At 36.8% G+C, this 57,792-nt stretch overlaps 1 protein-coding gene across 2 annotated transcripts; it reads right to left on the bottom strand.

Annotated features, from left to right (window-relative positions):
• Positions 1-29,232: 29,232 nt before the first annotated feature.
• On the bottom strand, positions 29,233-47,781 carry LOC126830061 (uncharacterized). Of its 2 annotated transcripts, XM_050560275.2 has the most exons (11): positions 47,624-47,781; positions 45,161-45,457; positions 40,508-40,807; positions 39,389-39,691; positions 38,116-38,436; positions 37,454-37,780; positions 35,961-36,083; positions 35,394-35,549; positions 34,156-34,311; positions 33,754-33,821; positions 29,233-33,043 (listed from the first exon to the last, which is right to left on the bottom strand). In XM_050560275.2, exons 1-11 carry the CDS (start codon positions 47,682-47,684, stop codon positions 33,029-33,031), a joined length of 2,127 nt encoding a protein of 708 aa, XP_050416232.1. In that variant the 5' UTR covers positions 47,685-47,781; the 3' UTR covers positions 29,233-33,028. The 2 variants fall into 2 exon arrangements, with proteins under 2 accessions (XP_050416232.1, XP_050416234.1); XM_050560277.2 differs by lacking the exon at positions 35,394-35,549.
• Positions 47,782-57,792: the final 10,011 nt, after the last annotated feature.

Below are 57,792 nucleotides of genomic sequence, written 5' to 3'. Positions count from 1 at the left end.
CATCACATTCACTGGGTCCCCGCGACTGCCGAACGACTCTTCTCCCATTGGCTCAAGGAAGTTAGGTCTTTAAACTAATTTCCGAGGGGGGTACTGATAAAACGCTTATATCAAATACCCTCACTCCAAATACTGAGTTAGGACAAACTGTTGTCAATTTAAGCTCGCGCGTCTTATCATCCTTGGAAAGACAAATCCTTGATAAAGGACTAAAGTTCATTCCTTCACCCCAACCGACATCTGTTGACGACATACTAGAATCCGCAAACCAATTTTCTAGACTAATTAAACTCACCTATTTTTTTCGCGATAAACCAAACAAGGGCCCAAAAACCAAATTTATAGAAAAATCCACATGGAATCCTTCAGATGCAGCCATTAGAGGCGACATCCTGGCACACTTAGACCGCATGAAAAGTGAAATAGCTGATATACCGATTTTGAAAGAAAAAAACAACCTCAATAGATTAGAAAGAACTGCGCTAAATATCTTGAAGAATGACAAGTCTATAGTCATCAAGAAAAGTGATAAGGGCTCTTGTTGTGTAATACTAAACCGCAGTGACTATATTTTGGAAGCAGAAAAGCAATTAAGCAATGAGAAATATTATAAAAAACTAGAAGAACCAATTTTCTTAGAAACTCGCACGTTGATTAACGGAATCCTGGACAGGTTAGTAAAAAAGAAATTTCTAACCGAAAAACAATTCCACCACCTTTCGGCTAAAGAGGACTGTCGACAGAGACACTTCTACACACTACCCAAAATCCATAAAAATCCTGAATCTGAATGGTTCGAGCCGCATAAAATACCCAAAGGGCGCCCTATAGTCTCGGACTGTTCGAGTGTGTGTAGAAATGTCTCTGAATATATCGACTACTTTTTGAAACCGTTGGCCGTCCAACATGCATCGTATCTTAAGGATACGAACGATTTTGTTGAAAAAATCAAAAAATTAGAGGTACCACCCAACGCGTTATTAATATCGATCGATGTACAGAGTATGTACACAAATATTGATAACGAGACTGGCCTTAAAGCGCTCCGAAAGGCCTTTTTAAGAAACCCGATGAAATCTCGTCCGGACGAAGAAATTTTGGAACTCTTAGAAATCTGTCTCACCCGAAATGATTTTACCTTTAATGAGCAGACATACCTCCAGACTACTGGGGTATCGATGGGTCAAATATATAGTCCAAATTTTGCAAATCTCTACATGGCCGAGTGGGAAAGAGAGCTCTTGCCTCTTTGCCCATTACAACCAAGCTTCTACGGACGGTTCCTAGATGACATTTTTATAATTTGGCCTTTTACGGAGGAGGAATTTTGGCAGTATTTTGATACTTTAAACAATCACCACCCCTCCATCAAACTAACAGCCACTGTTAGCGATAAGAGCATGGACTTCTTGGACACGACAGTGTTCAAGGGCGAAAACCTGACTGTTAAGGGCAATTTAGACATCAAAGTATTTTTTAAAGAAACAGACACGCACCAACTTTTATTTAAGTCTTCATTTCACCCCAAACACACTTTTTCGGGCATCATTAAATCCCAAATTCTCCGTTTTTATCGCATCTGTACGCGCCATGCCGATTTTGAGAACGCGTGTAGGCTAGTTTTCGATAAACTCCGGGAACGGGGTTATTCAAAACGATTTCTACGAAAGATTAAAAACACCACTTTAGCAGAAATTAAAGCCAAAGACATAATTCCTGTCAAACCATTCCAACAATTCGGAGCAATGCCGTGCATGAGCGTGCGATGCACAATCTGCAAATACTTAAAACGCACCAATTTTTTCCAAAACAATTCGTCTCGTGAGAAATTCCCAATTAATAATCGACTCACGTGCGAAAGTTCGAACCTAATCTACCTAATTTCCTGCAAATCTTGTCTTCAGCAGTATGTCGGTGAAAGTCAAAACTCTTTGAGGAACAGAATGCTCGGTCATTTATCCGATATCAGGAGAATAACGGATAAACCCGTATCCAAGCATTTTAACCAAAGCAGCCATTCGATATCGGATTTAATTATCACCCCAATAGAAAAAATCCCCATGACTAGTGAAGACACGAGACAATGCCGTTTACTTCGGGAAGACTTCTGGATTAAGAAGTTAAACACCATATCCCCAAACGGCATTAATCTACTCCTCAACACCAGTGTTCTCCCACTAGTCATAAAATACAATAGCACGGCACACAAAGCCACAAAAATCGTTAAAAAATACTATAACGAATTACAAGAAAGTTTACCAAAAATCTACAAAAGTAAACTCATCATAGCTTATTCAAGGAACAAAAATCTTAGCGATATTGTTGTCCCTAGCAAACTACCCCCTGTACAAAAAGAGACCTAACTTCCTCGAGTCATGATAAAACCTGTAGACTAACCGGTTTGTTTGTTTTCTAAGCCCACCTTCCGACTGCTTGACAACTCCCTTGCCCCAGGCCAATGCTCTCTGTGGGGCACCCTAACCGGTAACCCACCCCTCATCCTACCCTAACCCTGTCTGGTCGGATTTTGCATGAAATTCATCAATCCGGGCGGGGCGGAAAGTAGTAATTATCCCCTAACCCTAACCCTACCTAACCCTAACCCTAACCCAACCCTAACCCTAACCCCTAACCCTTTCCCAAGAGACCAAATGATAGGGATACTGGGGTAGGGTCGGGTTATCTGCTTTATTTCTCGGAAGATCATATAACAAAACACTGTATGTAGTCATAAAATACAGTTTTAATCAAAATGTTATTTATAAACACACAACGACTTTCGCATTGATATTCACCATTTTCTTCGGATCCATTGCTTTATAAAACAACATATACCTACGGTGAATGCGAAAAATACCCTGGTATTATCAATTAAAATGGTCGATGACCAAAATAGACTAATCATCTTAAAACTCACACGACTAGTCAAAATGTCTACGCGGTGCATGGAAAGCACCTAGTCTTTATAGCGTAATAAGTCTTTGGGGTTGTTTTCGCGTTTGGATCTTATCAACCAGGACTTTAGAATTTTAATACGATTCGACAATAGACAAATGTATATCACAGGCGCAATTTCAGAGTCCTACTACTTATAGTTTCTGAAAAAAATTGCATTTTGTACCATATCGGGTGCGGTGCGAAGTAGTATTCAAGTCCTAACCCTAACCCAACCCTAACCCTAACCCAACCCTAACCCTAACCCTAACCCTAACCCTAACCCAACCCTAACCCTAACCCTAACCCTAACCCTAGATCTGATTCCCACGCGCAGCTAAACACAGATAAATCCACGTACAGAAAACCTATCCGGAAAACAACGAATAAAGACCATATCAACAACTACAATATATAAATGTAACCTGTCCCGTTCCCTAACCCTAACCCTTTTAAGAGGCGCGACATTCGATAGCTACTTCTAAAACCTCGGCCAGTGCTTTCGGTCATAGGCAACATTCCTGGAATGAACCCTAAAGGCCCAACCTTTAATCCTAACCCCTAACCCTAACCCTAACCCTAACCCCTAACCCTAACCCAACCCTAACCCTAACCCTAACCCTAACCCTAACCCAACCCTGACTTAAACCTGAAGAAGGCCGGTGTAGTGGCCGAAATAGCGCTATAGTTTTAGAGGAGTATTTAATAATGTATATAGTTAATCTTTAACCTGTGTTGACTTGTTACTTGTGCAATTCGCATTCGGATTACTTTTTTGGATTTACAATTTGGATTACTTGGATATACAGTCGTATACCATAACCAGTTAAGTTTTTTCGTTTTTTGTATACTTTTTCATTATATTTTTCATTATATTTTATTCTGTTGTCTAAATGACCCCCTTAATTTTTGCTTATGATTTATATTATATTAATATTTACTTGATGTGTGTTGTAGCTTAGACATTTTAGATTTGCTCTCGCTCTTTTCTGCTTATCTCGCTACACACGTAATAAAATTCTATAAATCGGCTAATGTGTTTTTCCCTCCCCCCAATATGTATGGCAATAAGTATAACCGCTACAATGACAATTATAATAATGGTTATAACTATGATGGCTATAACAATCGGTTTGGCTATTTCTCAAAACACCAGCAAAAGTATTTTGAAGAAGGCCGTCGCTTCAATCCCTATACCCCACAGAGACAACGCTCCGATCAGTCCCACAACCCCAACCGAGGGAATAATAAGAAGTATGGAAGGGCTGACAACTCCTACCCCAACCCCCGCTCCCGTAATGTTCATAAGGGTAAAAATAATGACCAAACTGAGAGGACTACGAACAAAGACGGACCGACAATAAAGGCGTTCTATCAAATCTTGCAGTGCCTACATCACATGAGTGTAATGAAATTGCAGCAAAATGGGCAGCTCACTAAGGGCTTTCACCAAAAAGTTCTGGACTTAACAAAATTTGTAAAACCGGCCATGATTACCACAACACTTTCCAACTCTATTTTAACTATTGGCAAATCTTGGGCAAAATCTATTGGAACGGAATTAACTTCTCACTATGGGAAAACTCTTGAGAACAAATTAGATTGGCTAAATAGGCAAAATTTCAACCGCGAACAAAGCGATACTTTCGCCAACGCCGCGCTATCATGGTCTAAAAAATCGTTCGGGAAAAAGCTAAACGCCTCGACACGCTCAAAATTTCTGGAAGTAATAGGTCAGACCACGGGACTAGACGGACATAATAGGACCCCTAACCCTAACCCTAACCCGGCAGCGACGGACTCGGCTGTGCCCACGCCCCCACCCCGACAGACGCCTCCTAGCAGTAATCGACCTTCCCCAATGACTGTGGACGTTAGCACACCGGTTCCTGAACGACCGAAACCACTACCAGCCAGGACTCCGAGCCGCAAAAGACAACTCTCGCTATCTCCCGATGCCCCCTGCGCAGTCACACCGGGGAAGAAGACGAACACTCAACCCTCCCCCTCCACTTCCCCTAACTCTCTCCTAGACGTTTTGGCAGTAAAATTAGACCAATCAACAGACAGTGTGCCTGTAACTGAGAATGGGGGGGACACTGTGTCTCCTCTCATTGAAAATCAAAGCCTCAAAAGTCCTAACACACCACCCATGAAATCCAGACTTAGCTTATCACCCGCTTTAAGTGTATTACCGATTAATCCACCAAAACGCCACAGTTTAGACTTGAGCACTCCTAGAGTCAAACCCTGTAACACACCCAAAATCATGGAAACGTACTATAGAAACGGTAATGACAAAACGTCTTGGAGTCTCCCCAAATTAGTCAAACCAATAGTTGTGTTAGGTAGCTCTAACTTGAATAGGATTCCTCTGGGGAGGGTTGGTGTACAGATCATCTCATATGGAGGGGCGCAGATCCACCACCTGACCCATATGATTAAGAAGTCAAACGACATCGGCCAACCAAAAACCATAATATTCCAGATTGGTACGAACAACCGTGACATGAGACCACGTGCAGCCTACAACAGCTACACACAATTAATAGCCACTGCCAGGGCGAAATTCCCTAAGACAAAACTAGTGATAGCACAGATCCCTTCTTCCAACCAATTGAAACTATTCAAGCCCCAACAGCACGACAACATAGCGAAATTGAACCACTACTTATTTTCTGAACCACCAATACACTCCCAAGTACTCCCTGCATCTAATTCACCTGTTCATGTAGTGGCAAACGACATCCATCACATTCACTGGGTCCCCGCGACTGCCGAACGACTCTTCTCCCATTGGCTCAAGGAAGTTAGGTCTTTAAACTAATTTCCGAGGGGGGTACTGATAAAACGCTTATATCAAATACCCTCACTCCAAATACTGAGTTAGGACAAACTGTTGTCAATTTAAGCTCGCGCGTCTTATCATCCTTGGAAAGACAAATCCTTGATAAAGGACTAAAGTTCATTCCTTCACCCCAACCGACATCTGTTGACGACATACTAGAATCCGCAAACCAATTTTCTAGACTAATTAAACTCACCTATTTTTTTCGCGATAAACCAAACAAGGGCCCAAAAACCAAATTTATAGAAAAATCCACATGGAATCCTTCAGATGCAGCCATTAGAGGCGACATCCTGGCACACTTAGACCGCATGAAAAGTGAAATAGCTGATATACCGATTTTGAAAGAAAAAAACAACCTCAATAGATTAGAAAGAACTGCGCTAAATATCTTGAAGAATGACAAGTCTATAGTCATCAAGAAAAGTGATAAGGGCTCTTGTTGTGTAATACTAAACCGCAGTGACTATATTTTGGAAGCAGAAAAGCAATTAAGCAATGAGAAATATTATAAAAAACTAGAAGAACCAATTTTCTTAGAAACTCGCACGTTGATTAACGGAATCCTGGACAGGTTAGTAAAAAAGAAATTTCTAACCGAAAAACAATTCCACCACCTTTCGGCTAAAGAGGACTGTCGACAGAGACACTTCTACACACTACCCAAAATCCATAAAAATCCTGAATCTGAATGGTTCGAGCCGCATAAAATACCCAAAGGGCGCCCTATAGTCTCGGACTGTTCGAGTGTGTGTAGAAATGTCTCTGAATATATCGACTACTTTTTGAAACCGTTGGCCGTCCAACATGCATCGTATCTTAAGGATACGAACGATTTTGTTGAAAAAATCAAAAAATTAGAGGTACCACCCAACGCGTTATTAATATCGATCGATGTACAGAGTATGTACACAAATATTGATAACGAGACTGGCCTTAAAGCGCTCCGAAAGGCCTTTTTAAGAAACCCGATGAAATCTCGTCCGGACGAAGAAATTTTGGAACTCTTAGAAATCTGTCTCACCCGAAATGATTTTACCTTTAATGAGCAGACATACCTCCAGACTACTGGGGTATCGATGGGTCAAATATATAGTCCAAATTTTGCAAATCTCTACATGGCCGAGTGGGAAAGAGAGCTCTTGCCTCTTTGCCCATTACAACCAAGCTTCTACGGACGGTTCCTAGATGACATTTTTATAATTTGGCCTTTTACGGAGGAGGAATTTTGGCAGTATTTTGATACTTTAAACAATCACCACCCCTCCATCAAACTAACAGCCACTGTTAGCGATAAGAGCATGGACTTCTTGGACACGACAGTGTTCAAGGGCGAAAACCTGACTGTTAAGGGCAATTTAGACATCAAAGTATTTTTTAAAGAAACAGACACGCACCAACTTTTATTTAAGTCTTCATTTCACCCCAAACACACTTTTTCGGGCATCATTAAATCCCAAATTCTCCGTTTTTATCGCATCTGTACGCGCCATGCCGATTTTGAGAACGCGTGTAGGCTAGTTTTCGATAAACTCCGGGAACGGGGTTATTCAAAACGATTTCTACGAAAGATTAAAAACACCACTTTAGCAGAAATTAAAGCCAAAGACATAATTCCTGTCAAACCATTCCAACAATTCGGAGCAATGCCGTGCATGAGCGTGCGATGCACAATCTGCAAATACTTAAAACGCACCAATTTTTTCCAAAACAATTCGTCTCGTGAGAAATTCCCAATTAATAATCGACTCACGTGCGAAAGTTCGAACCTAATCTACCTAATTTCCTGCAAATCTTGTCTTCAGCAGTATGTCGGTGAAAGTCAAAACTCTTTGAGGAACAGAATGCTCGGTCATTTATCCGATATCAGGAGAATAACGGATAAACCCGTATCCAAGCATTTTAACCAAAGCAGCCATTCGATATCGGATTTAATTATCACCCCAATAGAAAAAATCCCCATGACTAGTGAAGACACGAGACAATGCCGTTTACTTCGGGAAGACTTCTGGATTAAGAAGTTAAACACCATATCCCCAAACGGCATTAATCTACTCCTCAACACCAGTGTTCTCCCACTAGTCATAAAATACAATAGCACGGCACACAAAGCCACAAAAATCGTTAAAAAATACTATAACGAATTACAAGAAAGTTTACCAAAAATCTACAAAAGTAAACTCATCATAGCTTATTCAAGGAACAAAAATCTTAGCGATATTGTTGTCCCTAGCAAACTACCCCCTGTACAAAAAGAGACCTAACTTCCTCGAGTCATGATAAAACCTGTAGACTAACCGGTTTGTTTGTTTTCTAAGCCCACCTTCCGACTGCTTGACAACTCCCTTGCCCCAGGCCAATGCTCTCTGTGGGGCACCCTAACCGGTAACCCACCCCTCATCCTACCCTAACCCTGTCTGGTCGGATTTTGCATGAAATTCATCAATCCGGGCGGGGCGGAAAGTAGTAATTATCCCCTAACCCTAACCCTACCTAACCCTAACCCTAACCCAACCCTAACCCTAACCCCTAACCCTTTCCCAAGAGACCAAATGATAGGGATACTGGGGTAGGGTCGGGTTATCTGCTTTATTTCTCGGAAGATCATATAACAAAACACTGTATGTAGTCATAAAATACAGTTTTAATCAAAATGTTATTTATAAACACACAACGACTTTCGCATTGATATTCACCATTTTCTTCGGATCCATTGCTTTATAAAACAACATATACCTACGGTGAATGCGAAAAATACCCTGGTATTATCAATTAAAATGGTCGATGACCAAAATAGACTAATCATCTTAAAACTCACACGACTAGTCAAAATGTCTACGCGGTGCATGTAAAGAACTTAGTCTTTATAGCGTAATAAGTCTTTGGGGTTGTTTTCGCGTTTGGATCTTATCAACCAGGACTTTAGAATTTTAATACGATTCGACAATAGACAAATGTATATCACAGGCGCAATTTCAGAGTCCTACTACTTATAGTTTCTGAAAAAAATTGCATTTTGTACCATATCGGGTGCGGTGCGAAGTAGTATTCAAGTCCTAACCCTAACCCTAACCCTAACCCCTAACCCAACCCTAACCCTTTGACTTGCTTAAACAATTTGTTAAGCCCTAGGCCCATGCTTCCAGTGGGGGCCCTATCTTAGGAACCCCCACCCAATTCAATACCCTAACCCTAACCCTAACCCTAAACCCGTCGCAGCGACCCCTACCAGAGCTCCCGGAAAGAAATATAGAGCGCCCCTACCAGAGTTTCCTCCCCTTTGAAAAGAACCAATCGAGTGAATCAGAAGCCCAAGGCAGCGCCACCCAGCAAAACCCGACTACCAGACAATCGCGCCACATTAAATAAGAAACCAGTATTTACAGTTCCCAACCGCTTCACGTTCTCCAAGAATTCCGATCCTTTCGTCACCAGAAGAGCCTCAACTACAGACTAGCCCCCCTCACATTTATAAAAATTATCAAAAACAATATTACCTGACCTAAAAATAACCCTAAGACCCTAAACAGGCGTGTTTCTTTCCTGGCAGCATCAAAACCTCGGCCAGTGCTATTCTGATTTAGTTTTCACTAATTCACTCCCCTAATCCCTAACCGTGCCCGTGCCAGGCAGAGATCTGTCGGATTTTCTCAACATAAATACATTTTGTTATTCTTTAGTCATAATATAATATATTTTTTATAAAAAACAATCCCTCTCATTAGTCTCCGAAAAGTGTTGTATATATATCTATTATAACCACTATCGTATAAATCATTGTCTCCTTGGCTCCTTACAATGTCTTGATTATCGCTCACTTTATATATATTTTAAGCTCATATAAATTTATTTTTGATCACATTCTTTTGTATATTTCTAAACTATATTGTTAGATGTTAATTGCTTGATTGTAACCTTTTATGTACATCATTAACTCTATTATGTAAGGTGTATTCTAAATGTTGTATGGTGTATATTAATTGATTAACCGTTGATTAAGAACCGCCTTGTCACGGAGTCTGATTGACCCGTCCCGATACCCAATTAACGGCGATTAGCTGAGCCCATGTACAACCACTCACACCCCAATTAAGCGCATAATTGAAGCCATCTCACTCCCAGTGTCAAGCCCCTTTGTTCTAAACAAATCACGAACCAAGCGCAAAAATCCCGTTAGTTAGTTTCTTTCCTGGCAGCATCAAAACCTCGGCCAGTGCTATTCTGATTTAGTTTTCACTAATTCACTCCCCTAACCCTAACCCCTAAACCCTAACCCTAACCCTAACCAATCAGCGAAATCTGGCCAAAGCAGCGGAGATAACTGTGTTGTGTTTACGTTTCATTAACATTTACTGTCAATAGCATACAGGGTCCAAGTTGTTAGTCCAAACTGTACAACCTGTACCATTGACAAGGAAGGACAAGGTGAAAAACAAGCATGGGTAGCTTTCTTAGCTAATGGTTAATAAGCCAGCATCATTTTCACCAAACCAACGCGACTCTTACACATTAATATAGTTTTCAAATATTTCTATAATACAATGTACATTTGCATGGCCTCTATTGTATTGATCACAGATTCCAAACATAACAAAACAGCAAACTAATCAGACAGTACTCGAGGCTGTGTCTTTAAATTTTATAATTACTCAGTATCAACTATGCTGTAGATTTGCCTTCACACATACATACATGTAAGATTAGGAAGGCTTACCATTACATCTGATTGTTGATTCCCTCTGTTCCTTTTTTCTGCATCGTCACCGTCATGCGTTAACTGAATCCAATAGTATAATGTTGTGAATTTACAGAACAGTGCCGTTAATATACATGTTATTCTGGAATATTACAGGTCTTTTGTTTAATAATAAACAGATCCCATAAGTTAATATACTGAAAAGCATGTAAAAATACCAACTAAAACAACAGAGTTATTTATCTCAAAAAACAGATATTTATGTGATAATACGGATAAGTTCCTTCAAATAACAAAAAATAGGTATTTCAAAAAACATATATTTTTACATTGTATCGTTCATGATTCCTTACGTCTGATTTTTGCAATAATTGTCTAATAGTCGGGGGATGGGGACTAATTGGAGAAATACAGATAGTGAACACAGCGTTTTTAAAACTGCTTTTTCATATCGCAAGGGGTTCAAGCGTTCCGTTCTTTGTTCCGTAGGTCTGTTACATACTACACCGGCAGTTTTCATTGATATATTTGGAGGACAGAATACGTCAAAATTCGTATATAATTATATAGGTAATAAATTGGTGTCGAACGCATAAACATTAGGGTTTTGTGATTCCTTTTTTCTCTGTGTATATTGTAACACCTTTAATGTATAACTACCATTTAGCACTTAGATAAGTACATATTTGATGGTGGAAATTAATGTCATTGCTCAATTTATTAAAGGCGATTAAAAGAAATAAAAATACAAATAAATACATGAATTTTAAAAAAATAATTTAATCTAAACGAAGAACGAATAATGAATGTATTGAAGCGCCATTGTAACAGACGATCGATAGCTTCTGTCTAGAAAATAATACATAAACACCAGATGTTGTATTTTAATTAATTATATCCAAAATCGAACCACGAGAATAATTTGGTTCGGTGTGCTTGACCGATGGCAATACCATCTACTCTAAGATATCTAGATGTCTTAGACTAACACCAATACTAGAGTTTCTCTAAGATATCCACGTGACTTAGACTAACACCAATAATAGAGTTTCTCTATTCCATCATTCATATAAAAATATCAGATATGAGAGCTAGCTGCGTGAACATTCAACATCAGAATGAGAGATGCGTCCGTTTAGAATAAGACATTCATGGACATTGAACATCAGATATGAGAGATGCGTCCGTTTAGAAAAGGACATTCATGAATATTCAACAGACGTCTTATTCATAAAAACTCCAGCTAAAATTTTAATTATGTGGTCTTTTCATTGGTTAAAATCCTGGATTTTTAAAACTAATATAGTTTAAGTCTTCCTAAATCGGCCTATTGTCCCCTTGATATATAGCAGTTTTGAAATAGTGACATGTAAACAGCACACAACTGGCTTCGTCACGTGCTATTTATCGTTCTATGTGATTAATCGATGGGATAGGTATATGCTGAAGCTTATACACCTTCAATACATAACGATATTGAAAGCATTAACTACTTATAACTGTAATATACACCTTCAATACATAACGATATTGAAAGCATTAACTACTTATAACTGTAATATATACCTTCAATACATAACCCCGTCTTCATTAGCCCAGTTTAGAAGCAGAACAGTAGGACGTTAAACACCATTTCATCTCATTTCAATACATAACTATACTTATAACTGCTCGATCCCGACGTTCACCGAGAAAAATGAAATAGTGTGCTATGAAGGAAATTTGTCCCGGGCAGCGGCGCTAAGGCCTACTCTTATATCGAATTCCAACTGCCAAGGGATCTTTTACGTGAATGCCAATGGGTACACGGGGTCTCGGTGTTTCGTCCCAAATGGCAACGACGCCGGAAAATCCCTATGAACTTTCTCGGCCAACATCGGAGGATCTCCGGGCTAGCGAGGCATCGTTTTACCCACTTAGCCACTGTGGTTCCGCTGACCAAGGAAGTTCATCGGGGATTTCTGGCGTTGTAGGACAGAGGGAATGGCAATGGACAAAGTGTAGTGTGAAAATTAAACCCCATTTGATGTTTGTAACTACTTTATCATAGGTAGAATAACTAAAAGTTAATATCAAGCAATATTTTATTTCAACAAGAACATCTGTGACGGCGTTGTATGTTATACATATTTTCAAGCCACAAATAGATTAAAATTCATGTAAGATATTATATTAAATTTCATTTCTGTCCTGCAATATGAGAAGATAGAAAGCAAATACAATAACCTAAATAATATATCAAATGAAATAGGGTTTAACGTCCTACTATTTTGTTCCGACTGGCATACCTCATACATTGTCCTATAAAGGAATTGTTGCCCAGACAAAGGCGCTACGGCCTAGTCTGATGTCGAATTGCATTATGTCATTATGTACATAAGAATTTCAGTTCGACTATATGTTGTCACTTGTCAACACCACTGTACCACTTGGCCCGTTACACCCATCATAATTGTCATATGTCCCGTACTCTATTACTATTGCCAGCTTTCAACACTGGTGAGGCACTGACCTCCGGAGTTTTGTGTCTTTTATTTCAATTGCTGGTTTTAAAAGATTGCGAATTACCTCGAACTTAGCCATTGACATGTGAAGGTTCCTTTGCCAATCGCTTTACCCCCAAAGTTCGTCATGATATTTCATCCAAAACGGACGTTGATTACAGCCCGGGTCAATATTCTGCAAACAAATAAAAATTAATTTTACAAACAGAAATCAGTTGGGGAAACAGCCTACATAGCTGTAGCCTCTCCTCACTGAAACAAATACTGCGATAACATAACCAGTTAAATATAGGTTGTCGGCCAACAAAACATAAGCCCATAGCAGCTGAGTCCTCCGAACAGTCAACAAGGGTCGTCGCATATTTTCCTTTTGTTAGTAATGTAAACATTTACAACACATTAAATTCTAATTATTCTACCCTATACTAACATTTGATATCAAGGGCCATAACTCTGGAAGTTATTACCGTAAATCGATGAATGTAGATAGGCTCGCTCGTCTCATGGCCCTCAACACTGTGCATAAATTTAAAGTCAATCGGATATTAACTTTAGCCTAGAGTGTCGAACAGGGACGTCGACAATATACGAACACATTTCAATGTGGGCGTATAAAAATCTAAATACAAAGATGTTGTGTGTTCAGATCACGGCTGATCAATGACAGTCTAGACCTTAAGGACAGGGCAGGCTAGCTTTAGACCTCTTGGGTCTAGTGGAGTCTCTAGCATGTATTGTATATAACTGGATAAAAAAGACAACAAATTTTAATGCTTTGCATTATGTATGTTTGTGATGAAAGGATTTTAGTTATGAAATGGGAGCCACGTGGGCTCAGTGAGTAAGATGCTGGCTTGCTATCCTGCTGGCTTGCTATTCGGTCGTTCGTAATTTTCCGGCGTGGTTTCCACTTGTCAGTGGTGCAGGACGGAGGGCCTGACAAGGACAAGTCTAGTCGTTCGAATGGGACGAGTTCTTGTGTACAGCGGGCACGTAAAGCTAAATTGATAGTTAGAATTCGATATATGAGTAGACCGTAACGTCGCTGTCAGGTCAAAATTTCCCTCACAGCTCACTATAGGACATATGCTCGTCTTCATTAGTCCAGCCGAACTGAACAGTAGGACGTTAAACCCTAGTTCATTTCAGTTCATTACATTACATTTCAATTATAAAATGTATAACCGCTAGTACAGAGTCGAGACTGAAGTACATGCATATAAACTTGTTGATGTATAGCAAACTCGACCAAAAGAGTAATCATCATCATTCGCCTTTGATTCGGCCGTGAATCTAGATAACATCGTATATCAGTTATAATATAAACATAAGTTAATTGTGATTTAAATAAATAACCAGAATAGGTCGGGATTTTATCATATTCATGTTATCCTTTATATTACGATAGTCGTTGAGATGGGACAAATAACAAAGGTTCCGTGTACACATTGGGTGTACGTAAAAGAAGCCTTGACGGTTGGAATTCGAAATAAGATTAGACTCATTAACGCAATCGGAGCAGAAAAGAAATACATTAAACCCCATTTGGTTTCCTTTTCAACCCTTCCAAACTTTCCTCACGGTCGATAATCAATAGCCAACATGTTCATCTCACCCGCAATAACAAGTATCTATCACTTGTTCGTCACGTGAATAAAACTCGTATGAATATTCAATAGCTTGCTGTTGTGCAATACATTCCATAAATATTTTGACCTAGAATAATTTTTAAAAGAGTGTTTTTAGTCCGTGGTGTTTTTGCCACAAGATATTCCTGTGTAGTAGTACCACATTCCACAAGATTTTTGACTTGGAATAATTTTACATATCATTTCTGCAGTAAAATGATACACTTGGCGAATATAGTGTTCCTGGGTTTAATAATATTAAGTAAAGAAACGGGAGCATCGTTATCGCTGTAATATACGCCCACATTCCAGCTTTGATTCATAGGCTACTTTTTAAAATAAAGAAGGCTCGGTCTTGGGTTTTGTTTTGCCAAATTTACAGACTAAATTTAACAAAACGTGGATGTGACACCGCCCAGGGGGTCGGGGAATGTACCCAAATAAATAGTTGCTATTCTTACGGTATAAGGAATAAATATGCCAAGTTCCAAGATGATCCATTCAGATTCAGAATTCCAGCCTGTAGACAAAAAAAAGAAACCCTAAAAATTGAGCGTGGCTCTGCCCTTGGGGGCTGGAAATGGACCAATATAATTAGGTACAGACCTATGATGGATCATACTGAATTGGATACAAATATGTTAATAATTGCAACCTGTAGATCATTACAGACAAAATATTAACAACAAGTGGGAGCGGACCATGTACCAAAACAATAGTTGCCGTCATTTAGGTATAAGTAATAAGTAAGTTCCAAGATAACCCATTCAGAATTGTGGCCTTAAGACGCTAAACGCAAAAAATGAGCGTGGCTCGGCCCCTGGGGTCGGAACATGCACGAAATCAACAGTCGCCGCTCTTAGGCTATAAAGAATACATATGCCAAGTTTGAAGATGATCTATTCAGAATTGCGGTCAGTATACGATAAACACAAAAATTGGGCGAGTCTCTGTCCCTGTCGGGACATGGTCCAAAATCAATAGTTGCCGTATAACGAATACTTATATCATGTTCCAAGGCGATCCATTAAAAATTGTGGCCTGTAGGCAACACACAGGCACACAAAGTACAAATGGGTGTGGCTCAACCCCTGGGGGTCGAGCATTCAGCACAAACACGAGTATCATCCCCATGGTATAAGGAATAGGTATGCACAGTTTCAAAAGGATCTGTAAAGAATTTCGGCCTGTAGGCGGCACAAAGAAATACACACAATATGGGCGTGGCTCTGTCCCAGGGAGTCGGGCATACACCAAAAATAATAGAGGTCATACTTTAGGTATAAGGAATATGTATGAAAAGTTTTCAAGACAATCCATTAGGGGACACACGAAAAGAAAACGGGTCTGGCTATGTCCCTGAAAGTTGGGCATATTTAGGGTATCAGGAATAAATATACAAAGTTTCAAGATGATCAGTTCAGTTACGAAATGAGTCCTGTTTAAAATACAATAAATGGGCCTGTCCCTGCCCCTGGGGACCGGGTATGCATCAAAATAATATTGATCATCCTTAGAGTATAAGGAATAAGTATACAAAGTTTTTAAAGACAATCCATTGAGAATTGCGCCCTGAATGCGACCCACAGACATACAAACATGGCGATTGGCGATGTGTATGAGCTTACAAACATATAGAAGGTTGTTATATACTATTGATCGTGTATAATGTTTGAATGGTATATATATATGCAACTATATACTATATAGATATAGCTTTTAAACGTATAGTAATCTGTTAGTACTAGATGTAACCACTCTGTGGAATATTGATCGGATATATTGTTTGAAGGGTGTATATAGGCGACTATACAAGTATCTGGTTTAATAGTATACTGATTCACGTAATAAGACGCGCCTGGCGAATAACAATAACTATAATTTCAAAAATTGACAAGAACGGGACGAACATATGGTTCAGTTTTATTTCAATAATTCGTTTGCGCGTCGGGGTCTTTAGTAGCGTGAGGAAACCGGAGAAAACCCACAAGGTTGGACAGGCGATCCTACTCCTTGCTACTTACAAGCGGAGATACACCACGCCACTTGACAAAGTTGCATTACAAAACATAAAACACTTTCTTATTTCTTATGAACAACACCGTATATGGGGTTGATGATCAAAGAATACTGCAAACGATTGGCCCCGCTCCATTTTTGGCAAACGCACATTTATATAGATATGAATTCTGCTTTGAGGAACATAAAACTGAATAAGTCAGTATCAGAGCCGACAAGACGTGCCTTGAAGCTTTTCCCTTATACAGTGTTAATAGCAAGCAATTTATTGTGTAAAATGGCCACCTAAAATGATATAATATGTTAAATAGCACCGATACTATTCCCTGGTTAAATATCACATTATCTGTCGTTTATATAAACTATACAGATTTAAACTGACAAGACATTAGATTTTCCCGTAGTAAGCCTTCCCCCCTAGAATGCTATGTCATGGCTGTCATGGTTCACTATTGTTTACTTTTGAAGTTTAGTTGTTTAAGTATCGTGATGATTCATTGCTTTTCAGCTGGGTCAATCTATGATCATTAATTTTAAAAAAAAACATAGAAAAAAACCACACAAAATCAGAAAAGCTAGGTATTTAATGACAATGAGTTATGTAAAATCTACAAGATGGCTATAAAGCCCGAGTGGATTTTATTTTGACGAAACAATTTAAATAAAGACAATACTCTGGAGTTAAAACCTGATGAAGACAGCTATCATATATAGTACCATCCATCCTACAGGACTATCAGATATAATACCATCAGATATAGTACAACCCACCCTGTACAGGACTGTCATATATGGTACCATCCATCCTACAGGACTATCAGATATAATACCACCCACCCTGTACAAGACTGTCATATATAGTACCATCCATCCTACAGGACTATCAGATATAATACCATCAGATATAGTACAACCCACACTTTACAGGTCTGTCATATATAGTACCGTCCATCCTACAGGACTATCAGATATAATACCATCAGATATAGTACAACCCATACTGTACAAGACTGTCATATATAGTACCATCAGCCCATGAAATGAAATGGGGTTTTAAGTCCTACGGTTCTACTCCGACTGGACTAATGCAGACGGGCATACACCTAAAGTGTGCTTTGGGGGATATGTTGCCCGGGCAGCGGCACAATGGCACACTGTTATTTCAAATTGCAACTGTCAAGGGATCTTTTATGTAGGCTTACACGCAATGTTTTTTCGTCCCATCCATCAAATTTGAAGTCTATTTGAAACGATTTAGAATAGGAAATGTTTTTAAAAAAAAAACAGATTTGAGAGCCAAGTGTTAGAGAATGAATAAGTATTATTGTTTGTTAACTTATGCTTTATTCTTCTATATCATTAATACGTCCATTTCTAGTTTTCTTTTACCCTTTTTCAGACATTTTTTGAATTGGTAGACATATGACGGAGCTACGTTGGTAACTAGTTACCCGGTCAGTATTTTATCATTTAAAATGACGAGTAAAATAATTTACAAACACGAGCTTATTATATACGCCTATCATCTCTATCCAACAGGCCTGGTCGCCGATATGTCGTGTAAACACTCTACATATCATAATCCTTTAGTGGCATTTAGCGATTGGAAACATTATAGAACATAGTTACATAATAAACGACTTTATTATATACACACAGAGAGGATAATACATGTATCAAAATGGCCGACATAATACATTAAATTCCTTTCTTTCTGTTACCTTAATCATGAAACAAATACACCAGCCATGATATGTCTCTGCTATGTTCACCTTAATTAATCAAATTTATTTCTACTTGGTCTATAAGTAAATTCTGTTGTAGCTAAGCAGAATTTTAATCTGTTTGTGATTTTTGATAGAGTTTGAGGTGAGCTGGATGAGATTGCTATGATTAATGATTACATTCAGTTGATTAGTGTTTAGAGGTTCATATGGTATGTGATCAGTTACTTATATTATTACATTTAGTATAAACTTAAGGCATATTTAATATATTTAATTTAATTAGTGATGTATTTTTAGTGTGTAAATTATTGATATATTTCATTATTAAGTATGCATGCCTTACTATTATGTTATTTTATATAACTCAACTGTGATATGTATATCAATTTTAATGTATATATTTTCAGGGTTTTTGATAAAGGTTTAAAAACTAAACACCTTAGTTTTTATTGAGAATTTCAATAATGAGAGTTATTTCCCTTCATTCGATCAATTACTGGTCCTATTAGTAACACGACCACATTCTCCACAGTCTGACGTTAATCCCCATTTCACTTCAGTTCAATCATCCTGTATTAACTGATCAAGATAGGAAGGTCAATGAGTAAGACGTTGGCTCGCTAACCCGAAGGTCGCAAGAACAAGAAAGTTCATCGGGATTTCCGGCGTGGTTTCACCTTTTCAGTGATGCAGGACGGATGACCTGGCATATGAAATCGTATAGTCCTTGGGATAATACAAAAACCCTATGTCCAGTGTATATATTGGTGTGCACGTAAAAGAACCCTTGACAGTTGAATTCGATTAGGCCGTAGTGCGACGGTACTGCAAAATTGCCCTCATAGCACACTGTATGGCATATGACCGTCTTCATTATCGCAGACAGTGCCTCAGAGTTGGACGTTAAACCCCATTTCATTAGTAGTACCTCAGTAGTTTAACGTTCACTCGACACAAAACAGGTCATTTCGGGACTAACATAAAGTTCAATTTCATTTCAGTGGGAGAGAACCGGAGGACCCGGAGAAAACCCTCGAGGTTGGACAGCACGCACGTGATAACAATTCGTCCATTCACCGACCCCCCCCCCCTCCACGACTGTTGATGAAACTGCCGCCATTTTACATGTGGGAAGCAGTTTTAAGCAAAACCATTTGTCATAAACAAATGGTGATCAGCTGATGTGAATTGCATCATTCTGTATTTACTGAAGAACTAGCAGAACGCTTGCAAATGTTAAACGAATTCTATACACTGCATGCTATTAGGGGTACATTGTCCCCTAAACTCAAATTTATTCATTTATTTGGGAGCTACGGACAAACACGATATAGTGTGCTAAGAGGGGTATTTTGAAAGGACAGCTTTTATACGACCAAATCTTATTTTCATCATATTTCAATACACCACTAACAGACATTTGTTGGGCCTCTGGTTGGCCAATGAACGACTACCAGACATCTGTTGGGCCTCTGGTTGACCAATACACCACTATCAGACATTTGTTGAGCCTTTTGCTGACTGACCAGCTGGTCCCCGATTTGATTGAGATCACGTGTTCCCAGTAGAAGGCTGGATTAAATATTATCAAGTGTGGTGATATAGACGAATTATTCAGTTATTGAACTAAGAACACATCGTAGAAAACACCTGTTTTTATGAAGTACATGTATACTAGGTGAAGGTCTTTCAAATTGCTTTATTTTGCTTTATCCATCACGTGTCACTATATTAAACAATATCTTCTTTGGAAGATAAATGATTCCACAATTCGCTACGACCGGTGATGTGTTATTATTACCCGGTAGACAAAACGAGAGGTAAGGCATCAATAAGCATGGGATTGAAACCAGGATACTTGCATCGGTGGAAAACCTGATGATCTAAACTACACGTGTGATTTGATATAAAGAAACAAGACTACAAAGTGGTATATACAATATTTATTGGTTTGTTGTATTAATATCATATACCAATTGTTTGTTTTCTGTAAAACTAGGAATTATTTCTTTTGCGTTAAAGGGAATCATGGCGGCTAAGTGGGTAAGACGCTGGCTCGCTAGCCTGGAGGTCGGGTGTTCGATCCCTGCATTGGCCGAGAAAGTTCATCCAGATTTTCCGGCGTGATTCTCCCTTGTCAGTGATGCATGACGGGGGACCTTTCACGGACAACTGTCTGGTTGTTCGGATGGGATGAAATACCGAAGTCCCGTGTACACATCGGCGTGCACGTAAAAGATCCCTTGACAGTTGCGATTCGATATAAGAGTAGGCTGTCTTGACAAGGCTGTCTTGACAAAATTTCCCTCATAGCATACTGTATGGCGCATGCCCGTCTTCATTAGCCCAGTTCTGAGCAGAACAGAAGGACGTTAAACCCAAATTTAATTTCATTTCAATTCATTTCTCTTTCTCTCTCTCATTGCCAATTTTTAAAATAAAATTGCACCATGTTAGTCTCTGAATAACTCCTAGTTTGTTTCGAGTGGGCGTTAATCTCTCTCTCTCACTCTCTCTCTCTCTCTCTCTCTTGTTAATACCAATGAAAACAAAGCTGATATTTAGGATATATCTCCCACAGAGATAGGTGAATGTAAAACCTATCGGACACTCTTCCTCGTCATTGTTACTCACAAAACGTACTGTTGTTCCATTACCTGTAGGTATGGTAATAGCTTCCAATTTTGAGATGATTTACTAAGATTAGAATTTATTTTGGGTGACGTTTCCACATCTACTGAACAATATATTTTCTCATCAAAGGATTTCCATTTTCCCCGTTTTCTTTTAATTAACGCTGTGGGTGTACTATAGGCCTATTCTTAATTTCAGGTACCATAATGATCCAGAGTCTGAATCCTGATAGAATTTTCAATTTCATTTGTAAGAGATGCTTACAATCACACTCATCGTTTATTTTATAGCATTTTGGCGGCAGTAATCAAACGTCTATTCGACTCGTTCTTACGTTTCCTACCCATGGTGTTAATATAATATGAAATACACGATTAATATTCAATCGGGAAAACTTGTAAACAAAATTTAATTATCAATGCGCGTATTCAAATGTGACCTGGAATGTAAAGACTACATCAACTTCCGGGACGAAACTCAAAAAGTCGACAGTACGACAGCAAACCATCATAGGTCCCTAATATCGCCATCAATACTAGACTTTATCACACAGACTATTTTTTGTAACGCGAATCTTGAGTTCCTTTTAGAAAACTTATTTAATCAATGTGTTTTAGAGACATTCTGTAGATATACATCCATCAAATCTGCTTTTTTGGGATTCAAGCTTGGATATTATTATTATTATTATACACTGTTAGAAATTTTTGTAAAATTACAGTAGTACAAGTAGTTTTTGTACCTTAATTATCGGTATGTTCACCACAATGTAGTAGTTTTACCAAGTCTGGCGTATTTTAACGGAGTTTCGTGTATGTTTACAGAGTTTCGTGTCTTTTTTTACAATAGACGGTGATGAAATCAAAGACACATTCAAAATCAGTAAAAATACATTCTTACATATGTAATATTTCCAAACTGAACTCAAAATAAACAAGCATGCATGTAATTTTACAGATCTTACGTTTATTCACATTATTTTGTAAATTTACTTTTAGGTTAGAAATATAAATAAAATTACAGCATTTCTCACTATAATAGTTAAAAACTAGATAATGTAAAGGCAATATGCTAAAAATTTCTGTCAAATTGATCCACTCGGAACCGAGATATTAGAGACTGAATGTTAGGCCTAGCCTCGATCATCATTACTTATTAAGTCAGTACGATAAAAAAAAAACATAGTCTTGATTATCTATTTTTGAATTTAATCATTAATGAGCGTTGAGCCCCAGATCGGACTCAAATCCAGTGAAAATCCAACACATAAGATGGCATCCATGAGTTGATTATGGTCTTTTCATGTTAATAAATGTCTAATTCATAGTTTATAGAACATATTAGGCCTAAAGAAAGACCTGCAATAGGCAGATTTAGTTCTTGCATAATGTATGTTTAACTTATTGGTAGTTATCGTATTCGGTAAATTTATTGTCTCTTAGCAAGCAATTTTAGAGATTTTACGTTTACTCACATTATTTTGTAAACTTTCAGGTTAGAAATATAAGTAAATTTACAGCAATTAAATTTTTACCAAAAATGTTCGGAATGTTTACCAAAATGATGTATATTTACCAAGTTTCATTCTTTTTTACAATAAACTTTGATGAAACCAAAGGCACATTAAACCCTGGTAAAAATACATGCGTAATATTTCAATATTGAAATGAAAATAGCAAAGCCAGTAGGTAATTTTACAGATTTACGTTTATTCACATTATTTTGTAAATTTACTTATTGGTAAATTTACTGTCTCTTATGTAAATTTACTTTCTCTTATTTCATTTTAGTATTCCATAGCAACGAACCATTCCTAATAATTATTTTCTTATAGTATTCATTCTAATTTATTAACCATAATATGGACAATCACATTTTGTGAAATTTGGTATATTGCATGTTATATATATTTAATTTTCTTTATTTATACGATCTAAAACGTGTATTATTATTCATCGTACGTTGATCAGATTGTAAGTATGTTCATTAACGTATAAAAAAATGTTTTGACTTTCTTGTCATAGATTGTATTATCTCGTAACCAAGGTCAATTGAAGACAGTTAATTAAACCGATTGGCCAGTGTTAGCTTGACTGTCTCTAGAGCAGAGTTACAATGCCTGCAGTAGACAGTACCACAAGCTTACATCTAAAATCCTGGAACGGAAGTTAAAATCATTGTGGGTTTTTTTAACATTTGTCTGTAATTTTTCATTTACTGCTTTTAGGTAAATTTACATTGGGAAGTTTAAAAACAAACTTACTGTAACCGTTCATTTACTGTGTTGCGGTGAATTTACAGTCCAAAGTTAAAAAACATTTACTGTTTTAAGGTAAATTTACTCACAAAGTCAAATTACAGAAACTCTGTAATATTACAGCTGAATGTTTATTTACAGTAAATTTACTGGCAACTTTTGCTGCCAGTAATTTTCATGTTAATTTACCAGATTTTTTCTAACAGTGTACATACATTTCTAAAGCACTGCCTCCACAACGGTGTTCAGAAGCGTTTTACGATAAGATATACACACAACGATATGATAATAGAACAGACAACATCAGGAGCTAGTTAAAAGCTTTCTTAAACAGAAAAGTTTTAAGTTGACCCTTAAAAACGGGTAAGGACACACTGCTGCGAATAATCTAAGGAAGGTTATTCCATAGTTTAGGTGAAGCAACTGACACAAAAGACACAAGAATTGCTTCTTTTTTTTCGACAAGGAGGTAACAATCTTCAGAAGATCTTAATTCATGACTAGGTTTATATAAGAACTGATAAATATGAACAAATCAAATTATCTAAATACTTATAGGTTAAAAGTAAAATCTATATTCTATTCTAAAACTAATTGGTAACCAATGCAACTCATAAAGTACAGGTGTAATATTGACTCGATAAGATGATACTAAAATAAGGCGGGCTGCAGAATCCTGTAGTTTTTCGAGATATTTAGCTGGAGTGCCGTATAAAAGTGAGTTAGAATTATCAATTCGAGAAGTAACAAGGGAGTTAATTAAGGTTTTCATCGCACCAATTGAAATATATTTTTTAATTTTACTGATGTTACGGAGATTAAAATAACCAGTTTTACAAATACTGTTAATGTGCGATTCCATAGACATCTGACAATCAAAAATTACGCCAAAATATCTGGTTGATTTAGAAGAAGTTATTAAATTATGACCATTCAGAAGACAAACCATTCACAACAACACCTTGTGATCTTCGTTGGTATATGATTCCAAAAGCTTTAGTGCGTTTCCTGAAATTCCAAATTCTGATTCCAATCTGTGAAGCAGTATATCATGATCTACAGTGTCAAATGCGGCAGGCAGATCTAGAAGTATTAATAATACACAATCATTATGTCATTATGAACACCGAACTGTTTCGGTGCTGTGGAACCTACGATAGGCACTTTGCAGTTGCCCCATAAGATTATTATCATAGATATGATTTATAATTTGACTAGCGATTACCCGTTCCAGTGTTTTTGAAAGGAAGCTTAAGTTAGATACTGAGCGATGGTTTTTCTCAACATTGGGGTCAAGATTCGATTTTTTAATTAATGGAAATACAATAGCCGATTTAAATGCATCTGGAACAGTATTTTCAGTAACGGCACTGTTGATGATATTTGTCATGACAGGCAAGATGCATGGAAGGCACTTTTTCAGGAATGATGTTGGAATAGGATCCAGAACAGACGATGTTGAAGATGCTCGGATTATGATTTTCGATAATTCTGATTCAGAAACACAAGAGAGTTGGCAATTTTCTTTATGAAATATAGTGAAAAATTATTTTCAGGCAGTTTCTCAGCAGTCACATCACTGAATGTTTCGAAGAAGCAGGATAGAATTGATCCAACGACAAATAACAGAAAATAATTAATTGATAGGTATTACAGATAATATATTATTTAACCGTTATAGTTTATGAAATAAATATATTGATGTATTACGCCCAGTTGTGATATAAGCATGAATTCGCGTATTTCATTTAGTCAAGTGGCGTTGTTTCAATTCCCAACCTGTACGTGACCAGGGGTGAGGTCATCTGTCCAACATCGTGGGTTTTCTCCGGATCCTTCGGTTCATCTCCCATAGATAGACCCCTACGCACAAGTGGATGACTGAAAAGAAATTAAACCATGTTAGTTGATCTAGTTTGTGTCGAGTGGATGTTAACACCCCCTCTCTCTCTCTCTCTCGCTGAATATCACTTCCCTGCAGAGTTCGGGAATCGTGGACACTACCAGGCCAGAACAGAGAGCAACAACATTTCTATAAGACCCGATATGATTCACGATAGTTTAGAAAACTTCTCGTCGGATGATGAACAGATCACCAGGCGATCTTATTCTGATTTGTTTTACATCAATTAGTCCGGCAACATTTCCATATCCTGAAACAAACATTGCATAAGTTAAATGAATTTTATCAGTGGTTTTGAGCATTAGTAAGTGTTTATTATTATGTTTAGTTTCTTTCATCCACCTGGAACTGGCATCGACATTTGGAAAACGAAAGTTAAAGGACCTTGCCTAGTTCCTGTTTATAATTTATTTTACCTCAGTATTTACTCACCAGTGTATTCAGGAGCTCGTAATACAATCTCATCAATAACTTGTTTTATTACACTGCTTATTTCCACATCACTAACAACAAGCTGATAGGCCCCAGTTACACAAACCTCAAGGCAAAACAAACTCTTTGCACCATAATGAATGCATGATTGTAGTATTACTTTGGTTCAATATTATTTTTCACCAAACAGATGGACACTATCTTTCTTAAATCTGTGACTTCATCATCATTGTAAAATTTAAAGTTCATCTATCAGTTTAAGTCCAAGTTTATAAAATTTGGGTTCGATCTGGGTTCTAACGCTCGTTACTGCTGCACATCAACATTCAGAGTCGCTTTACAAAACACATAAATATTAAAAAGAACATAACATGTACATGTAGTACACCATATACGACAATAGCAGTTAAATCACTTTTAGTTGAGTTTAATTTATTCCGAGAATTTGGTATAGCGCTCGTTACTGCTGCACATCAACATTCAGAGTCGCTTTACAAAACACATAAATATTAAAAAGAACATAACATGTACATGTAGTACACATATATACGACAATAGCAGTTAAATCACTTTTAGTTGAGTTTAATTTATTCCGAGAATTTGTGCTTATAATGATGCGGTTTTAATGATTGTTTAAACTTGTCTGTGTTGAAGATGACTTTGCAGAATCTGGGAGATCATTCCATAGTTTAAGACAACCCACACTGATGGCTCTGTCTGCTAAAGTTCGTTTTTTAGTAAATGGAACATGAAGGAAATCAGTAGTAGCTCAACTTGTTGAACGTCTATTTAAGTTACATGTATATGAAATTAGACATGACCAGGAGCTTGATTTGAGCTCGTACTTTTACTGGTAGAATGTAGAGTTCTTTGAGTGTAGCAGTTGAGCTTGAGTATTTAGATACACCAAGTGTCACTTTGGCGGCCATGCCTTGGACTCTTTGAAGAGGCAGTAAGGTAGAGGCTGTGAGATTGACATAGAGACAGTTACAAGCCTCAGGTGTCGTGTACCTATATACCATCCAGATTACCCAGACTCTAGAATCACTTGATGAGCAAACGTGATCATATAGACAATGTAGTCTTGATTATCTGGACACAATATTATTGTTAAATCGCTTAAATCAACTGCGATAAACGCCGTTAACTGTTATAATAATGATAATGATATTTGTATCGCGCAACTATTCAATCCACTAGGGAATGCACTAGGCGCTAGAAAATGTTCTCACTTCGGAGTGTTAATGATAGTGACTAAACAACCAAGTTTTCACTTTGGATTTAAAAACCGACACAGATGCACATTGTCGGATATTTTCTGGAAGTGTATTCCAAACAATTGATGCGCTGTATCGAAAAGTTCTGGATCCAAAAGATTTCAAATTATAGGCAGGTACATCCAATAACAGTTTCCCTTCTGTATATTTTATCCATTTTACTGTGGAAAGATGATGCCAAGTCTTCGGCAAGTTGCTTATCAGTAACACCCTCGGGTAGTGGATTAGACTTGTTTGATCCTGCTAGGTTTGCGTTTGTCTCGAATAATAGTTTCCAATTGTTTCCAACACGATTCAATTGTATTTCGTATAAATTGTTCTTTTGCTTTTCTCATATGATAGAGAACATGAAATCAGTAATTTGTAAAGATAGCCATATCGTTGCAGCCAGCATATTGCTGGTAGAGTGAAGTTAGCTAGATTTTCGATTTTTCGATATTAGCGAATAATAGAGGACAACTAGCTCGTTTTTCGATATTTGAGCTTGAATCTCAAAAAAGCAGATTTGATGGATGTATATCTACAGATCGTCTCGAAACACATTTGATTAAATAAGTTTTCTAAAACGAAGTAAAAGATATCATAAATGAGGACGCCTGAGCAGTGAATTGATATAAAAATTGCTATTTCTCCTTGTTTATCTTCAGTTCGTTTTAGAAAACTCATATAATCAATGTGTTTTGGTGACTATCTGTAGATATACATCCAATATATCTGCTTTTTTTGAGATTTAAGTATGAATATCTTCAATCTAAAGCATTTATACAGAATTTTACAGGAAAGACAAAAAAACTGATTTAAATTAAAAATTGTGATCGTATTAAGATCTATTTTGTTTGAGGAGTTATTAATATGGACTTTAGTGGTTTGAAGTATTATTTTTGTAATGCATGCATTTTTCGCGTCATTAAATGACTTAGACAATTTTTGCATTATTTGACCATTATATTAGGGAACCGGTGGTTGTTATTAGTCAGTGAATTGACTATAATGACTTTTAAAAAATGGACTGTTCCACCACCGTGGTCACAAAGTCAAGTAGAGACTGTCAATAAACATCATTACGTATTCTCGTGGACACAGTGAAAGCACTCATGGCTCGCGCACAGGACAAAATGTAAGGTTTAATATCAGAAACTGGCAGTCTGCTGGCTGCTTTTCTGCATTAGTGGCGTAGGTGGCGCTTGATATTTTAGTCGATAGATTTCGTTTATAATTGTAGGTTAACGTGCTGTACCGGATCAACGAATCGATTCACCACAGTGGGTTAATTCATTCCGTTGTTTGAGAAATAGACTGGTATCCTTCTTCAGAAGATCTCTCAGTATGGCAGAAAGATTTGGTATGATAGGCGACATATAGGTGACAAACCCTAAGAATTCTTGAAGTTGGTTCTTGCATGTAGGGGAGGGAGGTGAGAGCATCTGATTTAGATCATATATCTTCATAGGATCAGGACGAACCCCTTTATCTGTGTATGACATGCCTAAAGGGGAACATAGTTTTGTCCTTAATGACACATTTGGTTGAATTAAAGACTAGACCATCCTGTGCAGCAACAGACATTAATTGATGGAGAATTTTGTCGTGTTGTTTTTACCAGTTTTAGCAGAAATAGGTACGTCATCAGCAATTGCAGCAACTACATCGACTTGATCCAGAATCTGGGCGATTTTCATTTGGAAATCTAAGCGATCTTCATTTGGAAATCTAAGCGATCTTCATTTGGAAAATGTTCTGTGAGACAGATAGTCCAAAGGGTAGTCTCTGGAAACAGTATCTGCCAAATGGTGTTTGGAAAGTTGTGAGAGTTTGCGATGTTTCACAGCCCAATAGCCCATTTTTGCATCCAACTTTGAAAACCATGACTAATTAATCTTACAGAGGCCAATTTAGTGACACAACTATCGCCTAACTCCAAATATTCGTGTTTTAATTAATGAAGGATTGTTTTTATTTGACTTCAAACCTTCATCTAAGTCCATTGTACACGGCTCATTTCATTCTGAAAACATCGGCTGTATGACGCTAAGTGATATCATTTAAGTTATTTCTGGTAATGTGTGGGCGACATTCTTTTTTTAAATGTCATTTATTTCATGGTTTTCAGGCCATATTTCTTTTAGAATAAAGCTAGACACAGGGTTTATGGTTCGCGGCAGATTTTAATACCAAATTTTGAAAAACTCTGGGCTCTATCGCGTTCACAAGGTTTACGGAAAAATATGAATAACGCCATAACGAAGGGTCGGGAAGAGCTGAAAATCAATAAATTTCATTCTCTGTACACGGGACTCTTTGTAACACTATCCTGTGTCTGGGTAGGACTTTCACGCTGTGTATAAACTATTTCAATGAGTAAATAACTCCGGGACACCGTTTTATTATAACTATGTTTATATATTAAATACAGGAAACTACAACATATCTATGATAGTACATTATGTGTTATTATAATATATACAGTCTGAGTTTAACAAGCCTAGAACTCAGACCTAACGATTGAAATACTACAGGCTCTCTCTCTCTCTCTCTCTCTCTCGGCCTCGAACCAGGGGCTGAGAGTACGTACATGATGTCTAATTATCCCTTAGAGTACTAAAGGTGGCAAGAGCCACACCCTTCTTGATAGATCTACATGATGATCTCGATCGACCTGAAAGCCGAGACGGTTAACGGTATGTCTCTCTAGGAATCCCAAATGATGTCTGAAGCGAATTTAATCGCGCCCTTTAATTTATCTCAAGCGTTTGGCTACGTCTGCTATTAGGACGGATACTTGGCCATTTTTGGATAAGTGTTTCATTAGAGCACGCAGTTACGTCAACACTATGTTGATAAAATTGAGCTAATCTGTATTCAAGAGACCTCATTTACCACCCCGAGATAAAAGATGGCAGGAACAGATCATGCTGTAAGGGTAAATATTTGTCTCGTAGCATACTGCATATCATTGTTCATTAGACTCTAGAGAGTCCACAACGTTGGTATATGCATTTCACCCTTTGATACTATTTGCATGACAGGGGAGGCAATTTTAACGAAAATCGAACTCATCCGCGATATGTACTAAACATATTATCTTTGAACCATAATCAATTTCAATAAAATTTCCCACAATCAAGGGCAATAATCTAGGAAGTTACGACCATCGAAATCATTCGAGATCTTTTGACATAAACATATATGTTTAGTTTCATTCATCCTCGGTATCCCCAGTGGTTTCATTCCGTTCTACTCCACTAACCACCTGGGTTAATCTATGAGGAGGACTCGTTTTCAAGTTATCCACCCTTGATGATTGTGATAGTTTTATCGACCAATCCCATACATCGTTAATTGAAAAGGACGTTGGCAAAGGGAAGTAACTCTCACCGGACAAGTTTAGGAGTTAGCCTAAATGAGAGAAGTTCAAATTATTCTAAATGCGTACTTACTAACAACAAATTATGTAATATGAAATTAGTGAAGACCGGACCAAATTGCCAAGTATAAGTTCAATAATAATAAAACATAACAGAATGAAACATTTCAGATAAAGAACGAATAGTAATAATAATAATAACAAAAGTCAAACATATAGATGTTATACATATTTGAGATCAGCGAAACATACTTCATATTTTGATAATACAATTAATTATAAATGAATTAGAAATATATACATTATTTACATAAATCATTCAGTAAAGTAATACTGTTGGTGGAATATGGCTTAAAGCCATGTTCGTGTATCTCTGGCTTATATACATACATATAAACACAGTTAGTTATAAGAAGTTATATGAACTATTTATTAAAATATGGATTGATAAATGTAAAACAAATGCTGTATTTAGGTGATAACCAGCCACTCTAATAAAAGGGTCACAAAGCACTATTTTTTTTTAAAAAATGGGAATATTTCAGTTTTTAAAATACTTTAACAATCAGAGGTATCCTTGAAATTACATAGTGTAAATATTTTGTGGAAGCAAGTTGTTCTAATCTTTACATAAATTTCCTGACAAAATGAGGTGGAAAAAGGGAGTTATGACATAATTCATAGCATAAAAGGGCAAGGGGTATGAAAAAAATTTAATTAATATTTTATTGCTCTGTAAGTGCCACAATTTAAAAGATCACCACAAATAATAGATTTACATCCAAAATGTAAAACATTAAGCTGCAAAAAACACATCTACAACATATCCCTTTTGGGGGGTGGACTCATTTGGAAGAAATGTCATAGGATTACATGTTTGGCCATAAACAAAAAGTCTTAGAAATCCTTGAAATCTTATATGTAACTATTTGTTTGTGCCAAATAAAATGCTCGGTTACAATTCAAGCACAAAATCCAATTACTGCTAATTTGGAGTCAACAAATGTTCAATTGAATATCCAAATATCATGTTAAAGAAAAGGGGTGAGGTGGGGGGAGCCAATCTAAATGAAATGAAGACAGAAATTTCCCTGCAAACACATAGATTTTACTTTCTCGAGAAGGGAAATGCGACAATTTCAGGTTTTGAAAGATTAAAATTGTGTTAAGCCAGAGGACTCAGCAGCAAAATGCAGTTCACTCATGTTTTGAAAATTCTAACATACCTCAACACTACATAATTAGACTAAATTTCTTAATTTTCAAATTGTTGACAAACACATGATTACTTTTTCAATATCTGACAAACGCAAGGATCCTTTCAAAGTTATTTAACAATGAAAAAAAAGACATGCAAGCCATTTTGGTTCATTTTACAACAGATGAATAATTAAAATTTTGACAGCAATAATGGGGGTAATCTGAAGAATTTCAGACAACTTATCATGATTTTTAGGAAAAATTTAGTGAAATTATGATACTTTCTTCCCGTCTAGCCTTTATGATGCAGAAAAAGTAAAAAACATACATAAAAATATTTTCCACTAATTTTGAAAAGTAAATAAACACTGAAAATCACAAAATTTTGACTAAAATCAAAATTTCCCCTCACAAATTTGTCAAATATTTTTGAAATTTTACCATTTCACTTTTTTTACTATCAAAATGTCATATATAATATTTTCTGACAATTTGGAGATCATATCATCAAATTTAGGCCTTTCATCCACCGTCAGGTCGTTTCCATACAGGAGGCAGACCACCATTAATTTCCCCATTGACTTCAATGTTAATTCTGGCCTCTTTGCCCACCTTCAACTGTTCGTTGGACTGAATGCTTTTCACTAAAGACAGAGGAACAAATGGTCATGTCTTTTCATTAAAGACAGAGGAACAAATGGTCATGTCTTTTCATTAAAGACAGAGGAACAAATGGTCATGTCTTTTCACTAAAGACAGAGGAACAAATGGTCATGTCTTTGCACTAAAATTTGTATGAGGTTGATCTCCAAAATTTTGAGATACACAAACTTGAAGAAACATACTAAAACATGTAACTAGTTGTCGTACATATCACCGTAGCCAACCTGATAATCGTGTTATCCTTCCGCCTCAAAATCATGAATATTTACCAAAACCTGGCAGAAAATGTTAATTCAAACCCTCTTCGTCCATCCTAGACTAAAAAATCAACAAAAATGGGCACGCAGAAGGGGAGAAAGGAGACAGAGGGAGAATTGCTATAAATATACGAACTACAATTTAATAGTGGATTAGAACGGAATGAAAACACTGGGAATACCGAAGATGAGTTACACTGTGACCGCAGAGCAGTGGGACGTTAAACTCCATTTCATTTCATTTCATTGTGACCGTTAGAGTTTTCACAATCAAATGTATCGGACGTCCGGACGGAAAGGGGCAGCGGTACAAAACTTCTTGATGAAAATGTGGTCATATAAAAACGAACCGAAATAGGGTCAGATAGCAATGAGAATGAAACATGAAATAACAGGTAGAAACTAGGACAACCCGCCCTTGAGCATTTTCATCAGCAAAGGCTCAAACCCGCTGTTATTCAAATATATTCTTTAATATGTAAGAAATAAACTGTTAACAAAACGCCAACAAATAAGTGAATTCGTGTAAATACGAAATGTCTTAAAAATAATTAATGTCTTCATTTGTATATTTCTGTCAGCCCCATAACGTCGGTAGTTCTCATTACATCAATGACACAAGCGACTGAAGTCATCAATGACACAAGCGACTGCAGCCATCAATGACACAAGCGACTGCAGTCATTTACAGTCTGTCATCCTAGAGATATAAAAATGTAAACATTAGGTAAAATATATAAACCCAGAAAAAACCCATAAAATTATATGTAGATTTGGTTTATGTGGGTCTTTAAATAAGTAGCTGATAAACATATATAATTGGGCTGGTTTTGTTTTGGGTCTTGTTTTCTATTTTAGGTGGTTTTTTTTTGTTTTGGGGGTTTTTTTTTTGCCTTGATCTCATAAAACTAACACAATACTTTTGTCAAAATGAGACTACTATAAGTTTACTATCCCTGGTGTAATAAAACTAACATAAAACTAACTACTATAAGTTTACTATGCCTGGTCTAATAAAACTAACACGATAGTAGTATGAGACTACTTTATGGAAATTTTGATTTTACAAAGAGATTGCTTGATCAGCACGCCAATATATACAGGAACAATTAAAACCATAGGGTACCCGACATTGGAGACGGACGAGACGGCGCTTGAAAAAACACCAAGGTTCTTCTTGACCTACGCCGGGATTCGAGTCGAGTCTCAAGCGACAGCCAATACTCTTCATATTTTTGTTCGAAATCTTACTAAAAAAACTCGACATACTTGAATTATTTTATTGTGAATAAGGAAATGCGGGAATATTTAATGTTCATGTGACTTTCCAGTGGGGTTTAGTATCTGACCGAGAGATTTGGGTCATCAGTAGTCAATAGTTACATCGGATGTAATAGTATTAATACTTACGATATTGCTATATAAGACTTCCCCAGAAGTTGTATTATAATAAACAGCCTCAGGTTTCTGGTCATTCTCTGAAATAATAGACAATATTACAGGAACGATTCCCGAACGTGGGTGGTAGTTGGAGTACATTTTTGTAATTATTCAAATAGATATGAGTTGCAACTTTCGGTTAATTTTACTACATGCTAAGCAAGTTATTCAAAACACGTGCTTCATTTTCTTTTTTTTAATATTCAATTAATTGGTGGTCATCATCTATTACATAAACGATTTTTTTTTTAAAAAAAGGGGCATAACAGTGAATCTGTAATATTCGATTGAATGATAATAACAATATGGCGTGGTGATGTCGGTATGATAGTTGGTATAAAATTAATGGTTTTAAACAGAAGATTTGTTTACCGTTCTCTTTAGAATCCTTTTGAACTTGAGCGTAAACTGGTCCTCTTTCATTATTATTTGACCTGTTGTTTCCAGTAAATGTTGGATCTAAATCAGCACTTCGATACAGCGCATTCTCCATTATTTCCATCTCCGGCTTTGTTGGATTCTTTGCGACTGAAAATAATACCGTATTTGTTTTTAATTGATATTTTCTGTAAGTTAGTTTTCGAGATATTAAATAATACCGTATTTGTTTTTAATTGATATTTTCTGTAAGTTAGTGTACTAGATATTAAATAAGAATGAATAACACGTGCTATATTATTACCTCCCCTGACACATGTTGACAATACTTTCTGTGATCATACAATACAATGCAAGCATACACAGACAGTCCAAAATATTCGACATGGAGACGACATGTTTATAACACAGTCGAAAACAAATATTAATAATAAGAATATATTTGATAAGCATTTGGATACTGATTACATTTGGTAATGTACACGATATGGAAGATAATAGCCGTAAAAATTGTAATGTTCTTGATATGGGGGATAACAGCCGTTAAAGTTGTGATGGAACGGCTGCTCACGAAAATGATTTAGATATCGATAATATTCTTAGTACTGTGGTTAATATGGAGGGTACTAGCCGTCCAAATTTTGATTTGCAATTTAATACATTATAGTATCTAACCTGGCTCCAGGTTCACAAAGCATTCTCAGACTTAAGTTGAGAATTTACTCAACTTTCGAAATATCTTTGATCCAGAAACACAAAACTTTGCATATAGTTTCTTATTGGTGTATTTCATACATTAAAACAACAAATGTTTTATGAGTAAATTCTTAACTTGAAGTCTGAGAATGCTATGTGAACTCGGGGCCAGGTTTACTACTGCATGTGGGCTAAACACGGTACCTTATGGGACACCATCTATTGCATGTGGGCTAAACACGGTACCTTATGGGACACCATCTATTGCATGTGGACATAACACGGTACCATATGGGGCATCAACTACTGCATGTGGGCTAAACACCGTACCTTATGGGGCATCAATTATTGTATGTGGACATAATACGGCACCTTATGGCATGCTAGCAATTGCATGTGGGCTAAACACCGTACCATAGATGCCAACTAATTGTATAATAACAATATTATTTGCACTTTCATGATTCAGTTTCAAGGAGTATTGTTTGTATGCCAGCCGCGTAAAGTTTATACTTGAAAAAGAGAAGGTATTTTACCTTTCTTTTTAGAATCCTTTTCAACCTGTGCGTAAACTGGTCCTCTTTCATTGTTATTTGACGTGTTATTTCCAGTAAATGTTGGATCTAAATCAGCACTTTGATACAGCGCATTCTCCATTATTTCCATCTCCGACTTTGTTGGATTCTTTGCGACTGAAAATAATACTGTATACTTATATAAGATGTTATTTGAGAATATTATTTATAAGATAATACTTTATACTTATATAAGATTTTAGTTGCTAATATTATTTATAAGATAATACTGTATACTTATATAAGATGTTAGTTGCAAATACTATTTATAAGTCACAAATGGAACTGGCCGCAACACCTGAAATGGGGTTTAACTGTTCTGCTCCGACTGGGCAAACGGGCATACACCACACAGTGTGCTATGAGGGATTTTTTGCCCGGACCCTTATATCGAATTCCATCTGCCAATGGAAATTTACGTCCACGCCAATGTGTACACGGGTCCTAGTGTTTTTTTCGTCCAATCCGAACGACTTGCCAGATAAATACGAAGACATGGTCAGTTATAATTAAGAAAGGAATACTAACCTGGTTTGTTTCTATGTAATATCACTACCAATACGACTATTATAATTACCAATATAATTATAGTAAATATAGCACCACCAGTTATACCAAATACAAGCTGTCTATCAGAACCTTCTATAGATTCTACAATATAAAATAATCCATTCAACTATTATCTTTATATTAATATAAAATAATCCATCCAGCTATTATCTTTATATTAATATAAAATAATCCATTCAGCTATTATCTTTATATTAATATAAAATAATCCATCCAGCTATTATCTTTATATTAATATAAAATAATCCATTCAGCTATTATCTTTATATTAATATAAAACAATCCATCCAGCTATTATCTTTATATTAATATAAAATAATCCATTCAGCTATTATCTTTATATTAATATAAAATAATCCATTCAACTATTATCTTTATATTAATATAAAATAATCCATCCAGCTATTATCTTTATATTAATATAAAATAATCCATCCAGCTATTATCTTTATATTAATATAAAATAATCCATCCAGCTATTATCTTTATATTAATATAAAATAATCCATCCAGCTATTATCTTTATATTAATATAAAATAATCCATTCAGCTATTATCTTTATATTAATATAAAATAATCCATTCAGCTATTATCTTTATATTAATATAAAATAATCCATCCAGCTATTATCTTTATATTAATATAAAACAATCCATCCAGCTATTATCTTTATATTAATATAAAATAATCCATTCAGCTATTATCTTTATATTAATATAAAACAATCCATCCAGCTATTATCTTTATATTAATATAAAATAATCCATTCAGTTATTATCTTTATATTAATATAAAATAATCCATTCAACTATTATCTTTATATTAATATAAAATAATCCATTCAGCTATTATCTTTATATTAATATAAAATAATCCATTCAGCTATTATCTTTATATTAATATAAAATAATCCATCCAGCTATTATCTTTTATAGCTGACATATTAACATTAAATAACCACTAGAGTTAGCTGACATATTAACATTACATAACCACTAGAGGTAGCTGACATATTAACATTAAATAACCACTAGAGTTAGCTGACATATTAACATTAAATAACCACTAGAGGTAGCTGACATATTAACATTACATAACTACTAGAGGTAGCTGACATATTAACATAAATCGTATCATCAATTAGATGTAGTGGGAAAACACACATATAATAACAAATATCAACAACCAGGGGTTTGGGAATATTTAACTTAAAATATAAAATATAACCAATTAAACGTTGTGGAATAGAATTGTCACCTGATTAAATAGATAGAAATCTCGACCATGCGATGTCCTAGAGAGGTGATTACTGGCTTGGCACGTGAATAAATATCTAAATAATAATTCAAATAACATAAAAGAAAGGCAGACATGTATCATGAAGATTTAGCTCTTACATAATACCTCTTTGATAGGGAACCTATTTTAATTTAAACAAATGTTTACTTACCCAACCTAGATGTAGTCTCCACTATAAGTTCAACAGAGGAATGAATACAACCATTGGTATTACATATATTACAAGTATATGTAGCTGTATCAGATAGTTGAATAGATGTTAGTCTTATTACTGTTTTATTACTAGGTATTAATACAGTAGAATTATAGTAACTAGGTATTCTACTATATTCAATAGTTGATATAATATCCCTTCTTTCATCTTTATACCATGTAATATTACAATCCATAGGACATGTATAGATCTTATATAACTCTATATAATCACCAACACGACCATTCTCTTTACTAATATTCTTACTGTGGAACTCTGCTTTAACTGAAACAAATTATACAAAACGTTCATCATGAATCGCCTCTGTACTTGATGATAAATAACTGCATACAAGGCTGTTTCACTCCATTAAAAAACCCCAGTAATTCCTTATCTTAATGGAAATCAATATATCTTACATTGTAGAGGAATTATTTAATAGAATTATTGTTACAACTAATAAAGGGATGTCATATAGAGTAGAAAGGGACTTCTACTGGTGGATCATATTTACGTTATGCTATCATGATAAATTACCTGTATTAAGTAGCTACCTGTATTGTGTAGATATATTACCTGTATTAAGTAGATATATTACCTGTATTATGTAGATATATTACCTGTATTATGTAGATATCTAGCTGTTTGTTCTGTTTGGTTATTTCTGTTAATACCATTACTAACACTACATATATAAATTCCATCATCTTTAAAATCAGTTGAAACTTCTAGATTATAACTTTTACCATCTTCCTCTTCCATACCGGGTATTTCACGTATTAGTTCATTACCAATATAATGCTGCCATGGAGAAAAGGTCAAATTATTTGGCTGGGCATCGGCTGTACATTGTAGTATAATACCTGTACTATTGTTGATGTTAATACCTGTACTGTTGTTGTTGGTAGCATTGTGTACTGATATTGAAACAATTGGAGCATCTGAAGTTAAAAGTAAAACTAAAACATGTTAGATCATTCACGTATATTTTTATGTAAGATTTGTTAGTATTTCATTAAGTTGAATATCAAAATAATTGTCTTTATAATGGAATGACGTGTATAAAAACGATATTTATTTATAATGGAATGACGTGTATAAAAACGATATTTATTTATAATGGGATGACGTGTATAAAAACGATATTTATTTATAATGGAATGGCTTGTATAACAACGATATTTATTTTCACGTTATTTGTTTAAGACAGATGAAGATGGTGGTGTGAAATCAATTGAAACTCATTTAAACTTAATTTAGATCTTTTGGAATAATTTTTGAACAAAAATATTTTTCAATTAACCTCTACATTTATCCCGTATACGGCCATATTGATTCATTTCTTTTTGAGATTCCATTTTTGCCATAACGTACCACAAGCCTGCAGGCAGTTGTACGGGACTAGGATAAAATATTCTAAGAGATTTCTGCGCAGGAGGTGGCTACTTTAAAAGCCCTTTGAGTTGACGTTCAAATTTATAAAGATATAGGGATCCATGGTTCGTTAGCTAGTGTTGACCAAGAAAGCTCCCCCTTGTCAGTGATCCAGGACCCCTTGTCAGCGATCCAGGACGTATAGTCGTTCGGATAGGACAAAAACATGTCCCGTCTACATATTGACGTACACACTAAAGAACTCTTGATAATTGGAATTCGATATAAGAGTAGGCAATAGTGCCGTTTTCCGAGCCAAAATTCCCTCATGGAACACTCCGAGCCTCGTGGAACACTGCATGGCGCATGTCCGGCTTAATAAGCTCGGTCGGTGCAGAACAGTAGGACGTTAAACCCTATTTTATTATATTTCATATATAAAGATATAAACTGTTTTACAACTGTTGTTCATATGTTCATCAAGTATGTATCTAATGTGTGATACCCTATGTTACTTACATAAAACCTGTAACCGTATCTTGTATTTAGCTTCAACTTGTTTTGTAGTAATATCTGCATTACACGATATTATCGCACCGTTCATCTGATGTGTAACATGTACATTAGAACGTAACATTCTACCAGTACTGACTATACTTTGGTTGTAATTTGTTGATTGTATAAATATTTCAATAGTTGGTGTAGGAAAAGCTTTCAATGCTTCACATGTTAAGTTCATTATTTCGTCCTCATATAATGTTAATGTGTGATCAAAGTCGTCGCTCCGGGGTGAAGATGTTAAGATAAGATCTTGAATATCATCTAGGAGAAGAAAAGAAAAGAAAAGAAATCAGTCATAAAAATGATTTCACAATTGAACAGTATTCTCATAATCGTTGATTCTAAAATCAAAACCGTATTGTCAATGTTTATAAGTGACGAGTGTCATTCACGTGACATCGATCATGTGCTTATTCTTTCAACTATATCTAACACCATTTCTGTTTTACTTGGGAAGTTAAACATGCATTATGTAAGATTTAGATAAAGAGCTGACGGTTCACACTATAATAGTTTAAAAATAGATCATGAAAAGGGTATAAGGTGATAATTTCAATAAAATTACTTCGTTCTGAGCCGATTTATCGTCGATTGCAGAGCATCGTAGTCACGATTGTCAATGCTACCGCTGTTACGATAATAAACAAAGTCTCAATTATCTATTTTTTAATTAAATCACTATCCGCAATTCATATTTAAATCTGTTGAAAATCTAGAGCATCGAAAGTTGATTTTGGTCCTGGCATGTTAATAAATGTCTAATTAATAATTTATATAATATTTAAGGCCTAAAGAAAGGCCTGTAATAGACAGATTTAGCCTCTTTAATAATACCCTGCAGAATGTTTACAACCCTTCAAGGTTCGGTGACGGAGCAATACCTTTTGGACGGGAAAATATACAGACGTACCGAGGGTAGATGATGATGTAACTATACAGACGTACCAAGGGTAGATGATGACGTACCGAGGGTAGATGATGACGTACCGAGGGTAGATTATGACGTACCGAGGGTAGATGATGACGTACCGAGGGTAGATGATGACGTATTCCAACATGTATAAAAGACGCGCTCACCTGATAACAATATTGTTGTTGACCTTGACCTAATTATTTGTTCTATATATGTCGCTGTACAATATATCACCGATCTGTGCATGTCTGCGTTGATTGTTACATTTTTTTCCATATAAGTTTGACCATAAAGATTAACTTCGAGGCAAGTTGGGTCGCACATCTGGAAACTTAGTGGTTGAGATGCTGGTGTGATCTCACATTTAAAACTTAAGTTGTCACCAATTCTGGTTTTAATAAATGTTAACCCAGCGTCAGTTTTACTTTCTGGTTCAATAGATAATAGTATATTCCTCACTGGTACTATAAATAAAATCACTTTTTATAGACTCAGTTATAAACACAAATTGTAAATGAAAATATGTAATCAATAATTATTGATCTCCCATTCGGGAATCACACATGATTTGTGAAATCTCGGAGTATAGGTTTGGTCAAAATTTGCTTCAAGAACCGTCTAGTAAGCAAGATAATTGATCCTGATAGGTGATATGAATTCTCAGATATATTAGTTCTACTGAGGCTGTTGGTCGATGTGCAATATACCCATCTGATATGGGCGTATTGCTCTCTTTACTTACTATGACCCATTCTTGAAGTACTTTAATTTACATTTCGAACTACGCTCGAGAAAGTTAATTCAATTCATAACACAAATTAGGCGCTAATGCAGGATACGTGGGGTGGATAAGATGCTGGCTCGCAAGCCTGGAGGTATCGTATTCGATTCCTACATTGGCCGAGAAAGTTCATCTGGATTTTCCAGTGTGGTTTCCCATTGTCAGTGATGTAGGGCTGTAGGGACTGGGACAGCTGGCTAGTCGTTCAGATGGGACGAAAAACCCGAGGTCCCGTGTACATATTAGCGTGTACATAAAAGATCCCTTAGAAGTTGGAATTCGATACAAGAGTAGACCATAATGCCGCTGTCTAGGCAAAATTTCCCTCATAGCATACTTAACTGGATGGGGTATGCCCAGTTCGGAGCAGACGAAGTAGGACGTTAAACCCCATTTCATTTCATTTCATTTCGTTTTGTAAATATATAAATGGTTGCGTAATATAGTTCAGTTGGTATCGGTGGCGTAGAGTTTCTCATCGACTATTTTGAAACTTGATAAATACAACGGTACACTAATTACCTGATCGTGACAAAATGAATACAAGTATATTGTACCTTTTGTTCTTCCCACGGTCGAAGATGTCGAGTAAAGTGAATACATTTAGATAGGAAAATTTAAACTCCTTTGTAGCTTGTTAAGTGCATTTACATAGGCCATCCATCTAATACTATATTTTAACTCTCTCGGATGAAAAGTCAGTAAATAGAGTTTTTGAAATTATTGAACCCTATTGTATAGCATCAGGAGCAAAAAAGTGAATGTTGAAAAGTCGGAAATAATGCCGGTTGGTAAATATAGCTTTCATATACCAGTTAATATTGTTACTGAGTGCATGTTAATTCTAGATGTATATCTTGGACCGAATATAAGCAGTATTGTGGAAATATGTACTTGGATACTAAATTTACAAAAATCAAACAAATTGTTAATTATGGAGTAAACGAAATCTAACCTTACATGGCAAATCCACTGTTGTACAATCTCTAGTTTTAACTAAATTATATTTTCTTATGGCCGTTCTACCAATACCCTAACCTTACATGGCAAATCCACTGTTGTACAATGTCTAGTTTTAACTAAATTATATTTTCTTATGGCCGTTCTACCAATACCCCCGGATATTGAAATAGAAATAAGTTACATAAATTCCTTTGGAAATAAATAATCTTAACCTCAAGAGTAAAGCCTTCATTAAGTCTAAAATAGATAATTAAATTTATTGATATATTGTATTAACATGTACGGTAATTTTAATCTTGGTAAAGTTTTATATGCCAAAAGGTTATTAAAGTATTTATCAGATTTTTATAAAAACTTACTAGAATCTTGGGGTGATTTAAACAAACGCATAAGACCCTTCCCAGATTCAATAGTAGATATAGCTATAAAACCATTGTTTAATAATACATAAACACGTCAACATTGATACGTTCACTATTTAGGGCATTAGACTGATGACTGATATTTTAGATAATACTAAGGCTGGGTTTATATTTACAAAACATATTATTAATTTAATTCAAGCCTACAACCCTATACACCGATATATATGGAAGCCTATTGCGGCCATTTCAGAATCTCGACTTCTCGCCGCGAGAAGTCGAGGGCGAGAACACGAGAAGACGAGAAGTCGAGGGCGGGAGTGATAGGGAGCAAGAACACGAGGAAACAGGGCGAGAATACGAGGATCTCGCCTCGAGAACACGAGATTACTTTCACCTCGACTTCTCGCTCCCTCATCCCTCGACTTCTCGCTCCCTCGTGTTCTCGCCGTTGGAGAAAAACTTGTTCTCGCACTCTCGCCCTCGACTTCTCGCCCTCGACTTCTCGCTCCCTCGTGTTCTCGCCTTTGAAAAACCTCGACTTCTCGCCCCTCGCTCCCTCGCCTTTGAGTTAATCTCGTCCTCTCGTGTTCTTATGGAAGCCTATTGCGACCATTTCAGAATCTCGAACTTCTCGCCGCGAGAAGTCGAGGGCGAGAACACGAGAACACGAGAAGTCGAGGGCGAGAGTGCGAGGGAGCGAGAACACGAGGAAACAGGGCGAGAAAACGAGGATCTCGCCCCGAGAACACGAGATTACTTACACCTCGACTACGCAATGAGCCACAGCAGCCCCTACTTCATTTCGAATCCGAACACAGAACTTCGGTCTTTTTTAATCCAAGGCCTCTGTCTATATCGAATTCAAACTGCCAATTACGTGCACGCCAATTTATAGCCTCGGTTTTTCGTCCCATCCGAACAACTAGACAGCTATCCTTGCTAAAACCTCCGCCCTGTACCTATGACAAGGGGAAACCACGTCGGAAAACCCCGATGAACTTTCTCGGCCAATGCAGGGATCGAACACGTGACCTCCAGTTTAGTAAGCCAGCGTCTTACCCACTTAGCCACCGTGGCTCCGAACTTTAATGATGTTAGAGAGCAAACGTCCTACTCACGGAGCCACCCTAACTCCCACTCCATTTCGATTCCGGACACGGGACCTCGTTTTTTTAAGCCATCCGAACGACTATACGTGGTCCCTTGCGAGGGCTTCCCTCCTACGCCACTGAAGTAAGAGAGCAAACGTCCTACTCACTGAGCCACCGTAGCCCCACTTCATTTCGATTTCGGACAAGGAACCTCGTTTTTTATTTATACCATTCAAACGACTATACCACTGACAAGCAGGAACCCCGACCGAAAAATCCAGGAGAACTTTGATGAAGTAAGAGAGCAAACGTCCTACTCACTGAGCCGTCGTAGCTTACACTTCATTTACATTCCGGACACGGGATCTCGGTTATTTGTATTCCATCCGAACCGAACGACTATACGTTGTCTCTTCTCAGGCCCTCCATTCTAGGGTGGACATCGCCAGAAAAGATTAAAATTGTTTAGGACTATTAAATTTTCTAGAACTTCAAACATTTCCGTTTATTATAATCCATGTCCAAATATAAATGCCGATACGGTAGCGAGAAGACGAGAAGACGAGAAGTCGAGATTGTGACGAAGCGAGGGGGCGAGAACACGAGGGGACGAGATTAACTCAAAGGCGAGGGAGCAAGGGAGCGAGAAGTCGAGGTTTTTAAAGGCGAGAACACGATGGAGCGAGAAGTCGAGGACGAGAAGTCGAGAAGTCGAGGGCGAGAAGTCGAGAAGTCGAGGGCGAGAGTGCGAGAACACGAGGTTTTTCAAGGCGAGAACACGAGGGAGCGAGAAGTCGAGGTGAAAGTAATCTCGTGTTCTCGGGGCGAGATCCTCGTATTCTCGCCCTGTTTCCTCGTGTTCTCGCTCCCTCGCACTCTCGCCCTCGACTTCTCGCGCGAGATTCTGAAATGGCCGCAATATGCTTCCATAGATATAGCATAACTGAATTGATTAAATGAAGTATCCCCCAATTATGGTTGAGAGTAATTCACACTAACATGTATGTAACAACAATATCTTCTCCCAACACCAGTCACGTGATAGATGATGAATTGATAACGCCAAATAAATTAACATCTAAATTCTGTTATCAAAAGTTTCACAGCTATAATTTTGTTCAACTTATTTGTTTAAATTATTGGGAAAAGAAGGGTTTCGTGTGTAATTTTACTATCATATGGAAAAACGTGTTTTGTACATATAAAAGTCCTAAGAGAGAGAGAGGGAGAGAAGGGCGTGGGGGGGGGCGGCCATGGGGGGGGGGGGGCACGGCCACGGACATCAATTTAAAAGGGAAATCCAATCAATTAAATTTAATTTGTTAGGTGTTTTTTTTTTAATTTGAAATTATCGCTGTTAAACAAATTTATTTCATTTGTTTTTTAGTTTTTTTTAAATATTAAATTATTTGAAATCTCTTTCTTACATTTCATTTCTTAATTTTTGAGTATTAGGCCTTATATACTTGAGTCTTATGGGCATGCAACCAGGGAGTTGGCCTCGCACGTCTGCACGCCATCTAACGGTGACATATACTGGTCAATTCCGTGATAAAATTATTTGTAAATTGACATGCTATCATGAACTATCACAAACAGTAAAATATATCAACTTGCCTCCAAACTGTATCGTGTAATTAAAGTAGTAGTTTGTTACAGAACAACGCCAAGACTTATCCTTGTCCTTAATATAATCTACAGGATTAATAACAAGTTGGTGTGATGAACAACGAATTGTGAATCGTGGATACCGGTAGTTTGGTTCCTTACATTTCCATCCAGACGAGGAGGTAGTTGCAATATATTGTCCACCTATTCTCCACACTATCTGATCGTTATAGTAAGGAGTGAGACCGCTACACGTCAGGACCAATTCTTGACCATCAAATACTATAGCAGGCGACGCAGTGAGTACTAAAAAAAAATAATAAACAGATTTAATTAATAAGATAATATATTTAATAATATATTTAATAATATATAGAGAGTGAAACGTAAATCGGCATGCACTTACAGACAACGCATTCAAACTGAACAGACAATTTTTCACGTTTATTATTCGTACAGAACATTTCTGCACACGTTTGCTTTTTTCTTACTCTTACAGTACATCAGTACACATACGTTTACAAAATCGAGCGACAAGAAGGAGCATTTTACCCTTTGGATTAAATAACAGAAAAAAAAGTCAAGAAAATTTAATTTAACGTTCTAGATAGTAAAAATTGACAGGGAATAAAATTAATATATAAGAGGCTGTTTTTTATCGTCGAAGACATTAATCCCGGAACAGATGATCTGTGAGTATAAATTTTAAAAAGCTGAATTTAATAAATGCGATAAAGGAGTCACAATAAAACAAAATCATCATGGTTTATATTGATTAAAGATAGTCTAATTAACTAAATTCATCATGGTTTATATTGATTAAAGATAGTCTAATTAACTAAAATCATAAACAATTTGGATATAAACTAGAATATATATTCTATCCTGTCTTCTTCAACAATTCGACAATAAATTTTCAACAAAATAAAAATGTTTGAGTTCGAAGAACTTCCAAGGTCTCTGTAACATATTTAATTGTGGGTTCAAGATATTATAAACCCATATCTTATACTATTAACATGCATGGGAACTGGTCCGTTTATTTCTAAAGTGGGTTGTGTCCCAGGGTTAGCGTTGGGGTTATTTCACCTTATTTGTAAAGTGGGTTGTGTCCCAGGGTAGGGGTTATTATTTCTAAAGAGGGTTGTGTCTAAGCTCTATCAATACACATATTATTTAAACAGTTAATATACATATGTAATACAACTTTAATCGTTTTATACAGTTTTGTTTGAAGAGAGAAGGGTGCGAATACAACAAGATACGAAGCCCTCTTCTGAACAAATTTCATTTGTGGTTGATTTAGAGAACAACCGCTCTTGGCTGTTGTTAGAATCCATGAATATATATTTCGAAAGATTAAAAAATAGTAGTTCGAATTTCGGTTAATTTTAGACTCACTCTATCGTCAATGTAACACACAAAAGAATATATAGAATACTAGAAGAATGCCCGGCTTCGCTCGGGGGTCATAACCGGAAGTGGTAGACTAACGCCACCTGGCCTATGTTACTCCCCGGTCCGAGCTACCCCTATACTCCAAATTTCAGACTCGGGGCAGGCCTAGTGTAGCCGCCAACCCCGAACAGACAGACAGACACACAGACAGACAAACGACAGTCACAAATATTAGTATAGATAACTGAACACTGACTTTATCTACGGATGGGAACAAATATTGCATTGTCAATGACATACCAAACAAATCAGTTCATAAAATACACGAAGATGCCGAACTGACTTGAAGATCTATGGTCCACGTAGACTCATTCCCGTAGTATATAGAGAGAGAGAAATGGGGTTTAACGTCCACTCGACACAAACTAGGTCATTTCGGGACTAACATATGGTTTAATTTTATTTCAATAGTTCGCTTGCGCGTAGGGGTCTTTAGCAGTGGGGGGAAACCGTAGGACCCGGAGAAAACCCACGAGGTTGGACAGGCAACCCTGCTCCTTGTCACGTACAACCGGGGATTCGAAACCACGCCTGTTGACTCAATGACACATTTTATTATACAGCGCGCGCACGGTAACCATTCAGCTATACAACCCCCCTCCCTTTAATATACTGCATGTTTATTTTGTAATATGTTTATTAAGGGTCCATGCGCTTGGGCTATTGTATTGGTCCTACTTATTTCACTAGAACAGAGATTGTTCCGACGTAGCATAAAAAATGGTTACGTGTATGTCCAGACTTGATTTTAATATTTTAACATACAACTATGTTTAATCAGATGTATAGTTTTGGAGCCTGGGTATCGAGATATTTAAGTAAAATAGTTTGTGGCACAACGACAACTTGACAGCACGATGTTTAAATGTCCCCTCTTCTTCACATATAAAATTGTCCATCTAATGATAATCCCCAAATAACTACAGTAAAATGTTTCATGTAGTTGGAGATTGTAGTTAGCTGTTAATGATCTGGATCTATTTAACAATAAAAACAAACTCCCCAAATACTTACGTGAACATGTATCCGGGATAATGGTAAGAAAAACAATAATTTTAAACTTGAAATTCTCCATTTCAAGTTAAACTTACAACACAAAGAATAATACTGGCTGTCATTTATATTAATGAAAGATTCATTTAACAGGATATTTGACTTGGTCTACTGGTGTATTAAACTTCCCGGTTGTTCTAAAGGCGCAATAGTCGAATTTATATTTATTTAGTATGACAAGACACTTACGGCTAATTGATATAAACTACAGGGGCGTAACTAACTTCCTCTTTCATTGCATGAAAACATGCATGATTCATATAAACAAATATATTTATCTTTATAATGAAGACCATTAAATTATGCCTCTGTCAGTTTAAAAAGTCAGCCACTTATTGTTTATTTATAGTAAATTTAAACATACTATGCAAGAGCTAAATCTGCCTATTGCAAGTCTTTATTTAGGCTTCAGATGTTATAGAAATGATTAATTAGACCTTTATGTACAAGCTCAAAATTAACTCTGTAGACCCACGGATGGCTTGGATACAGTTTGGATTTAAACAATCGTCAATTTAAAATTAAATCAATAAATGGCGGACCAAGTTAACGTTTACCGTTCGTTAGTTGCTGATGTCACTACGCGAAAAAGGTGATGAAAGACCTGTCAAGCGAGGCTACCATGGCCATTGGATATGTTACTTGATAATCGAGAATATGTGGGTGAAGTTATCGTCTGTCAATCAAACGATCGCCAATTCCCATAGACGGTGCAGACACAAGTGATGCCTATTTCTAGTCCAAACTTCCAACAGTGACAATTTCCTTCAGAACAAAGTAATTTGACTGAAATTTTCAACATTTTCTTTTTTTATCATCTATTTTTGAATTATTATAGCAAGAATGACCAACTCTTTATTAAACTCTTAACTAATGTATCTTTTTAGATGCATTTTGTAAGAGTTAAATATGTAGATCTTTCTGTCGGGTTTCAAATGTTATATAAATTGATATTTAGACATTTATTCACATGACAAGCCTGTCTGTGTCACATGACAAGCCTGTCTGTGTCACATGACAAGCCTATAATCAACTCTGTGTCAAAGGATGACTGAGATATGGAATCGATTAGACTGTCCTCCATTGCCGATTGACGGACCGGAAATTGAGATTTTGTTTATTATCATTGCAATGGTACGATACAATCGAGACTATTTATGCTATTTCTTGTCAAAACTTCAAACTTTCATAATTTCACCCAGAATAAAGTAATTTAACTGAAACATTATATATTCTTTTGGCATTATCTATTTTAAATGGTTATAGCAATAACGACCAGCTCTTTCATAATCCATTTTTATTGGATATTCTCTATAGGTTTCCTTGGGTGGCTAATATCCCTAAAACATTCAGTTCTAAATAAATCACATTCTGTCTGATATGGAGGATTTGACAATGAACTATTTTGCACAAGATGTGCGCGGAATTTTGATCAGATGTTTATCGTTATAGCCTACTCTAGTCGAAATTCAAATTGTCAAGAAACCTTTTATAGACACTACCAGTTAGTATACGGGACTCTCCACGGGCTAGAGCAATATCCATACATCCTCCCCATTGATATCAGTTTAATATATATTTGATGATAAATTTTGTCGTTTTAACATTCACGGGGTTCTAAAAGTGAAACAAGATTCTTAACTCTAGATGTAATTATCGATAAGCGGCTTCTTCGGTTTAATAATTTAAATATCGCATTTAAATTAAATACAGATCAGATTATGACTGTCGTTAGAGCGTTCACAAGGTTCTGCAGAGTGAAACAAGCGCCATAACTTAATGGAAATTCGTAAACAACATATATTATTTTCAAAACGATCGGGTGATAAATGTAGTCTGTAGAGTGTTCACAGGAAATTGTGGACGACGGACCGACAGAGTCGACAACAATATACGACCATATTTCTATGTGAGCGTATAAAAATGTTCTCAAATTATTTCTATTCATGACCCAGACAAGTAATCCTACTATATTCACCGAAGTATTTTCACAAAATTAATACTTTGTAATAATTTCTTTAGTAATAATGTTATATAAGTACGTCAAAAATAATGGTGCGGGTTGGGCGGGGGGGGGGGGGGGGTCTGTTGCGTGCACTTTAGATCATAACGTATGTCAATGAGCCAGTGGCGTGGTTTTGAAAACAAGCGTGTACTGGCAAGGGTTAGGGTCGTCTGTAAAGCCTATATTCTTTCGACTAAATATGATTTGATTGCATTGGACGACGGAGTGGGTAAAACGCTGGCTCGCTAGCCTGGAGGTCGGGTGTTCGATCTCGATTTTCCGGCGTGGTTTCCCCTTGTCAGTGATGCAGGACGGAGGGCCTGACAAGGACAGCTGTCTAGTCGTTCGGATGGGACGAAAAACCGAGGTCCCGTGTACACATTGGCGTGCACGTAAAATATCCCTTGGCAGTTGGAATTCGATATAAGAGTAGACCGTAGCCCTAGCTGCCGGGCAAAATTCCCCTCATAGCACACTGTATGGCGTATGCCCGTCTTCATTAGTCCAGTTCGGAGCAAAACAGTAGGATGTTAAACCCCATTTCATTTCATTTCATTTTGCATTGGACGACGGACATGCTATCACCCCGTCCGCCTTTAATTTTAATTCAAAAGATTGTCAGTGGTTTGAAATAAGGAGCCGCCGTGTTGGAGAGCAGCCAAAGTTGGTTCAGGTTATAAATGATGTAATCTATAGACGTGTATATAATATTTCCATTTTATTCATCAGGATGTATATGATTCAATGAAACAATATACACATAACGAGAACTTTTGGGATTAACTTTTAAAAAATGTCAAATATGAATGTCTATGAATATGGACTCCTAAAAAGGGAATATATTTGAATTAAAACTTCCCTGCTGAGTAATTTCATTATTCAGAAATCGCTCACAAAGCATCTCCGACGATCTAGACCCCTAAAGTCCTAGGATGGTACCCTTGCCCCCCCCCACCCCGCCCCACCCCACCCCACCCTACCCAATCATGAATTGCTTCTGCCGACTCTGTTAAAAAACTGAATTTAATAGATGTGATAAAAGGGTCACAATAAAACAAATTCATCATGGCTTATATTTATAATATATACACTAACCTAATTCATCATGGCTTTTATTTATAATATATACTAACCTAATTCAACTGGATTCTGATATTTTTCACTAAGCTAAACTAAAATCATAACTAAATCGATACTAGTAGATCAATTCTAGTCTGGCTTCTTAAACCAAATATTTTCAAAACAAACATGGGTCAAAGTCTCTCGTGGATCCTTTAATTTTGGGCTCGTGATAATATTTTTGCCCCTTGATAAATATTTCCAATACTATTCCATACATGGGAACTGGTCCGTAAGTGCGCAACCCTCCTCTGAACAATATGTCAATTTGATTTGGCGCCTTGAAGGAGCATCTTGTCATGTTGCGACCAATGGATATATATATTTCGAGAGATTTAGCAGCGTTAGGTTTTTTTGTTCAAATTTCACCCACTGTGTCGCAGTGGCGGCGCCAGCCGTCGGTGATTGGAGGGGCAAAGCTGGGGCAAAGTCCAAGGTTAAGGGGGCAAAGGCACGAGCTTCAACTAGGGGTAGGGGGCCTCCCTCAGAAAATTTTGAAAAACAGGTTGCCGGAAATGCAGCCTGGCAGTATTTCAGGCACTGATCGATGAAGCCCACTCACGAGCGTCAAAGTAGGGAGTCCTCCCCCAGAAAATTTTGAAAAATAGACTGCCGGAAATGCTGTCTTACAGTATTCTGTCAGGCACCGATCGTCGAGATAAATAGATCTGCCCAGATACCGTTCGTCGCCTGATCACTAGTTTATCCGACTAGAGAACAAAATGTCAAACGAACGGACTTGCGAACCTCAACGAATTCCCCTTGTGAGCGCCAAAGTAGCGAGTCCATTGGGGACCTCGCCAAGAAAATTTTGAAAAATAGACTGTCGAAAATGCTCTACAACATGCAAGTTTATGATAGAGTGGGGATGTGGGATTTATTCACCGTAGAAGGTATTGATTACCGAAACGTATCGCAAATACTTTTTTTTATTTTCTAAAATTATTGGGGGGGGGGGGGGCAAACAGAGGGCAGACCCTTGCCCCCCCCCACCCCCTGGCGCCGCCACTGCTGTGTCGTCAATGTAACGCAGACTTATCTACGGATGGGAACAAATACTAGATTATCAATGACATCCCACACAAATCAATTCATAAAATTGACCCAAATCATGTTCATTTTAAAATTTAAAAATAACACTGAAGATGCGGTACTTACGTGAAGATGTGGCCGAGATAAGAGAAAGAAAAACAATCATTATAGATTTGAAATTCTCCATTTCAATTTGAACTTAAAAGAAATAATAATATAATGGTGGCTTTCGTTTGTATTAAAGAAATTTTATTCACCAAGATGACTTTATCTTTTCCTGTCTAATGTCGCAATAGTTGAATTTATTTACCATGACAGGATACTTAATAATTATAGATTGTTGATAGCAGGCTACAGGGGCATAACTAACTTCCTCTGACGTTGTTTGAAAACAAGTGGCATTCGTTTAAATACGTAAATTTATCAGTAAAGTATGGTGGCTGATTGGTATCATGTCGTGATGTCGCGTAAAAATGTCGTATTGTAGGGTTAAAATGTCGTATTCTCGGGTTAAAATGTTGTATTAACGGGTTAAAATGCCTTTTAATATGCTGGTTCGTTTGTGGGCCATTTTAAATATCAACTCAAAACGTTCTTGTTTTAAAACCCTGATCTGTAAATAATCAGTGAATATAAAAACCAACAGCGCCTTAGAAACTGTTGTCTTCAGTATTAACGCGTTTTATAAATGACGATTTTATTATTATTGTTGTTGTCGGTTTAAATTCTCGTGTTGTCGGTATTGTCGGCCATACTCCTCTCAATGCTATTAGGCTGTGATTTAGCCCCGAAAATCGTTTCATCTCGTCCCAGTAAATTCCGGGTGAAAATCTGACGCTTTGTTACATAATTTAACCAGTAGGCCGTCACTGTCGCATACTTTTCTGTTCCGATGCATTGCACAATACATCTTGCATTCGAATTACGTCTCGAACTATATTTGTCAAGTGTAGCCATAATCGGGTAAAAAAATCAAATTCTAAGCCAATCAGAAACCATAAAAGCAAAGATCGTCATAGGTCAAGGGTCAATAGCCATAAATAGTCCAGTGAATACCTTTTATGAGACGAAACACGTTGGATTGTTTACATTTGTCTGCGAGAATTTCTCTGCAAATATGCCGGGATTACTGGATAATATCACCTGTTAAATGTTGCATTGACACGGTAAAGACGACTTACCCCTGATCTGTGGCATAAATATGGCCAATAATTAGGAAATAGCACCAATGATTGAATGAATCTTTTATTTTCTGGAAACAAGTATTTCTTCAAAACTATTTCAGTGAAACAATATCCAAAAGAAATATATACTTAATACAGATGAAAACAATTTTTGGCATGCTTGAAATACTGGGTCGGTCTTATAATTATATATAATGCTAAGAAAAAACAAAAATAATAATACCATGTGATCTGATCGATACAATTAATAATAATTCACCTTCATCAATTTTACTATTTTTTTAAAACGAGAAAACAATAGACTTATTATAAGAGTATAGAGAGAGAAATGGGGTTTAACTTCCACCCGACACAAACTAGGTAATTTTGGTTCAATTTTATTCCAATAATTCGCTTGCGTGTAGTGGTCTTTAACAGTGGGAGGAAACTGGAGGACCCGGAGAAAACCAATGAGGTTGGACAGGCCACCCTTCTCCTTGTCAAGTACAACCGTGGAATCTAAACCACGCCAGTGGACTCAATGACAGACCTTGTGATATGCTACCCATTCGGCTACCCAACCCCCTATAAGAGAGTATTTTTAAAAGAAAGAAATTAAAAAAAATAAACAAATCCAATTATATAAATTTCCTCGTACACAACAATACCATACACCACTAGTATTAATGAAAAACGTATATAATAATAATAATAACATCATCATTTTTTAAAGTGTATTAATACTGGAGAACGGTTTCTAATGTTCTGTTGTGGTTCTTATATTCACAGAATACATGTATTTACACAGAGATCAGGTCTTGTGCCCATATACACTGTACAAAATTGAAAGATATATACCAACCAGTAAATAAAAGTACATATAAGAGAAAAACAAACAGTAATTACTTAAGTAAAATGGTTCTAGTAAAATGAATTAGAAATGAAATGGTTTAATGAAGATGGGCATATGCGCCATACAGTGTGCTATAAAGCAAATTTTGCTTGGGCACAGCACTATGGCCTACGTTTATATCAAATTACAACTGCCAAGGGATCGTTTTACGTGCACACCAATGTATACACAGGACCTCGACTAGACTTCTGTCCTTGTGCCTTACATATTTAAAATATGTAATATTAAAAAGCCGCTTACAAAAATACATGTATACAGGTGTAGGCCTACTCACATAATTTCATGAATATCATCATCACTATTAAAATCAATGTCACTGTCAGCATATTTTTGGCTGTCACTTTTATATTCGAACAATATACACAAAACCATACAAGAAAGTTTTCACTTGTAACAAGTACATCTATTACTGATCTATCTGTAAAAGTGTAATGCAGCTTGATTTACATTCACGTTGAAAATTTTGTTTGGTGCTTGATCTCTAGTCACTCTAACCCTGTCATTTGTTCAATAGAGTTTAACAAGAGGGGTTTAAATTTCCACAGCTACAGTCAGGCAACCTGGGAGGAATGCGCCAGAATATGCCCCCTTTTTGACTGGTGATGCAAAGGCAGAAATAATTCTTCATACATATTTTTTTCAACAAAAGTAAGTGCACTTGTACCAACTCATCTATTTCGGTTCTAATTTTCTCCATAACATGGGGGTTGGATGGCCGAATTGTTAGCACGTGCGCACTGTATCATAAAGCCTGTCATTGAGTCAACAGGCGTGGTTTAGAATCCCCGGTTGTACGTGACAAGGAGTAGGGTCGCCTGTCCAACCTCATGGGTTTTTCTCTGGGTCCTCCCCTTTCCTCCCACTGTTAAAGACCCCTACGCGCAAGCGAATTATTGAAATTAAAAAAAATTAAACCATATGTTAGTCCCAAAATGACCTAGTTTGTGTCGAGTGGACGTTAAACCCCATTTCTCTCTCTCCATAACAACTTGTTGGGTATGAGTACTGCACATTGTATTTCACCTCAATAATGATGTCTTTGACTGAGTGGACTTCTCTATTGGTCAGGGTGGTCTTGGGCGGAGTAGTCCTTGGTCTGGGTTGTCATGCATTTGGGAGAATATCTTCATCAGCTTGCATTTGCAAGAAAATGGGGAAAATGTTAAGATATGATCCGATCCCCTTAAACAAATTAACCAGGCCAATTATTTTATTCTCTTTCTCTTTTTTTTTTTGCTGCTTGTTTCTAAACATCACTTTCTTCAACAATTTAGGAATCGTGATAATGTTTCATACACAGTTTGGTAACGTGGAATGTGATAAGTAGGCCTAGTAGCCTCTACCATACCCCAGTCCAGTGAGAGTTTTGTCTGCACATTCATGACTGTAGTTCTGATTCAGCTTTGTCCAGCAAATCGGCATTTGTCTCCGGCACATTTCCATCTAATTTGATCCACTGGTTAGCACATACCTTAAATTTTTCCCAGCTTGTCGCAGTGAACGGTTTTAGCTCACTGTTTTAACAAAATGTACTCAACATGTACTCGAGCTATGCAGTTTTACTTTAGCTATTCTTCTGCCATGTACCGTTAATAACAAAAGGTAAACAAAGAGCAGGTGACCTTTCACCACATGACCTGTTGAACTTTTCGTCGTGTTTGATTGGCCAATTATGTCACGTGATCTGTCACGTGATCTGTTTAAACCGAGTCACCGCGAAATTCAAATACCATTGCACATTGACAAGTAAGCCCATATTTAATTTACGTTTTCTATTAAACGTCAAAGAATTGATAAAATAAAAGTTGTGTGACAATACAAAGTAATACTAGAAGAATTAGATGATGTAGTTTTTTTTCACCCGAAAATGGTCGGGACGGAGAAACAGAAGCAAGCTAGCTAGAAATTTCACACCACGGCCTATATGATATGTACACTGATCCTGGTGTTGGTCAAGAAAGCCACCCGGAATTTTTCAGCGTGGTTTCTATCTCTCGGTAGTGCAGGACAGCGTCTAGTAATGAAAATGGGACAAAAACACATGCTCCTGTGTACACATTGGCGTGTACATAAAAGAATCCTTCACAGTTGAAATTCGACGAAAAAATGCAAATGTCCATTGAAAAATTTCCGTCATATCATTCTGCATAGCGTATGTCCGAGTGGTGCAGAGTAGGAAAATAAAATGAAATTTGGATGATTCTCAATCTGTTTCACAGAGTATTACGAAAATCTTCTAATATCTCTGTAAAAGATGACTGCCTCCAATACATGACGTCATATTACGCGGCGTCAATCATTGGCTCAATGGCGCGTACATTGTTTACCTTTGATGTTACTGGTTCGGGCGGAATGGGGCCTTTTACTCATTTTAATACCCATTTACACTAAATAGGAAATAATTTTTACGTACAAATACTTCAAACGTTTTTATTTATTTCACTAATACACAAAAAAAAAATGTTTTAGAATTTAATTTGTCGGATGAAAAAAGTTAATATTTGTGGCTCATTAAGTCGCATCGATGTCATCCTTATCAGTGATTGTCGCGGCCTAGCGAATATTCACTGCGGATCAGCGGTCTAACGAATATTCACTGCTGATCAGTGTGGAAGATCCTAATTTGCGCTCTATCGTGACCGTCAGCTAAATGAGTCCTCCTACTCTCAGGTTCAACATCATCACTGCTGGTCGATTGTCGCCAAGCTTTACCGCCAATACGGCATTTATATTCCGTGAATTATAAGGAACAAATGTATCCGCCGGTTTTATCCCTGTCCATGTTTAGAGCAACGAGGGGGCGGGAAGTGTTCTCAGGGGTGCTGTCTAATTGACAAACACGGTATTTCTATGGGGTTTTATGAATGACAATTATTTCACAGAGTGGGGGTGGGGGCGAAACTTTTCGCAGGGGGAGGGGGGAGTCTGGTTATGGGCTTTGCCATTTATGCAAAATGGGAAAGTTGGAGCATGACACCTCTCGATTTTCATCATTCACTGTTGGTCCGTCAAGGACGAACTATATCGACAATCTGCTTTCGGAGTTCCGCGAATTCCAACAGTCCAGATTGTTTTTATCCCATCTTAAAATGTGGAAATACGTGAAAATCTGGACTGAAAAGTACCGAATGTTCCGGGCCTACGCCAGGATTCGAGACATCCTGGTTGCAAGTCGAGTATCTTAACGACCCACGCCACCCTCTTTGGAAGGACAATACTTCGCTTACACAAAAACAAAATAATAACTTTATTCACCAAAGTATTGTCCGCACAAAAATAATTCTATTTAATGGTGTCTTTATAGTGATAAAATACCGACAAATAATGAAATTCTGATATTCGAGAATGGTGAAATAAACGATAAACAGGGTGTGGTTTCTTGGTATTTTTAAACAACGGTAAGACAATTTTATTCCTTCGACTCGACTAAATATCACCTCGTATGCCTTTAATTTGTTTGTGACTATACCACCGAGGTTGGTTTAATATGTCAATGATATCATGGCGTCAATATAGGTCAATGATGTCATCTGTAGACGTGAGCTGCAATATTTCCGTTCACTGCGTTATGAAGATAACTATTCATCAGGATGTATATGATTCACAATTTGGCGACCATCAAACGGAAATAGTTAAAGTCGATATCTTTCTATAGTCTAAACCTAACCTACAATCTCACCAACAGTCACGTGCCCAATATTTACATATCAGCGATTTTGACGAAAATTGAGCTGGCCTTAACAATGGGTAATGACGCTGCTTAGTGACGTCATCAACACTACAAAAAAAATTTATCGAGTCACCAAACTGAAAATTCCAATAGTTTGCGTGAATCGGTCAAATGTTTTCGTAAAGTGCTTGGAGATGCCTGTCAAATAACTTTTAGAATAAAAAACAT

The sequence above is a fragment of the Patella vulgata genome, chromosome 8, assembly GCF_932274485.2.
Source record: "Patella vulgata chromosome 8, xgPatVulg1.2, whole genome shotgun sequence".
Lineage (NCBI taxonomy): Eukaryota > Metazoa > Mollusca > Gastropoda > Patellidae > Patella > Patella vulgata.
The sequence above is the reverse complement of the archived record's forward strand: the minus strand, read 5'-3'. Positions and strand labels throughout refer to the sequence as shown.

Excerpts from the sequence above, each read along its gene's own strand:
- LOC126830061 (XM_050560275.2), bottom strand. The coding sequence starts at position 47,684 with ATGGAGAATTTCAAGTTTAAAATTATTGTTTTTCTTACCATTATCCCG. Across the intron at positions 37,781-38,115 it reads TAGATATCTACATAATACAG|TTAAAGCAGAGTTCCACAGT; the intron begins GTAATATATCTA and ends AATTTGTTTCAG. Across the intron at positions 34,312-35,393 it reads AAAGGATTCTAAAAAGAAAG|TCGCAAAGAATCCAACAAAG; the intron begins GTAAAATACCTT and ends TATTATTTTCAG.